The sequence below is a fragment of the Balaenoptera borealis genome, assembly GCF_965194805.1.
Source record: "Balaenoptera borealis genome assembly, chromosome: 9".
In the NCBI taxonomy this organism is placed as follows: Eukaryota; Metazoa; Chordata; class Mammalia; order Artiodactyla; family Balaenopteridae; genus Balaenoptera; species Balaenoptera borealis.
In genome coordinates, this window is record NC_138873.1 from 39,477,360 (window position 1) to 39,546,697 (window position 69,338).

The 69,338-nt window shown below is 36.3% G+C and overlaps 1 protein-coding gene and 1 long non-coding RNA gene across 5 annotated transcripts; both read right to left on the bottom strand.

The window, feature by feature from the left end:
* Positions 1–2,634: 2,634 nt before the first annotated feature.
* On the bottom strand, positions 2,635–38,409 carry HSF2 (heat shock transcription factor 2). Of its 4 annotated transcripts, none has more exons than XM_082406196.1 (13): positions 38,192–38,409; positions 23,392–23,500; positions 23,090–23,217; positions 22,110–22,234; positions 19,851–19,926; positions 16,496–16,557; positions 15,502–15,589; positions 13,818–13,966; positions 13,158–13,397; positions 12,398–12,503; positions 6,921–6,974; positions 4,100–4,181; positions 2,635–3,659 (listed from the first exon to the last, which is right to left on the bottom strand). In XM_082406196.1, the coding sequence occupies exons 1-13, from the start codon at positions 38,282–38,284 to the stop codon at positions 3,367–3,369; spliced, it is 1,605 nt and encodes a 534-aa protein (XP_082262322.1). In that variant the 5' UTR covers positions 38,285–38,409; the 3' UTR covers positions 2,635–3,366. The 4 variants fall into 4 exon arrangements, with proteins under 4 accessions (XP_082262322.1, XP_082262323.1, XP_082262325.1 ...); XM_082406198.1 differs by having other exon boundaries at positions 3,603–3,714; positions 38,192–38,399; XM_082406197.1 differs by lacking the exon at positions 6,921–6,974 and having other exon boundaries at positions 38,192–38,398.
* Positions 33,675–37,676, bottom strand: LOC309635313. Its single transcript, XR_014248756.1, has 2 exons — positions 37,579–37,676; positions 33,675–36,896 (listed from the first exon to the last, which is right to left on the bottom strand). It is a non-coding gene; the product is annotated as an uncharacterized lncRNA (long non-coding RNA).
* Positions 38,410–69,338: the final 30,929 nt, after the last annotated feature.

Here is a 69,338-nt window from a genome sequence, read left to right on the forward strand (position 1 = left end):
GTTTGAAACCAATTCCCTGAAATTTGACTTGCTTTATGGCCTAATATGCAACTGATTCTCAAAATATTTCATGTATGCTTGATATTTCAATTAGGCTCTAATTGTCAAATGTAGCATTTTATGTATGTTCATCATGTGTCATTTTCCCAGTCTGTGGACCTTTTCTCACACTTCAGCCTCTTTAAGTTCCTGAGTATATACCATCCCTATGAAACACACAGTGACACACCCTAAAAGAACACTTAGCTCTAAGTCACAGGCTCTCCTATGGGCCTACCTGTATCCCACTGAGGCAAAAGAAGCTTGGAGGTGGGATGAAGATGAGGGGTACCCTCTAAAGTATTCATACTATGCTATTTGTTTTCCAAACAGCACACAGACTCTGCTGTAAACACAAGTTAGGTTACTTTTAAAGGAATCAGTTTCCAGATCTTCAATTTCCATGCGTACATTTTCCTAAAGTTGATGTGCCTGAAAAGATGCCTCAGGACAAGGCATCATCCCTCTTAACAATTACTCTTTTCACATTTGACAAAGGATATATAATACCTCTTAATTCATTCTGAATCTTAATACCAAGGCACTTTGGATAAAATCGCTAAACACAGAAGTAGAGACAATTTTAAATATTGGTAAGAGAACGACACTGGTTTAAAAAATCCTGAGGTGATTTTTATTTCTTTTCTTTCAATGAAATTGAATCAGGATGATCTAATGAAATTACTAGCTAATAAATTTTAAAATACTTAGTGAATTCTGAAGGACTTCAAATAATTGAGTGACACTGCTGTAACAAAATCCCTTCTATTCTCTTTTTTGTATTATAAAAGTTTCTTAGGACTTTATAGAAACAAAAAAAATTGATGCTCTTATTATATTGATATAAACTTACCCCCAGATAATAAAACATTTGGGGGAAAAAAGATCCCTGAGATCTGTGCACCCCACAAAAAGATGTATTTCTGGTAAAATTTTACTTTGTATGTTTAACAGTTCATCAAAATTTGGACTATATTCTGTTAGTGAACACTAAAATCTCTAACAGATCAGTCCCCCAAAATTCAGAGGCAGAACATAATGAAGGTTTGTCTCCCCCCACCCCACCTGAAGTCTAAATGAATATCCAGGATTGATGGGTGGCTCTCCTCTAAGCGGCGATTCAGGAAGCCAGGTTTCTTCCTTCTCGTGTGTATACTTGGAAGCCACATACTCCTCTGCATCAAGCTAGCAGACGGGTAAAAAGGTGAGGAGGGTTGCATGGGGGAGATGTTCACAGACCAGACCTGCAAGTTCTGAACATCACTTTTCCTGATTTATTAGAATTCAATTACATAGCTACCCTGTTTACAAAGGTGGAAATAATCTAACTGCATGATAGGAAATGGTTCAGCAATCAGTTAACAGTCTCTGCCACATACGTTTATACTGTTTTGATCAACTGTGTATTTATAATCGGAGACAAACTTTAATGCTTAGAATCTTAAGGTTACAGGACGCAATTTCAAATTTAGTTGCAGAGAAGTGCAACAATTATTTTCAATGTATGACTGTCACGCATAATAAAAGTAGGATAAAACTCTTTGGAGGAAGTGGAATGGATGATGAAGAACATCAAATCACTATGGCATTTAGATTCTTTCAGATACATTTAAAAGCACATAACAACTATTTTTTAAAATGGCAGTATTAACAATATCCTAAATTCTTCCCGAATACTTAAGATGAAAAAATTTAAATGTCACCTTAAAAAGTACTAGGAGGTATAAGGTTTTCAAAATTATTTTTTAAATACTTCTCAAGTTATCCCCAAAGGAGAAGAAACTTAATCATATCCCACAGTGAGGAAGGGAAGCGAAAAAGAAAAAGTCTCTGAAGCTCTCTTCTCCTCAGTCTCTAAGCTCTTCGCACCTTAACAATCTCTAAGAAAGTGACCTCTAAAGCTTACGCAGAAAACTGTTCTGGGTTCTTAAATTAGTTCACCAAGATCCCATTGTCAGACCCAAGTATTTTAGGATCTGCTAAGGAAGGGTTTCTTATCCCTCTGTGCTACGCTTTATTTGAAATTTTACATCACAGTAAGAGAAGTTCCAAGATACTGAGAGACTATAACCAACAGGAAGGCCATCTTTGCAATTCCTCATCAAGCAGCCCTATAAAATATTCAGATGCTAGCTCACTGCTTTCAGTCCTCTGCTTGAAGGTACAATTCTTCAAGTGATAGTGCCCTGGCCTTGCATTAAGTCTCTCTAATTCTTCTGAGCAAGTGTTCCAAAGGAAAGAAGTGATTTAACTGTTTCTCTTATCTTCTCTCAGGGCAAAAATTATAGGCCCTTGGCATCCAGTGATAATGTTCTTTACCTAATTTGGGACAATTGGAAGCATACTTTTCTCAGTTCTTTAATAGCAACATAGAAAGCAAGCCAGCATAATTTTTAAATTTGGAGGCATTATATTTCTTCCTTGTTGCAATACACAGTCTATCCTCTGAGATGAGGCACAAAGATCTTGGTATGACTCATATTAAGAATAATGGACAACAGATAAAGTTTACAGTTTAAGTCTGTCTACTTCCTATGAAAAGGAAAAACTGTCACATGGATGTCACCTCCAAAGAAGACACATAACAGACACTAGTACGCAACATTCATTATATTTATTTTACTAAATAGTATGCTTCAAAAAAACACAAACAAACCCGAAAACTTTTACTTAAAACTAGTCCAGTGAGGTGGATGGGCTGACACCATCCCATCCCCTTTTTCTATGTATATGGAGCTGCAACTGCATCAGACAGCAAGCACTCAAGTGTATGTTGCCTTTCCTGTTGAACATGAATGAACTTCTCTGAACCAAGAGAGACAAATGAAGTTTTACAAGATACAGGCACTTTATGTTCCCAGTTTTATAAAGAAGCCAAGTGAAAAATACTTAATAAAAGCAACTGGAACAGAGGAAGCTTTAGGAGTTCTACCATTAGTTATAGTGACTTACACTCAATGCAAACAAGACAGCATCAACAAGTAAAACAAACAAACAAAAAGTTTAACTGGGGTTAATGAACATACATGTAAAAAACAAATCCAATTTGCTGTAATTGGAGAAAAATGGCCATTTGAATCCAACTTAAAGATATGCCAATACTGTGATTTAACGCATCAAATCTTATGTACCTACGTAGCTGAGTAACATCTGAAAGCTTTGCAAGAGTGTGTGGTTAGTGAGAAAAGCAAAAGGTGCTTTTGATTCCACAGTATCTGATTAAACGAAACAAAGCAATTTACAAAAAAAAAGTACCAAATGATACTTTAAAATAAATAGTTCATCATTTTGATGAATATATACACGTAGAGTCCACTTCTTGGGGATTTAGCTATCTAAAAGCGGCATATCACTATCCAGAGGTGCAGGAGCGAGTTCACATAAATAAAACAGTGTGGCTTCACTAGCTTCAGCTTCAGTCAATGGCTCCAGGCGAACAAGCTTACTTTGGGTTGGTTCTGGGTCCAAGCTGCTGTCCAGAAGCTCATCAACTTCTATGGGTTTATCTACAGAGGACATAACTTCTGATGATGCTGTACTCCCCTGTTCAACAGTAGAAGCAGGGCTCCCATCGAGGAATGCAAGAAGTGGAAAGGCAGTGTACTGTATAAGCTGCTTATCTATAACAAAGATAAGAAGACTGGTCTTTTATCACCAGCTTATATAGAGTTCAAGCTATATGGTGGAAAAAACAGAAGCAGATGTGCATATGCGGCAATCATTACCCTTATATAGCCAAACAAGAAATATCACACTTTGTGTCAATAAATTTAAAAATGTACAAGTCAGAAAATGTATACTTTTATTCAACAATTAAGAACTGAGGGTTCTTTCAGTTCTCCTGAAGTTAAACAGGGGGGAAAAAATGACAATCTTTAAGAACTATTAATAATACACCAATTCAATTTCCTTTATATGCTGGAACCTTGATACGTTATGCATAGAACTCAGACTAATACAAATCTGTGTTCAATTGTTAAGCATGGCAAAACCTTCCTTGGCCCCCAGTTTCTACATAGAAATCTTTATTTAAAAAAACTAATACTACATTTATACCTACCTGTTTTGGGTTTAGATTTTCTTCCCTCTTCTGAAACTGGCTGAACTACATTGCTCTTGGTTTCTAATCCTTTATTCTCAGACTAAAAGAGAAAAAATAATATAAAAATACTTGTCTCACATTTTATATGTTCCTGAAAAATAGCAAAAAATTAAAAACTGGTACAGTATAAGAATATTGGTACATTCTCTGAAATATATGGGAAAGGGGAGCATCAGGAAAGATGAACTAGGGAGAGAAAGAGATTTGAGTAGAGGTAATGAAACTGGCTAAGAAAACTACTGCTGTCATCAGGTGGATGAAACAAAGAACCTAAACTAGGATGACACTAAGTACAAAAAGGAGGGAGCGTTTCAACAGTAGAACAGACAGAATTTGACAAGAGTAGAAGATGGTAATGAATCAAAGATGGCTAGTTTCTAATTGCTAATGAAGAGATAATTCTTTAAACAATTAAATTCATTTTAAACAGCTTTGATTTAAAACGTATTACACATTTCTTTTCACTCACAAACAGAATATTTAGCATAAGTGAACACGTTTACAGTAACTCAGGATAACATCCTTCAAACTATTTATCCCTATATTTGGAAGCCTCAAAATTGAGGTGGTGTTTCTTCATTTCCTTTTTTGGCTCTTTCAATTCTTTTCTGTCATTTAAATTGCTTCTTTCAACCACTGTCTTCTCTCCTTACATCTGATTGTAAGGGGATTAATCTTTAAATGTTAAGGTCTTCAGTGCTCTTTTCAACGATGTTCAAACTGAGGTGCTGAGGTTCACAATTTTTCCTGAATAGCTGTGAGTCCCAGATATCTGCATGCTTGTAAATTATATATGATGTAACAAACATACTAATTCCTATAATTTCCCTGATAGTCATCACAAAATTAAGCAGTACAAGTTTCCAGGCTTCATAGATAATAATGACTCCAAGACATAATAAAAACTACTTAAACTTCCCCCAAAATTTACATTAAAATATTTCTCATTTAGCATTCACAATAAATAAACATTAATGAAATAATACCTTCTGTATTTTTCTACTTCCTAAAATAGGTATTTTCCAAGGATGCCACTGTTGTTATTCTAAAGCATATGAGAACCAGGATGACAAATGGGTTTCATCTCCCATACAAATTGTTGCTTATTAGTAGTGACCACTTAGACTGCTACAGTGAGGAGTATAAGGCATCCTGACTCATTAGTAAAGAGTGCTGTAATACATGTCACATAATACCTGTCATGAGCAAGGGAATGACAGCTGATGTGTCAATTATTTAAAAACAATCTAGATTCTAAAACTATGATAAAAAAATCACTCTCAATTTTAATTTTTCTATAGTACTATAGAGCAATATGTAAACTTGATGTTTAACTGCTATTTCTAAAAGCTTCTGGGAACAGGAGATGATTCAAGAATAGAGAACAACTCAATGTCTAACAATAAACAAACAGTACAGCACATTCACTAAATGAATGCATGATATGGGTTTATTCAACTTAAGGTCTAACATTCAATAATATATTTACTGAAACACAGTACTGACGTGGTCCACAGATTCTTATAATATAAACCTAGCCAAACTATAGTCCAAATGCCAAATTCAGCATCCTGTCTGTTTCTGAAAGTAAAGTTTTACAGAAGCACAGCCATACTCATTCTTTTATGTATTGTCTACGGCTGCTTTTGCACTACAATTGCAGTTGACTAGTTGTGACAGAGAACACCTGGCTTCATGAAAAACCAAAAATATTTAGTCTTCAAAGAAAAAGTATGACAACCCCTGATATAAATCATCCAAATACTGAATGTATAATCAACCTTCTAGTTCAAAAATTCACAAATTCCTTCAACTTTAAGTTACCCAGGCTATAACTTTGAAAATGTAGAAAATGTGGTCAGGCCATCCTCACACATGACAATGGTCAGAAAAATTCCACCTCCTCACTCTAATACCTCATATTTATTTAATATGTGTTCATTTTTTTACTATAAAGAACACAAATAAAAATTAAATTTTGATTCCACTAATCTAGAATTTGTACACATTTCAGGGGACCTGATGTACCTTTTCATTCAACGAAAAACAGGGATTACAGAACAATTTGGTATAAATACAAGATAAATGAAGTATATACCTATTCAAGACAATAAGCTACACAACGAAACAGAATGATTTCTAAATGTCTGCTCTAACAACTTCACATTGTTCTTATTACTCATTAAAAACCAGTTCTAAAAAATTTGTTAACATCTGCTAATCCTAACTGCAGGTACTATACATTTAAGAAAATAAAACAATTACTTAAAGAAAAAGTCCAAAATCCGTACTTCACTGTTTCAACTCACCTTACCTACAAATAGTATAAATCCCTGTGCTTTTACTGTATGCTAATAAAATGAAGGAACTTATTTTAAAATATGGGTACCCTTAAATTTTCAATAAAAAATGCTGAGAAGTTATTTATAGATGGAATAAGAATGTAAAATGAAGACACAGAACATGAAGAAATCATATTTTAATAATTTTTTTCAGTGATATACCTGAATATGCCAAATTTAGTCAGTTTATCTCCCAGCACATTGAGGGCTGATTTCACACTGGTACTTAATAGCACAAGGCACAGAAGAACTGGGCAATGATTCACCCCATAACCAAAAGCTAACTTTTCATCTAGAATTTTATTATCTTGATCACATGTACTAGGTAAGAATATAAAATGTTTTTTGTAACTGGCAGTGATACTGCTCTCTACTTACTAGGACTTTTTTCAAATTCTTACAGCTACGGGTCCTGAGCAACACAAATTAAAACTTACTTTTGTATTATTGATGTAATCTGTGGGATTCATCTGCACAGAACTAGTGAAAAGCTGAAAGACCAAACAAGAAAGATGATAAGTTTAAAAAATATTTTTAAAAAATTAACTGTGTGTTCAAAATTTTTATACAGCCATGTTGGGTGAAGAGATGTAGCTCCTGCACTAGGAAGTTTCCATATAGTAAAACAAGTTTGGAAGAGAAAAGCAGGAAAGCGGAAAGAAAAACGAACAAAAGCAGAGCAAGCAAGCCCATGCATTAGCTGTTTTAAGAATTTCTATTCTATAAAGTAGTAAGGTAAATCACTTGAGACAAATGGTGGTTTTCCCCACCTCCCCTCTCCTTCATTTCCTTTATTTTTTCCTCCCTAAAAGCCTCTGGCCTTAAATGGCACCCAAGGCTGAGTCCCTTGCCCTGACAAGAGCCTTCACTGACTACCTGCTAATTACGTGATACATTTCTAGAATCTGCTCTATGACAGTGGTTCCTAAATTACACCTCAAGTAGAGCCCTCTGACCAAATGGCTTAACTCCGTGTTGGTTCTTTTCACCTCACCTAGCAAGGGAAGCCATGAATGCAAAGACCACTGCCTATTGCTTACTGCACTCCTCAGACCAGCCACTTCACAAACATAACTTTTGTTTATGTCATAAGCTTCAAAGTCATCCAGTCCACAGGGATTTATTGAGCATCTAAGAAATAATTGACATCATGAAGAATACAAGATGAAGACACTATTCCTGCTCTCCAGGAGCTTACAATCTAAAAGGCAAAATAAGAACAACATCAAATAGCAACATATGATCAGATACAATCCAGTATTACAATAATAATGGATGGTGGGGCTCAAAAGTACTAAGGAGCTAAGAGAAAGGAAAACAGACACACACACACACCCCGTCCCTCAGATGAAACAAAAAGTCTTGATAAAACTATGTGACATGTAGTTCCTGGAGAATGGTTAGGACTTAGAAAGGAGAGGATGAAGGAGTACATTGTTACAGCATTAGCAACAACAGAGAGAAAGAAATGCTTGTGAGGTAAGTTCTACAAATAAGATGACAAGTCCAAATAATGCAGAAGTTCTGAGTTGAATAGTAAGTTGTATACATAAGGTTCAAAAGGTAAGGCAAGGCCAGTGAATGGACAGGACATTCTGTCAGCAATAAGAGACTTGGGAGTGGCCTGAGTAATGAAATATACTGACTAAAGCATTTTAAGAGAATGAGCACACCAAATGGTTTGCAGGATAGAATGAAATGCAGAGAGGCTCCTCCACCCTCTCTAAACACTGATTCCTCTCCTTCAAGTTCCACATTCATTGTAGCCCTAAAAATATCCCCAGCTCTTCTTTTCCTTTCATTAACTTTTCCTCCTTTCATACCACCTACTGATCCATGAAGAGGAAGAGACTCAGTTTCTTAAGAGTAGGTAACTATACATCACTGCCAATCTCTACCAGTTCAGCTTGTACTTGCCTCAGAGGTCTGACCAGATTTTGTCCCTAATGAGAGTGGCATCTGAGGAGGACCAGCAGTATAAACTCCTCACTCCTTCTTTGCCCCAATCCCTCTACCCACTGACTCAGGGATACCTTCATGCATTCCCAGCAGACACATGGTCTGAAGTCGGAAAATAGATCATGTATGAGGAGCTGACACGGTTGAATTCTAAGGTCAAGTCTCTCCTACTGATTCCACACTGGGTCACTTGCACTGAACTCTGCAGCAAGAACCCATGAGCTTCTCAGCATACTTAAGACTCCCACATGTTCTTACCATCTTTGCCATCTCAGAGAACAAGGCAACCTATGGGTAGATTTTTTATTTATGAAAATACCCCATAATTCAAGGATGAAACAATAAACAATAAAGGTCTTAGATGAGAGAGGCAACAGTGAAAATATTGGGTTGGCCCAGAAGTTCGTTTGGTTTTTCTGTAAGATGGCTCTAGTAGCACTTAGTTGTCTTTAACTTCATTTGAAACAATCTTGCTAGACTGTATTGTGACAGCTGTCATATCAGCGTGTATTTAAAAAAAAAATTAAAATTGGTGAATTTTTATGTAGTCATTTTAATATTGAAGAGGGAAGAAAAAAAGCAACATCTTCAGCATATTATGCTTCACTATTTCAAGAAAGGTAAAAACGCAACTGAAACGCACAAAAAGATTTGTGCAGTGTATGGAGAAGGTGCTGTGACTGACTGAACGTGTCAAAAGTAGTTTGCAAAGTTTCGTGGAGATTTCTCGCTGGACCATGCTCCACGGTTGGGTAGACCAGTTGAAGTTGACAGCGATCAAATCGAGACATTAATTAGAACAAACAACATTATACCATGTGGCAGATAGCTGACATATTCAAAATATTCAAATTGAGCATTGAAAGTCACTATGAAGTTTGTTATGTTAATATATATATTAATCGCTTAGAAGTTTGGGTTCCACATATGGTAAATGAAAAAACCTTCTCGAACATATTTCTACATGCGATTCTCTACTTAAATGTAACGAAAACATTCCTTTCTAAAACAAATTGTGATGAAAAGTGGATACCATACAATAATGAAAAGTGGATACTGTACAATAATGTGGAACAGAAGAGATCATGCGGCAAGTGAAATGAACCACCACCAACCACACCAAAGGCCTGTCTTCATCCAAAGGTGATGTTGTGTATATAGTGGGATTGGAAGGGAGTCCTCTATTATGAGCTCCTTCTTGAAAACCAAATGATTAATTCCAACAAGTACTGCTCCCAATTAGACCAACTGAAAGCAGCACTTGACAAAAAGCATCCGGAATTAGTCAACAGAAAATTCATAATCTTTCCATCAGGATAATGCAAGACCACATGTTTCTTTGATATCCAGGCAAAAACTGTTACAGCTTGGCTGGGAAGTTTGGATTCATCAGCCATATTCACCAGATATTGTACCTTCAGATTTCCATTTACTTTGATCTTTACAGAATTCTCTTAATGGAAAAATATTCAATTCCCTGGAAGACTGTAAAAGGTACCTGGAATAATTCTTTGCTCAAAAAGATAAAAAGTTTTGGGAAGATGGAATTACGAAGGTGTATGAAAAATGGCAGAAGGTAGTGGAACAAAACGGTGAATATATGTTGTTCAATAAAGTTCTTGGTGAAAATGAAAAATTGTCTTATTTTTACTTAAAAACCGAAGGCACTTTCTGGCCAACCCAACAGAAAGTAGGGATGGTTTGTGAATGTTATTTTGGGAAATACACAGGCTTGGTGAACAAGGAGATAAAGAAACCAAGATTACTGTGATTACTATCTTGTGTGGGTAAACAGAAGTCTGATACCACTACAGAAAATAAAGCTTAAAAAGGTAGCTAGTTTAGAAAATAAACAAAGGTTTGGTGTTAAACACAAATAATTTAAGGCAAGATCTAACTGATGATCCCAAAGGCATGGAATTAGAATTCAAGCAAAGGTTACTTTAAAAAATATTAAGAGCTGGAAATATACATTTGAGAGCAATCCTACAAGCCAAAATCCCTCCAGAGAGGCAGGATAGAAAAAAGAAGAGAGGTAGGCAAAAACAGGATAAAAGACTGGGTACCTTGGGGAATATCCACAAGTAGAAGACAGCAAGAAAAAGAAAAGCTCTTAGAGGAAACAGAATGGTTAGGGAGATAGGAAGAGAACAAAGAGGTCCAGTGCCTTTAAAATCACCAGGAAAAGTTCTATAGTAGAAAATCAATAGTGTTAAATAGTAATAGTGTTAATTACTTATAATCCTTACAAAAGCCCTTCATGTCAGGCATCAGCCATATTTAACAGATGGGGAAACTGAGCAAGAGAGGTTAACTTTCCCAAGATTAATAACTTAGCTAGTAAGTAACATGAGCCAAAAATGGAACCCAAATCTGTCTGATTCAAAACAAACCTTCTTCCACTAGCCCAGTGGCTTAATTTGGAGGAAGAAAAAAGAAAAAAAAAAAAAGCTGCAGGCTACTTACAGTGGATATACCAAGACAGCACAGGCTTCGAGTAAATAAGCAAGACAATCCAGGGTTTCAAAAGAAATATAGAGTGAAAAAAAAAAGTAATGAATACAGCCACTCATTTCTACAGTTTTGTAGTGAAAGGATTAGAGAAGCAGAATGGTAAATGAGCAGAGCAACACATCAAAATGGAGATGATCTGTACCCACTGAAGGCAGTTGGAAAAGATCAAAGATAGAGAAAAACAGAGAGGCGGGGGGCAGGTGTACAAACTGGCTTTAAAAAGGAAGTACTTCCTCTAAGAAGAAAGGATATGAGATTCCACAGCTGATGAGAGTACCAGGGCATGGTGAATTATGCTCTGTGAATAGGGAAGTGTTGGCTGGATAAGGTCGTGAGGACAAAAGAATGTGATAACTGTTCCAAAGTTAAATTAAAATGACCTACTTGAAGACTGTGGGGATTTGTAGAGAGTCAGAATTACAGGATTTTATTTCCTTCTTAGTGATCTAAGGGAGAGATATTCTAAAAGGTCTCTGGATTCAGATTGGGGACAAAGACTGATAGAATCAAGAAGGGCTGTCAAGTTACTGTTAAACAAGTCCAAATAGGTCATTAACATGGATGTTGAATTCATTTAAGAGAGTAACATGGAAAGGAAATCTTCAAAGAAGGTGAAATCCATCCTGTGAGGCACTGATGATTTAGGAAAAATAACAGTCATGTGACACTGACAAACTGTAGAATCTTCTGATGTGAGAGAAGCTGTATTTTAAGGGAAAAAATGCAAAACAAAGAACAACAAAACTTTTCAAGAAAAAGAACACAACAGAAAATGTTCACAACAGGAAATGGAAATAGGGGAAAGAACAAGATTCATCTGGATGAGACCAGGCCACATAGAAAGCTTTAGGTAAGAGAGAGAGGAGTGGTAGGAACAAGAGAAAAGAGAGCAAGGTTAGTACCAGAAATGATAGACAAGGATTCAAAGTCCAGACAACATAGGAATCAAGTTCATATAGGTGGTGGTGAGGACTGGAATAGGGGAATCTTAGGACTCAATACAAAAATTTTTTAAATATAATAACATATAATACATTTGACTGAAAAACATTAATTCCCAAAGTATTAGGAAGTGCCTCCATGCTGTTTCCTGGCTAATTATTTATACTATTTCCACTGATTTCTATTCAATGACAATTTACTCTAGAGCAAAACATAACACAGCAACAAGTCCAGACAAGACCTGGATTTAATAGTACTGTTGAACAGAGGTGATATGTTGTTACACAGGGATTAACTGAACTTCTACTCAGAGACGAATAGTGATCACCCTCCTTCACTGTCCTGAACCCATCTGTTCATTCTAATAAACAAAACCATTCAATTAAAAAAATAAACTGCAAAAACAGTGTAGAATTCAAGAATACGATGCATTGATTTATAAATACTATACATAAATACACAAACTGCCGGTACAACAAAGAATATTCAAAGTACCTACATCGACCAGGAGATCTGGGTCTATGCTAAACTGTCTTCCTGACAGCATGGCTTGGAAGTCCTCTAAACTGCAATCAATACTGTCAAGATAATCCAACAGCTCAACCCTAAGGAAAAAAGATTTAAAAAAAATCAAATATTAGGTTTCTTTGCTTTTATGTTTAAAATCACACTGCAGTCTAGCTAGGCAAAATATTCCTAGCAATTGCTGAATCCTTACCAATTCTTAACCTTAAGAGATCGTATTCAGTATTTAGGATTCAAAAAAACTTGGTTAATTGAGAACCCACAGACTTTATACAAAACTTCAGTATTTAAAGAAAAAAGGTTCTGCAATAACCCAGTCTGATTTATCTTTTTCCTCTATACTATAAATTATAAAATGTTTAACCTCTTACTACTGGTTATTGCTACTAACTTCTAGTTTTCTTTTGCTATAAAATAAGTTCCTTCATAGAGATTGTATTATTCCACAGTCCTGATAAAAACACAAATACACACAATCACACACACTTTTAAGACATTCAAAAAGAAGTATTTCATTACAGAAATCTGAGGAATTGACAAGAAAATCCCAAGACTGCTCTTGGAATAATTAAATCTTTCTCAAAATACCATTTGCAGAGCTCAGCACTAACCAGAACAGAAAGGTTGACTACACAGGTTCATAACCTGAAAGGAAAATCATTCAAAGAGAAAAAGAACATGTGAAGTAAACAAAGAAAGCAAATAAATTTAGACAACCTTTAGATGAGACTCACTTTCCCAAAAGATTGATGTTATCATTTAAAATGGAATCCATCATGGTCACAGGATCTTCTGTGGTCAGACTAGATGAGCCATTTAGCTGGACGGCACTAGACATAAGAGGGCTGGTGCCATCACTGCCTGAACTTAGGGATTCTCTGGCTGGTTCACTCTGATCTCCACTCTGAATGACAGGTGCATATTCATCTTCATTGTCATCTTCAACAATGACAATATCAGGGTACTGGCTACAGCTAGATCAGCAATATGAGAAAAAACCAATTACATTCTCAGACTAATTCAATAAATTCACCCTATCCAGTCACTCTCCATGGAAACTCTCTCCCAAAACCACCTGTCAAAAGGCTTTTCTTGGGTGTGTAGTTTAATGAAAAATATTGATACTTCATACAATATAAGACCACAAAGAATCAATTAAAGGTCTTTAACTCCAAACTTTAAAAATAAGAATTAATTCTCATGACTTTTTGCTGGGAGTCTTTTTGCTGGAGGGAGGGCGGTTATGTGCTTGAATAATTTGGCTTAATTTTTCAGTTCAATAATTAAAATATGAATCAGATATTAGTTTATCAAAGAATAAAGTAGTTTTAAATTTAGATCTCTGATAAAAAAAGAGTAATATTTTCAAAAATTTTATTTCACAATCTCCTTACTTGGAGGGATCAGATATAACATCCTCATTAGTTTCTGGAATAACTGGGATATTTTCTTCATCTGCATTATCATCAGTAACGTCATAAATAATGATATCGTCTGAAATCCGCTCCCTTGGCTTTAAACCTTCAGTCCTACTGTGGGGAACCTAAAAAATCAGGTAGAAAATATATCAAAAAAATGAAATTATTTTGACTACCAAACAACATACCATTTAAAAAATGTTACCTGGGCACTGAGATACGATGGTAAGCAAAACAGATATGTTTTCTGCCCTTATGGGACTTAATACACTAAACTGGTATTAGAAGTACCAATTTACAGAGGTATGAGATGTATTATCTGCATGCTACTTAACTATTTCTTTTACTGTAAGGGACTTTAAAGATGACATGCCTCAGAATGTTTCTATGAAAAGATCTTCAAATTTTAAAGTATTTTTTATACCCAAAGAGTAAAAAAGTCTTAGGACTTCATCAGAAATCTCAAACATAACCAGATGGCCACTGGGCTGATGGGGATTATTTCATCTTAAGCTACTCTGTTTGACGCCATGTTTTATTCTTACTCATTAAATGGTTTCTTTAATAGGGGGAAATAAACACTTCAACTATTCCACAGCTAAATGTCAGTCTGGCATTTTAGCAATTATTATTTTTCTTAATTCAGCTACAGCTATATTCAGACTATGGATACACTAATAAAAAAACATTCAATTCTCCAAAGCAAACTAAAGTCATTATTATAATAGAAAATTCTATCAATTTCAACTCTAGATAATACAGAGGCAAAAGATGTAAATCAAGATAAATTAAGAAATCTTCACCCATTTACATGAGTCTTCAATCCTAAAAACAGGTATGCTTGATTATTTAAACAGTGGGAAGAGGAACCAGATGTCAGGTTAACTCTGACTTGCCTGAGAACAAAAATCTCAATACTTTAATAATAAATCTAAAGCAGTATTTAGAATTCTAAGATTTGAAAGTAACAATGATAATCAGGTATTAAAAGAAGTCTGGACTCAACTAATTGCCACTGGGTATAAGTTTGACAATTTATCCAGAGAGCTTGTGAAAAAATGAAGGTAAACAAAAATATTTTTTGAAATTGCTACAGTAAAAGAGTCTAGGTCTGTACACATTTATAATAAAAGTTGGAAACAACTTAAAATAACCAATGGACAAGTGCATAATTACATTATCATAATATTCAATTAATCTCATATAGTAGTTAAGATCAACTAAATCTCTCTGTTTAATAAATCTCAAAAGCAAGACCAAGTGAAAGAAGCCACACTGCAAAATGATATGTACAAAATAATATCATCTATAAAAAGCTTAGACATATGCAAAATAATACCAAATATTGTTCATGGATTCACACATCAAATAGCCATGGGAATGATATATACTAATTCAAGATAGTGATTTATCTCTGCGTGACAGGGGAGACTGGAGAGGGAGAGAAAAATGAACTTGGGAACAGGCAACTGAGACAACTATATTTGTAATAGTTTATTTCTTAAAATAATCTAAAGCAAATGATAAAAAATGTCATGATTTTTAAAAGCTGGAGGGTGAACAGTTACATTATTCACTAAACTTTTTCAAATGCATGACATACTGCTGTAATAAAATTTAGTTTGAGATAATAAATATAAAACAGAATTTTAAAAATTACTTTATGATGGTGATTATCAGCTGGTTCTTTTACTATGTGCTGAAACAAATTCTTCTTTTGAGCTCCATTAGTGTTTAGAAGTAGCGGTCTGAAAATCAGAAGATATACATGAAGTTCAGTGAGCAAACATACATGGAGTTTAAATTGCTTCTAATAATTTAGCCACATATAACACACTCATTTTAATAATGAATAAAAAATTTCAGTACACAAGAAACTCTTAAAAACGATTACCTCTTTGGAGGGGTATGGGGGATGAGTATATCTACGGCTTTTATTTCTCCATTCTTCTGTGTTATCTTTGTTATAATAAACACTATAAATTACTCTCCCCAAATCTACTTCATTGCTGACTGAACTATATAACTCTTTATGGTACTTACATAGTAAAAAGTAGGTAATATCACAAAGACTCAGTGGAAGTAGAGTTAATTCTACAGCATAAGCTGTTAAGTATAACCAAGCTCTGCTAAAATCCTTTGCCTTACAAGATAATCTTTTTCTCCTTCTACTTATTCCTTTGTCCACTGTTTTCCTTATGTTTTAATTGTGACAAAGGTAGTTACTGACATTTATGGGTATCACAACTCATGGCCAATGTACAGGTTTTTAAAGACCCTTGTGAGTGGATTAAACATGAGATATCAAAAATTTTTTTATGCTTTTTTCAGCATGCATCCTCTTTTTAAGAGTTTCTCTCACTGAGGCCTTCTAATGCTACAATAATTTGCTAATGTGAATGGAAGATGAACTCTTTATAAACCGTATGTATGTAAAACGACCATTTAGGCTATCCTAATCTCTCAAAAACAGCAAGATGACAATAGTAGGAAACACCACCACTCTTGAAATGTTAGAAGTATAATTTAACAAGGGAGGACTGTTCATCTGGGACAACACGCATATACTCAGCAAATGTAGACCATTCAGGATTAAATTCTAACATGTCTGGTTGTCTATAGATAGGTCAAAATGTATTATCATAAAATCTTACCTTTTGCGTTTTAAACTCACAAGTTGGTTATTCTGAACCAACGTAACAATAAACTGGACAATCTAAAAGGAAAATATAAATAAGAAATACTCCATCATAGATTCTTAATTCTTTAGTCTATATTACAAGTCTTATAAAATTAATTCAGGTACTGTATGTCCTCTATTCTAAGTCACATAATTTCTCACATATTAACATTTTAAATTTGGATGCATCTTACAATGATATTTAAAGAAATATACCAGCATCCAGGCAGAAGAACAACCTGTGATAAAGTTGCTGCTACCTAAGATATAGAGGTACCTAGGACATCCATCTACCCATATATCTATCTATATATCTAGCTTCCTACCCACCCATCCATCTATTTATCTATCAAATATTCAGTTCAATTATTTGTCTTGATGATAAGTACCAAGCATGCCTGGATACAGATCCCTATTTTTACTTAAAATTCTTTCAAGAAGATTATGATGCAGAAAAGAAAACTGATGTTTGACAGATATTTTTCTTATACCAGGTAATACAATTAGAGGCAAAAGAAATTGCCAACTCTCTCAGAATAGATCTTAATATTTTCAAGTTAGAAAAAGTTTATTGGCTAACTCTAGAAAAATTATTATTGAGACACTGAACATCTGTCAAAGCTTCCTGCTGACAATCACGGGAAGCTGATTTAATCTTCAAAGTCTGATTAAATTTAGAAAAAGACTATTAAACAGATCAAGACATGCAAACAATCCTTCATATTTTATGATAGTGTTTCTTAAAGTGTGGTCCATGGACCAGCAGCACTGGCCTAGGAGCTTTTTAGACATGCAAATTCTCTGCCTCACTCCAGAATTGCTGAATCTTAAATGCTGAGGATGAGGTCCAGCAACATGTGTTGTTTAGCAAGACCTCCAGGTGATACTGATGTGAATGTGAGAACCACTGGTTTAGGGTATGCCTTGAAATTATACTGCCTAAAGGAGTTAAAAAAGTAAACTATTAAAAGCAGTATAGGGGCTTCCCTGGTGGCGCAGTGATTAAGAATACGCCTGCCAATGCAGGGGACACAGGTTTGAGCCCTGGTCCGGGAAGATCCCACATGCCGCGGAGCAACTAAGCCCGTGCGCTGCAACTACTGAGCCTGCGCTCTAGAGCCCACGAGCCACAACTACTGAGCCCACGTGCCACAATTACTGAAGCCTGTGTGCCTAGAGCCCGTGCTCCGCAACAAGAGAAGCCACCGCAATGAGAAGCCTGCGCACCACAACAAACAGTGGCCCCCGCTCGCCACAACCAGAGAAAGCCTGCATGCAGCAATGAAGACCCGAGGCAGCCCAAGATAAATAAATATTTTTTTTTAAAATTTATTTAAAAAAAAAGCAGCAGTATATCACTGAGATGTTATGAATAAAGGCCAAGTGACTGATGACAATTTAGACTCTGCAGAAGAGTTCCTTGTACAAGCTTTATGAAATATAATTACGTAATTAAAATAGAGAACTGTCCATTGAAAATACACATTGTATAGCTTTAATATTGTACATTCTCCTCTAAACGAGGCTACTAAATGGTTTGCCTTACAATCAGTATTAACTTTGCCATGGAGAAAAATATAGACATTTTAGTTGAATAGTTAGACAGCATTAGAGTCTATGAAAAGGAGGTTAGCCACTAAATTGCTTATTCAAAAGAAAATGCTGACAGCTGATGAAAAGACAACATTTAACCTTAAAGGTATCTATGAAATAGTCCAATTACTTTTGTTAATTTATAAAAAAGTGTTAGGGAAAATTCTTAAAACATTAGTTGGCTGAATTTACAAGAACATGAATCTCTGGCTAAATTTCTCCTGAAATTTGCTGTGTATTTCAGGTCTCTTTTGACACTTTGGCATTATGTTTTAGAGTTCGTTTCCTGAAGGAGAAGATGAGGCATTTAACATTTACATCACTGGACTTCTTTAGCTGACAAGTTCTATAACAGACACCTCCCATATATTATTCCAATTAATCCAAGGCCAAACAGTAAATGGTAGAGTTAGAAACAAATTCCAGGAATAGAGAAAAAATTATCGCCTGTCATCATGCATTACGTAAACTCCCTAACCCCACTAAAACACATAGATTCAAACTCAAATTTGAGCAGAAAGAATGTTAGCTTTCATGAAAAACTGAAATGTTAAATAAGTATTTTACCAACTATCCTTGCTTTCAAGAAAAAAACCCCAACAAATTATGGAGTACTGTGAGTTGATATTTAACCATAACATTGTTTTCTGAAAAAGATAAACAGATTTTAAAAATAAAGCACAGGTTAAGGTAAACCTATCATTTAAAATCAGGTATTCTTAAACAGGGCTTCAAGTTGGAATCAACTATGGAAGTTTTAAAAATACATGTACTTGGACTAAACACTTAAAGTTGAATCCTACATTCAACCTTCACTTGCATACTTATTTTTAAAAATCAGTATATCTGTTTTGACTATGGGCCAAAGGCTACAGCTACCATTCATCTCTGTGTTCTAAGCCTGCTCCACTACACCCATATCCTTTCAGTCATAACACTATTTTTAGCTAACGGCCTCTGACTAGGAACAAACTGAAGCTCTCCCACCCTCCCTGCCCCCATAAAACCTGTTGCTTAAACTTAGTCCAGTTTACTCATGAGCAAAAAATAGCTGCCTTAATTACTTTTATGTTTCACCTCTTATTAACATATGAAAGCTGATATGAGAAGATTAAATCACAAGGACACAATTGCAGCAGAGAGATTTTCTGTTCCCCCAGTAATTTTCAGCTTATATACTAAAATCTAGGATTTATTTTACAACACTACATTAACTGCTTTTCTGCACATACTAATAGTGGCATACACTTATAACTCATTTTTTTGAACACATAATTTGATCGATTGACTTGAAAATATTAGTCATTTATCTTCCAAGACCATATCTATGCCTTTTAGAATAAAAAATAGTAAGACAAAAAACAAAAAAAAAAAATCCCACACAGTAAAGCTATGTCTTTTATATAAAATGTTAAGAAATTGGTAGTATATTGATTATACTACCAAGAATGAAGTATAATAAAGTTGTTATATCAGGCAAAAATATTTTACTAAAAGTTAACGAAACATTATCTGGAGGTATGGAATGACTACATTTAGCTAATAACAAATTTTTTTTATTACAAAGAATATGTAACACTTGGCTTAATTTGTTTGATTTCATAGTTTTACTTCTGTGTGCCCAATACATAAGAAACTAAGATCAATCACTGACTACTGAATAGAGATTTCTGGGGGGGTGACAAATGGTACTCATTAAACAAATGCAGATTACAGTCACAGAGAAAAAAGCTTACCTTTCGAATAACTTGTTGCTGTTGTGCATGTTTTGCTCGTAATTCTGACACCTCCTTCCAAAGGGACTCATTCTCACTATGTTATCATTTATGAAAAATAAAAATAAAAAAATTCAGTCAGACAAGCCAGACCTCAATATCTTTAATTAAGAATACCAGACTTGAACTAGTTTTTACTATATATCTTTATGAGACTAGGAAAACTTTGGTTCAATTACACAGACTGGCAACTAACCTTGACACAACTCCAGAATCCTTCCTTCCTAACTGTAGTATCTTCTACTCATGGCAATGTATGCACAAAAACTTAAGATTTATGCTTACATCCATACATAGTAGGCCATTTACTCCTCTGACAATCTGCTTCATTACTTCTTGTTTAAAAAATAAGCTAACTTTTCAACTACAGCTACCATGTGAATTCAGGACTTGTGCTTAGGAAACGATTCTTAAAGGGGAAATGACATTTACCCAACACTTGCTATGCCAGGCACTATTCTAAACATTTTATGTATATTACTTAAACTTCTCTAAAATCTGTCAAGAAAGGAATTATCTCTATTTTATAGATGAGAAGACAGACTCAGAGAACTGAGAAGACTTACCCAAGATCACACAGACAATTTGGTTAAGTATTGATGTCGAGCTAAAGTCTATAAGACTCTAAAACTGTCTAAAGATCTGTCTCAAACACAAGCATATAAATGTTTGGTTTTTTTAAAGCATATTTAAAAATGTGTTTTTTTAAAAGCATATCTAAATACATGACAAACCAATTATATGCCCAGCAGTAATAGTTTTTTTTTTTTTTTCATTCACCACCTTCTATTGAAATTGCAGTTATTAAATGTTGGCAGCAATGATAATTTTGAGAAGGCCTGAAAGATAATTCCTCTATTAAATGCTCTAATTTTTGCTCTTTTGTTAATTTACACAAAAGCCATCTTCCTCAATCCAAACTATTACAAAAGAGACTGAATTTAAATATAGAGGGCACAGAAAATAAGATTCTGATACTTACTGAATAACTACTGTACTTTTTCTGACTCAGAAATATAAAGATACTGTCATCTGCCTACTAAAGATAAGTAGGAGAATGGTTACCACTAAGACTTACAGGATGAATTTGGGATCCCACTCCTTGAAAGCTAAACCTGAGATTCAAGGAACTGGGTCAAAGGGCACTTCAACAGACACAAGATACATAGAGTAAACCAACATAAGTGCTTAAATAAAACATGCAAAACAAGCAAGCTTCAAATTAAGGCTTATTGAAAAAGGGAATCAAAGTCCAAGGTTACTCTCAATGAAGATACTTGAGTTAAGAATAGCTAAACTAACGTCCCACAATTGAAATGGGACAGACAATACATAAAATAACTACTCTTAAGACCTTGGCGCCTATTTACTGTAAGAGAATTCCAAGTACTTACTAAGAAGAGAAATATAGGTCTACTCTATACACAAGTTGTTACTGTGGCATTAGGATAACGGTGCCAAAAATTGTACTAAAACAAAATACAGCACTTTTCTGTAGATAAAAGGTTTGAATATCACTTTCCCAAGTCTATGTAAAGTAAGTATCAAGTAGGACAAGTCTCTAGTGTCCTTTTTTCCCTATTTTTTGTGTCCTACTTTTTCCTAAAAGATAGGCCACATAGAAAATGTCCTAAGAAACTTCTAAGAAAGAAAAGTTAGGTAACGTATGTGGTATTTTTTTTTTTAAAGATTTTTTTATGTGGACTAATTTTAAAGTCTTTATTGAATCTGTTACAATATTGCTTCTGTTTTTTTATGTTTTTTGGCCACAAGGCATGTGGAATCTTAGCTCCCCAACCAGGGATCGAACCCACACCCCTGGCACTGGAAGGTGAAGTCTTAACCACTGGGTCCAGAGAAGTCCCTGTAGTATGGCTTGTGGTCCTCATATGTGTGTAAACATATGAAAGTCAACCTAAGTAGAATCATAGTTTCCTACACCAACTTAATGATCTATTATTTCATCAGTAACACTTGTGTATCAAATTGTTTTGACTGACCAGGTTTATATATTCTTTCGACACCATCATGAAAATACAATATTGGGGTAAAGTCTATGGCTACAAATAAAAAATAAAGGGAATCAATACTTAAGAAAAAGGCTTTTGATCTTGGCTTCAACAATGTAATCTAGGTACTTAAAGCACCAACCTCCAAACCTCAACACACACATACACACCAACCCCCATATTAGGATTATATTTGGAAATAATACTTTACCTTTTTAATTCAGAAAGCCTGGACTCAATAGTTTCTTGTTTTACTTGAACCTTCTGAGCACTACTTATAATTTTTGTTAAATCTTCCTGACGAATTTTATTTTCTTCTGGTTTTGCAGATGAAACCTTTCAAAAAGTAAATGTAGGAAATTAAACAAATACTAAACACCATGATTATAATTCAAAACTTCCCTGTTATAAGACGTTTTTGTAGCCTGTCCAGGAAGTGAGATTTACTTCCAAAAGCCCAGGAAAAGAATAGACTTCATAGCTCAAAGAGAGGATAAGGAATAATCAGTTTATTTATATATTTTTAATGTGGAAAAGTTTCCATGAGCAGGAGCAACTTAAGGGCTTTTTTTTTGTTTTCATTTCCTTCTGTCAAATTCCCTGTAATTTCCCCAAGCCTATTTATTATTGCATTCCACTTTTAATTAAATTTATGTAGAATAGTTGCACGCTAAGACCATGTTCTTTCATGGCCCACTACCCTTTTACCGCCCCCCACCCCACCTTGTGAATTTAGTCAAAATATCTTATTTCAGCAAAACATATCATCCATTCAAAAATGTATTATTAAATTCCTACTATATATAAGGGACTTATTCTGAGCACTAGATATTCAGCAGTGAACTAAAGAAAAAGGCCCTCCAGACAGCTGACTTTCTAGTAGGAACTTATGTTTTTTAAGCTAAATTATAAGGAGTGAGCTATCACAATATAGATGACTCCTTATCCTAAGTCAGAATGTAAACATTTCCTTTCCTCTAAAAAGTGTTTAAAGACTGAGCCCTCCATACAGTTGAGCGCAGAGGAAAAAAAAAATAGAGGACAAAATAATTAAAGCTTTATTAGTTTAAGTTGTCCCAACAAGAAAACCTGTGTATTTCAGTACCTTCTTAAGTTCAACAAATGAAATACGTCTTGGCCAAGTATACTACATGTTAATGCCCTAATTAAATCATGTTAACAATAGCTCACCTTCCTTTTAATGTTCTCCAACAAGTCATCCTGGCCTTGTTTGAAGTAAGGATGCTGAAATTCAACAGGACCATCTCGTTCTTGCTTCACAATTCCAGAGTCAATATGTACTACTTTACGAAAACCATCTGAAAAAGATTCAAAATTCAGATTCTGAATAAAATTTTAAATAGACAAAAGTAAAAGCTTTAAAAATTAATGGTGCTTCTATGGAATATATTTTCCTTTATCAACCTAATGGGGGAAATGGTTTAATCAGTGACTGATGACAGTACTCCAATTAAACTGCTGTCCATACTTACACATATTTAGTTGCCTCACAAAACTTGCCATGTTATTGTGCTTGAAATATTTGGGAAGAATTTCTTTTGCAAATCTTTGTTCATCCAAAACCAGAAAACTTTGGCCATTCTGAAAAAAATTGAAAACGTCAATTAGTTAAGATCCTCTGAAATTAGGTGATACATATGAACCCCAAAACTTGGCAGTCCTTCCATGACACCTTCAGACCATCATTTTATTCCTGTTAATAGCAGCAAAAACAAACTGCAATTAAGTTACAAATTTCAATTAAGCTCCAAACTGCAATTAAACTTTCTGATGTCAATCTCAAAAGTTAGGAGTATGTATCAAACCAAAAGCTGCATCAAACTTTATAGTTAAATATTAGAAAGATTTCCATTCTTCTAATCAAAAACAAATAAAATACAGTATGTAACTAGTATAATTACTTAACAATGTTTTAAAGCCAATGCAATTAAGACAAAAATAAGATAAAATTTGAAAGTCACATTTTATCAATAAACATAATTATATCTTTGTACAATCAACTGAAAAACCACAAGAGAATTCAGTAAGATATCTAGCTACTAATTAACACACTAATAACGAAAGTTCAGAAAGAAAAATTTTTTAAAAATCCCATTTACCACTGCAACAAAGAGAATAAAATACATAGAAATAAACCTACCTAAAGAGACAAAAGACCTGTACTCTGAAAACTGTAAGACATTCATGAAAGAAATCAAAGATGACACAGATGAAAAGATATAACATATTCTTAAATTGGAAGAATCAATATTGTCAAAATGACTATACTACCCAAGACAATCTACAGATTCAATGCAATCCCTATCAAATTACCAATGGCGTTATTCACAGAACTAGAACAAAAAAATCTTAAAATCTGTGTGGAGACACAAAAGACCCTGAATAACCAAAGCAATCTTGAGAAAGAAAAAATGAAGCTGGAGGAATCAGGCCCCTTGATTTCAGACTATACTACAAAGCTACAGTTATCAAAATGGTATGGTACTGGCAAAATAACAGAAATATAGATCAATGGAACAGGATAGAAAAGCCCAGAAATAAACCCATGTACCTATGGTCAATTAATCTACAACATAGGAAACAAGACTATACAATACAGGAAAGACAGTCTCTTCAATAAATGGTGCTGGGAAAACTGGACAGCTACCTGTAAAAAAAAATGAAATTAGTATACTCTTTAAAACCATACACAAAAATAAACTCTAAATGGATTAAAGACCTAAATGTAAGATCAGATACTATAAAACTCTTAGAGAAAACATAGGCAGAACACTTGACATAAATCACAACAATATCTTTTTCAAGCCATCTCCTAGAGTAATGGAAATAAAACCAAAAATAAACAAATGGGACCTAATTAAATTCCTCTGCACAGCAAAGAAAACCACAGACAAAACAAAAAGACAAACCAAAGAACGGGAGAAAATATTTGCAAACTCCAAAATTTACAAACAGCTCATGGGGCTCAATATCAAAAAAACAAGCAACTCAATCAAAAAATGGGCAGACGATATCACCTCACACCAGTCAGAACAACGATCATCAAAAAACCTACAAACAATAAATGCTGGAGAGAGTGTGGATCAAAAGGAAGCCTCCTACACTGTTGGTGGGAATGTAAATTGGTTCACCCACTACGGGAAACTATGAAGGTTCCCTAAAAAACTAAAAATACAGCTACAATATGATCCAGCAATCCCATTCCTGGGTATATATCCAGAAGAAAACATGGTTTGAAAGGATTACATGCACCCCAATGTTCACTGCAGCACTGTTTACAATAGCCAAGACATGGAAGCAACCTAAATGTCCATCGACAGATGAATGGATAAAGAAAATGTGGTACATATACCCAATGGAATATTACTCAGCCATCAAAAAGAATGAAATAACGCCATTTGCAGCAACATGGATGGACCCTGAGATTACTATACTAAGTAAATCAGACAAATATCATACAATATTGCTTATACGCAGAATCCAAAAAAAAAAAAAGATACAAATGAACTTATTTTCAAAACAGAAACAAACTCACAGACTCAGGGAACAAATTTACGGTTACCGGGGGAAGGGTGGGAGGCAAGGGATAGATTGGGATTTGGGGATTGACATGTACACACTACTGTATTTAAAATAGATAACCAACAAGAACCTACCGTATAGCACAGAAAACTATACTCAATATTATGTAACAACATAAATGGGAAAAGAAATTGAAGAAGAATAGACACACGTATAACTGAATCACTTTGCTGTACACCTGAAACTAACACATGGTTAATCAACTATGCTCCAATATAAAATAAGAATTAAAAAAATAGTCACTAGTGTATTTCCATATAAAAAATAAACAATTTGAAATTTCCTTCTAAAATAATCAAAATAATATGGTAGTGACATAAAAACAGACCAATCAATGGAACAGAATAGAGAACCCAGGAATGAACCCTCATATATAAAGTCCAAGAATTTTTGACAAGGATGCCAAGACAATTCAATGGAGGGACTTCCCTGGTGGCGCAGTGGTTAAGAATCCACCTGCCAATGCAGGGGACATGGGTTTGAGCCCTGGTCCAGAAGATCCCACATGCCGTGAAGCAACTAAGTCCACGCGCCACAACTACTGAGCCTGCACTCTAGAGCCCACGAGCCACAACTACTGAGCCCGCGTACCACAACTACCGAAGCCTGCACGCCTAGAGCCCGTGCTCTGCAACGAGAAGCCCGCGCACTGCAACGAAGAGTAGCCCCTGCTCGCCGCAACTAGAGAAAGCCCGCGCGCAGCAACAAAGACCCAACTCAGCCAAAAAAAAAGACAATTCAATGGAAAAAGAACAGCCTTTTCAACAAACAATGCTGGTAAAACTGGATACTCACAAGCAAAAGAATGAAGTTGACTCCTTACCTTATACCATATACAAAAATCAACTCAAAACAGATCAAAGGCTTAAACGTGACAGCTAAAACTATAAAAGTCTTAGAAGAAAACACAAGGGGGAAAAGCTTCATGACAACGGATTTGGCAAAAATTTCTTGGATAACGCCAAAAGCACAGGCAACAAAAGCAAAAACACACAAATGAGGCTACCTCAAACTTAAAAACTTTTGCATAAAGAACACTATCAAGAGAATGAAAGGGTAACCCACAAAATCGGAGAAAATATTTGCAAATCATACATCTGATAAGGGGTTAATACCCATAACATACATTAAAAAAAAACTTCAACTCAACAACAACGAAAAACAAGCCACCTGATTAGCAAAGGGCAAAGGACTTGAATAGATATTTCTTCCCAAAAAAGATACACAAATGTTCAATAAACACATAAGATGCCTAGCATTACTAATCATTAGGGAAATGAAAAGCAAAACCACAATGAGATATCACTTCACTCATTAAGATGGCTATTAAAAAAAAAAAAATACAAAAACCCAAAAAATAAGTATTGGTCAGCATGTGGAGAAACTGGAACCCTTTTGCACTGCCGGTGGGAATATAAAATAGTGCAGCTGCTATGGAAAACAGTACAGTCGTTCCTCAAAAAATTAAACACATAATGACTAAATGATCCTAAAATTCTACATATAGATCCAGAAGAATTAAAAGCAGGGGCTCAAAAAGATATTTGTACACCGATGTTCACAGCAGTATTATTCACAATAGCCAGAAGATGGAAGCAACCCAAACGTCCACTGACAGGTGAATGGATTAACAAAATGTGGTACATACATACAATGGACTATTATTCACCCTTAAAAAGAAAGAACACATGCTACAATGTGGATGAAACTTAAAGACATTATGCTAAGTTAGACTAGTCACAAGAGGACAAATACTGTATGATTCCACTTACATGAGGTATCTAGAATACTCAACTTCAAAAAGACAGAAAGTAGAATGGTTACCAGGGGCTAAGGAGGAGGGGATTGGAAATTACTGTCTAATGAGTATGAAGTTTCAGTTTGGGAAAATGAAAAACATTCTGGAGATGGATGGTAGTGACGGCTGCATAACAAGTGAATGTACTTAAGGTCACTGAACTGTACACGTAAAAATGGTTAAAATGGTTAATCTTAAGATATATGTATTTTACAACAAAAACCTACAACTAAAATGGAATAAAAAACTCCAACAACAGAAAAATATCAAGTATCTAAAAATAAATTTTAAGACTACACAAGACCTTTAAGGAAATATTAAACTACAGAGAGACAGTGTTGTAAAGATGTCAAGTCTAATTAAGTTAACCAGTGCATTGACTTCTCTCTCAATTAAAAAAAAGTTTTTGGAGACAAGGTGAATAGATGCTAACACAACCAAATATTAGATACTAAAGTTCATTTCATAAAAATTATGTAACAAATAGGCAAGAAAATACTGAAAACAATGGAGAGAGAGGTGTTAACCCTACCTTACACAGACAACAGAATTATAGTGTCTACCAGAGTTTGGTACTAAAGAAGGGATACTCAAATAGCTGAATGGACAGACTAGAGAGAACAGAAGCAGCAGCAAATCTATTTGAGAATTTAATAGGTAATAAGTAAGGGCAGCATTCAAATCAGGAGGAAAAATTAGGAGGGAAAAGGATTAGTTAATAAACTTTCCATTTGGAAGGAAAAAACAAAAGCTCAATGCTAACTCAAAGCTACCTCACTCTTTATAACCAAGCTTTTGAAAGCATCACATAAAAAACCCCAGAAGTCATACAGGTAAAAATTAATAAATGTATTCATGGAGACTACTAGCTGCCTACCTTATCTTCAGATTTCTCTACTTTTTTTTATTTTTTAAAACTAAAATTGTATATATTTAAGGTGTACATGATGATTTAACATATATTCACACATGCACAGTGAAATGACTACTACAAGTCAAGCTAATTCACCAAACTAAAAAGCTTCTGCACAGCAAAGAATAATCAACAGAATGAAAAGACAACTTAATGGAATAAAAATATTTGCAAATACATATCTGATAAAGGATTAATATCTAAAATACATAAGGAACTCTCACAACTCAACAGCAAAAATATGCAACCCAATTAAAAAATGGGCAAAGGATTCGATTAGACATTTTCCCAAAGAATACATACAAATGGGCAACAAGTATGTGAAGAGGTGCTCAACATCACTGATCACCAGGGAAATGCAAATCAAAACCACAATGAGATATCACCTGATACTTTTTAGGATGGCTATTCCTAAAAAAACAAAAAAACGAACCAACAAGTGTTGGTGAGGGATGAAGAGAAAAGGGAACCTTTGTATACTGTCAGTGGGAATGTAAATTGGTAATGTCATTATGGAAAATGGTATGAAGGTTCCTCAGAAAGTTAAAAATAGAACTACCATATGATCCAGCAGCCCTCTTCTGGGTATATACCCAAAGGAAATGAAATCAGTATCTCTAAGAGATATCTGTGCTCCCATGTTCACTGCAGCATTATTCACAATAACCAAGACACAGAAACAACCTAAACGTCCAACAAAGAAAGAATGGATAAAGAAATTGTGAGATATATATATATACATACTTTATACATATATTAATATATTTTATACATACATACCCAATGAAACATCATTCAGCCTTAAAAAGAAAAGAGATCCTGCCACTTGCAACAACATGGATGCTCCTCTAATTTCTTACTAACACAATTTTGTCTGATACTACAAATACATTTCTCAGTCCCTCTTAGAAGCAAAGGTGGCCAAATAACACATCTGGCAAACAAGATATAAGCAAAATGGATTGAGCGGAGCTTCCACAAAAGCTTCTAAAAGGGAAAAGACTCAAAGTGTCAAACCCCTACATCTCATATTCCTGCTCAGAACCTGGAGCCAACGGCTAGAGCTCCAGCAATCACTGAAGTAGAGGAACTAAGTATGGCTGAAAGGTTGAGAAGGTGACTCAGTATCTTCAGATGTAAGAGAAAAATACAGTACATCTCTATTTTGTTTAAGCCATTGTTGTCTGGATTTCTATTACTTGTGTCTGAACTTAAACTTAACTGGCAACAGACATTTAAAAAATTCAATAAAGTTGAAAGCTTACTAACATAAAAATATATCCAACATTTATGACAAACGATTAACTGCATTAATTAAAATTTTTCTAACAAATCAGTAAGATGAAACACCCAATGTGAAATTTAGAAGATCGGATCTCATTCATAAAAATGTACAGCAAAATAATGATTTTCACTTATTAGATTGGCAAAATTTTTAAAGTTTAAAAATAACCACTGTTGGTTATTAGGTAGTAGCTATTAAAATTTAAAAACGCATACATCTTTTTCTATCTTAAAAGGACTTTCCCTCTACCTTACTTCCTCTCAATCTACCCATCCCATCTGTCTTTTCATTCACTGAAAAATTTGACAAACAAATATTTTAAAGCCCCCTTCTCCAATTCAGGGCCATCTATTTACTCTCACTAAAATTTGGTTTCAGTTTTTGTGCCTCTACTGAAACTGTTTTTTCTAAAATGCCAAATGCCAAATTCAATGCCCTCTTTTCAGTCCTCATCTTCCTACACCTCTCTGTGGCATTTCATTTGGCACTTCTGACACTCCCCTTCTTAAATGCTCTGCTCTTATGCCTTTGAAACTATACATTGGGTCTCCTATCTCTCATATTTCTTTTCAATTGTCTTCCAGCTATCAAGAGGTAGTGGGTTTTTTAAGTTTCTATCCTTGATTATGATACCTTTTATACTCTTTCCTTAGGCAGTCTCATCCACACCAATTTCTCTAATTACTGACTTTATTATGTATAATGATTATCACAACTATACCTCTGCCCCTGACCATCTCAAATTTCCCACTTGAATTTTTCAATCGTTAACATTTTTACACAATGTTCTTTGACTCACTCACTTGTCTATTTCAAACCCATCATCCTACTCCAAAATCAACTTTTTCCTGTATTCTCCATCCCGGCATGCCCTGTCCCCTCTAAGCTACCCAATTAATTTTGTCATCGATAACAAAAAGGCAAATTAAAAATTCTCAATTTTAACAGCTAGTAACTTAAAGGGGAAATATTTAAAACATTTCCTTTAAAAATAAGAGAAAGGGATCCCATGATCGCTGCTTCTATCTGACACCCTGAGGTGTCTTAGCCACTGCAAAAAAGAAAACAGAAGGTATAAGGGTCTGAAAATAAGAACAAAACTGTCATATCCAGACACCTATGGATGTACACTTAGAGAATCCAAATCAGTAAAATGATTAGCTCACTGGTTTATTATCCATATACAAATGTTACTTGTATTTCTAATTACCAGCAACAGCAATTATTTTTCATTAAAGGATATCATTTAAAATATCTCTAAAATCTAACAAAGCTGTGCAAGATCTAATTGCAAAAAATATAAAACTTTATTAAATAACAAAATGAATTTAGAAAAATGCCTTGTTCCCATGAATATATCATATCATAAAGATACCTATTTCCCCTAATCTGATTTACAGTTTCAGTACAATTGCAATTAAAAAAATCCTAATAGGTTTGCTTTTTTTCTTTAATGGAACTTGATTTTAAAACATATATGGAAGAGCAAAGACCAATAGTAGTCAAGGCACTCCTGAAGACTAGGTTGCCCTCCCAAAAAGCTTTACAGAGCTACAGTAATTAAGACATGTGATACAGGAAAAAGGATAAATTATCCAGTGGAACAGAACAGAGAACCTAGACACAAAAACACAATCTACATATAATTTCGCTTATAAGACAGAGGTAGCAACACAAATCACTAGAGGAAGAAGAAACTGTTCAATAAAGGGGCTAAAACAACTAAATATGGAAAACAATGAAACAGGATCCCTTATACCACACACAAAAATCAATTCCAGTGAATTAAAGATTTAGATATAAAATTCAAACCTTTAAAACTTTCAGAAGAAAAAAAAAAAAAAGAGATGGAAAAGTATTTTTCTCTCCTTGGGGTAGGAAAGCAAAAACATCCTGAAGAAACAAAGAACATGAACCACAAAAAAGGCTGATCTATTAAATTATACTAAAACTAAGAACTTATACTCATCAAAAGAAAGTAAAAAAAAAAAGCCACAACTAGGAGACGACAGAGGCAACACATACATCCAAAAAGATGCAGAATTACAAGTAATTCCTACAAATAATAAAAGATAAACCACCCAATAGAAAAATGGTCAAACATTTCATAGAATACGAAACACAAATGGCCAATAAATATGAAAAAGTGTTTGAACACATTAATTATGAGGGAAATATAAATTAAGACCTCACTGAGATAATATTTTATATCCACTAGATTGGTAAAAACTCAGAAGAATGAGAATATCAGGTTTTGAAGAGACAAATTAATGGGAAATCTCATGCATGGCTAAAAGGAGTACAAGCTGATTTGACTTCTTTGGAAAATAATTTAATCTTGAGGTTGAGCATGTCTTACCTTATTTTCCAGAAATTCTACTCTTCAATGTAGGTGTAACTACCTTAGAGAAATTTTTGCTTATATACACCAGAAGAGGTGTATAAAAGTCAAAACAGCATTTGACATGGTTGATCATCTCTTTCTTGAACCATTTTCTTCCATTAACTTATATGACCTCACTCCCTTGTGTTTTCTCCTTTCTCACTGTTCCTTCTCAATCTCTCTTGCTGGCTTTTTCTTGTCTTCATACCCTCTAAATATTAGAATACCCTATCTTGCAGGTTCTTCTATCTTCATCTGTCTCCCTGGATGATCTCATCCAGTCCCATGGCTTTACCACTCACAAGCTCCAAACTCCACCTTGAATGCCAGAGTGTTACATCATCTAAATAACCTACTCAACATTGCCACTTGAAGGTCTTGGAGTACAGAAGTCATTCATGCTGTTCTCCTTTCCAGCACTGCACTTCCCCAGCTCCTTTGAAATAAGGTGTGGTCGTATGACCAAGTGTGGTCAGTGAAATGCAAGCAAAACAAAACACGTCTGAAGTAATACTAGCGATCCATTTGTAATCTCAAAGTTAACATGGCCAAACAGAATCCCCACCTGCACTTTTCCGAATCTTCCCGCATCTCAGCAAATGGCACCATCATCCATCCATTGCTCAGGCCAAATACATGAGTCATTCTAATTCTTTTCTATCTCTCCTCCAACTCCAGAAAATTTATCATTAAGATCCGTGACCTTGCCTTCAAAGTAGATATTACATCTGCTGCTCACCACCTCCACTGCTATTACCCTAGTCTCAGCCACGCTATTTTCAATCCCATAGTGGAAAACTGTGATAGTCTTCTAACTAGTTCCCTCAATTCCAATCTCCTTACCATGCCCTAAGGCCCTATACCATCTGCTTCTGCCTACCTCTCTGACCTCACTCTCATGTTATCTAAAGATAATCCAACCACATGGGGCTTCTGCAATCATATGAACATGCTATGCTCAAGGCCTTTACATTTTCCATTCCCCTTTGCCAGACCCATCTTTTCTAATCATTCAGATCTCTGCTCACATATCACCTCCCCAAAGAGGCTTCATCGTCACTCTACCTAAAATACAACAGATTCCAGTCATTTTACATGCTAGTTATGAACTTACTGTGCCAAATTCATTCTTCAATGTCTGCTCTGCAAATATGGAGCTAAGTCTTAACTATCTTTCTTTTCGAGCACGGTGTTAAGCTTTGTCATGGAAGACACTAGAGAGATATTACAAGAGGAAGGGATTACCCTTCCTTGTTCCAGTGTGTCCTTGGCAGGTTCCTGCTGTGCAGGAAGGTTCTCCAGCACCTAGCTCTTGCAGTGCACAGAAGGCAGCAGCACCCTAAGGCCAGCAGCTTCCCCCAACACTCCCTCTCCCTTGGGAGGGTTCAAATCAGAGTATCTCTGGCCAGGCATCTCTCCATGAATAGCTTTCTAGGGTACCCTAGAGCATAGGTTAACAAACATGTTCTTAAAGGGCTAGACAATAAATATTTTAGGCTTGCAGGTCATAAGGTCGTAACTCTGCCCCTGTAGCAAGAAAGCAACTACAGACAATACGTAAGTAGACTGAGCATGGCTATATTCCAAATAAACTTTACTTTTAAAACACATGGTTGGCCCACAGGCCATAATCTGCCAACCCCTGCCCTAGAAAGCATATTTCCCGGCAAGTTCTGAAGGATGGATTTCTAGTAAGTCCCACTAGTGTGGCATCAGTGAAGTCTTTGCCATTCAGTGAGATATGGGCATTCTCTCTCCAACAAGGTCTTAGACTTCGGGGAAGGGCTCTTACTTGGGCACTCGCTCTTAGGCCTACCAGTGATGGTTGCTTCTTATAACTGCTATTCCTATCTTCTTTAGAGTTTTCTTTACCCCAATTCTCCTGATATAGTTATCCTATTAAACTTTCTCTGTTCAAAATACTGTGTGATTTCTGCCTCCTAATTGCACTCTCTCTTTACCCTGCTTTATTTTGTTACTTATCACTAACTGAAATTATATTATTTGTGTTTGCTTACTTCTTAATTATCAGTATCCTTCACTAAAATGTAAGATCTATGAAGGCAGCTATTTTGTTAACTACTGAATGAATTCCTACTACCTAGCACACTGTCTGGTTGTAACAGAGTCACAACTATTTGTGAGTGACAATAAATGAGTCTTTGATCACAGTGGACCAAATTATATTTTTAGAATTTCAACTCTTGGATTATATATATCAAATGAGAAGATGAATGCCTCTTGTTTATATTGCTCTTTCTCTCAAACACACACAACCCTAACTCACTAATATCGTTCTGTGTCTCTGCTTATGGTATTCCTTCAGTCTCTACTTCAAAATTAGTAAATAACTTCTTTGAGTGCAAAATTTCTACCTTACTGCTGTTTAAACCTGTGAAGCTTAAGCACTGCAACACAGAACTCTCCCTATGCATTTTATAAGGGACAAAAAGCCACTTATACTCAGTAGGGTGGGAAGGATGGTAGCTTCTCTTTAGGCCTAACCCATAAATGTTAGCAAGCTTCCAAATAGTAATTGTTTCTGCTCAAACTGGTACTCTTGGTTATAAACGTCCAAAATACTCTTAATGATAATCTAATACTTCAGCCCCATTACTTTAAAACAGTTTCCAAAATAGAAATCTCTTTTTTAAACAACCAGTCTATAATTTCTTAATGTTTACCAACCATTCCTTGCGAGTCTCTAGCTCTTTCTCTTACGTATACAAATAAAAAATACTTGTCTGTGAGTCAGTCAACTTTTCTGTAGGTCCATCTAAAGTGGATTTAACCCCTATTCTGCCACATTTGTGGCCTTTCTTGTTTTCACTTGAGAGTACTGCTGGGAAATTCAAAACAATACCATAACACTGGCAAGTCTAAAGATCTACTGTTCAAATTCATCCAAAACAGCTAGAAAACACTGGACAAATTCTGGTTTTGCTCCCTTTCCCTCCTGTTTCCTGATTTGTCTCTGCTGACTTGAGATGGATAGGGAAGTAGAGACTGCCATAGGGCACAAAAAGGTGGAACAGATGGGTATGAAGTCTTTAGTGGAAATCCCTTCTTGGTATTCTCAAGCAACCAGAAGAACTGAGACAAAGGCAGTAACACTGGTAAAACAGTGACTTTACAGTTCTTTTTTTTAATATTGCTTCACTTCAACATACACTGAGTATCATATATCAGTAACAGTAAAGGCTGTTCCTTACAATCAATGGCAAGAACTTCCATTCAACTTCCACAACTTCTTGCCCCTGAAGATCAAGTTTCCCCAGTTGCTACCAAGCTAAACCTGTGCCCTCTGTTTAGGACTCTGTTACATTTAAAACAGCTTTAGGTTGTTCAACAGTACTATCCCTGTCCTCGATTCTGGTAACAGACTGCCTACCAGAGCCAAAATAGCTATAGGAAATGTAAAAACAGGCAAAAAAAGAAAGAGAAATATCAGTGGGGAATTTGGGGGATGTACTGTATGTTTTAAAGACACTCAGAATCTAAAGACATTTCTATTATTTGAGTCTATAACAGTATAATTTTGATTGTTCAGAATATTATATTTCTACAATTAATGACATCAATGGGGGTATTAGTTCATTTCTGTCATACTACAAATTTCAAGGAAAACTAAAGTTATATAAGTCTTCAGGAATATTAAGCCAAGCTTTTCAAACTGCAGTTGGTAAGTTTTCTCCCCTTGCCTTATACTCTAGCTAGAGTAAATTATTTTCCACAAGTGAAAACAATTGCATAAAAGATCGCCTCCTTTCCCAAACATCTGCTACTTCTAAAAGGTCTTAATATGATTTTCACTCAGAGAGTATAAATGCTAAATTACCTCAACAGAAGTCCAGCAAAACAAGTTTGAAGGAAACCAGAAACAATCATAAACAGCAACTTATAAAAGATGAGAGTAGATTATTTTGGTTTTTCCATCTAACATCATTGTTCAATTAAAGTTTTACCTTTCATTGTTAACACTGTTTTTGGAAAAATCTGTGGGAATGTAAGACAACTTCCTTAGGCAACTAAGCATAGCCCTAGACATTAATCCAGAATTGTCCACTAACTTGTGGAGGAGTAACATTTTGGTATAAAAACTAAATACTGTGACGACCTGTATTAAGTGTAGGGCCGTTGATGGAAGAATGATCTGGGAGCTCAGAAATCTATGTTAGAGCCCCACCTCCAATAATGCTAGCTTTGTAATTATAGATAAATAATCTAACCTAAGCTTCTAAGCTTCAAATCCTCATCTATATAATGAGACTAAACCAGATGATCTTTGAGATTCTTTTCAGGCGTCATTCCACTTTTATCATTCCTACCATTTCCATTACATAGTCCAAGGATTTCACTGCTTCATCAAACATTTATTAAGTACCTACTGTGTCCCTTGGCACAGATACTGTCCCTGTCCTCACTGAATTTATACTTTAATTGTCCCACTATGTGTTTAAAAAATGAGTAGCCAAAACATAAGCTTAGACTTAATAATGGAAAAAAAATAAGAATGATTTTTAAGTGGTTTGTTTATTTGGCTTAGAATTCATAAAATGATGCATTTATGGATTAGTATGAAACTCTACACATTTAATACTGCCCATAAAATAAAAATATTATTAAAATATTTGGCTAACGAGAATTTATTAGACCTGCTGACAGAATACCCTTTAACTAAAACCAATTTCCAATATATTCAGGTACCATTTCTAGGCAATAAAAACAAGAAGGCCCACCCAAGACAAATAGGTGTGATAAAGCCAGCTTGGGAGTGGGGAGACTCTCAGTCCAATCTCTTACAAGGCTGAGTAACTGCAGTCTGTGCTGATCCATCCTTGTCAACTTTTAATCCTTATGACTGATGAAAAGCATGAGACATCTGTTTATTTTTAAGTGTATACTGGTGGCTGGCTTCCTTATTTTCACCCCTTCTTTGTACAACTGTGCAGAATTCATCAAATGCCTAATGCACAACATCCACTCGATGCTACTGACCTTAAAGAAAATTAAGTCCTAGAGGGAGATAAAGAAAATAAACAAATGACAGCAATATAAGGCAGACCGTGGTGTTACAGTAGTCAAAACTTCACGTACTCAATACAGTGCTCCCTGTTAAGGTAAAATAATAAAACTGAGGGTTCCTAGCATAGGAAACAGAACAGAAAAGGAACAGAAAAGAAAGTGAGAAAGAGGGGAGATAACATTTACTCAGCACTTAACAGGTGCCAGGCACTGTGCAGGTAGTTTTCACTTACTCTTTTCCAGGCCTCTAAACAAGATAATATCCAAAACAGATGACCATCTAAAATAAGAGAACTCCACTCCCCTTCACAAAACGATTCCAATAGCCTAAGTGTATTTGTAACGCAAATGCTCTGTTTGTGTAATAATCATTCTAATTAGAATCAGTATTTGGAACTAGAGGGGGTCTTGGATCACCTAAGTAACCTATTCATCTTATGGACGACGACACTTGGGTCAGACGAGATAAGGAGCCTGTTTAGTGGCAGAATTGGGATCAAACCAATAATCAAGACATCTATACACCACACTGCCGGCAACTGTTTAGTGAAATTCAGTGATTCGTTTTTGCTCTCCACTATGGTACTGAACACCTGTCTACTGGCACTTTTATTAAAGTAATCATAAAAATCCGTTTATAAAAACGGCTCAGAATCGCGAAAGAATAACGTACCATTTTCTATATAATATTTTCAAGCCTCCTGATAAGCAGTAACCTGCGTTTGAACATTTGCCTCCTTCCCTGACTGCCGTCCTCATAAAGATCTCAGATGCGAGGCGGACTGTGTGTCTGTTTTAGGGGCGAGAATCAGGTCGCGAAGGTAAAGACTGCCTCACATAAACCCCGCGTTGAAGATCCCGGCCAGAGCTGCCCGTGCCCCCAGCGAGCCGCAGCCCGCGAGCCCGGCGGGAGGACGGAGGATGAGTGTGCAGTAACGTGGCTCCCGCTCCCTCGGCTCGTCTGCCGCCCTCGTTCCGCCGGGCTGGTTCCGAACGCCGCCCGGGTCGGACCGTTACGGGGTCTCCCGGGCCGCGGCGCCCCGCGCCGGCCGCCCCTCCCCCACCGCGGCCTGAGCCAGCGGCGCCGGCCGGGACCCCCGCGGCTCCCCGCGCGAACAATACCGGGGTACCCCGCGAGGCTGCACGCCGAGGCCCGTGCCACCCCCGCGCCGCGGGCCTCACAGAAGGCGTCGAGCCGCAGGCCGCGAGAGACAACCCCGCGGGAGAGCGCGAGAGAGGAGGACGTTAGTTAGGGGGTTCGGAGGCCGCCGTGCCCTCACCCTTACCTGACTCCAGGTGATGAACTCGTTCGTGTGGGTTTCCTCCACAAGCGTCCACAGCTTGCTGAGGAAAGCCGGCACGTTCGAACTCTGCTTCATTGTTAACGAGGCGCAGGAATTCTTAATTCTACACCCAAACGCGGCGGTAGCGGCGGAGGCGGAGGCGGCGGCGGGGGCGGAGGCGGCGGCGGCGGCGGCAGCAGCTGCTCCGCGAGAACGCCCACAACGCAGGCGCAGCAGCTCCCGGGCCCCGCCCACCTCGCCCCGCCCCGCCCCGCCAGGCGCGCAGTGAGGCGGGGTAACCGGGCGGCCGCACGTGACTGACCAGTCTCCCCGCTCGGCCTGTGCTCACTGGTCCCGCGCCGGTCCCGATCCCGACCAATCCCAGGAGCCGACCTCACAACAGAGGAAAGCAATTGGATGCTGCAGATGGGGAGGGGTGGGAGCAAAGGGGGACGCTGCTTTCTCATTTGCCCTGTCTATAGGAGCTCTCGCTGTAGCGGATCTTCTGCTTGTGGGACTGTGTTTGGTTGTTTCACGTGGAAGCAGATTTGGATGTTTGGGCTATGTCTGCAAGGCTACAGAAAGTCCTCAGGGGCCTTTGAGTCATAAGTTTGGTAGGCAAAGTGTGGGTTGCGCCAGTCAGGCAGGAGGAAGGAGTGTAATAGTTCACACGGGGGGAAAAAAAACAGCTTTCAAGCATGATTTGCTAGGCCCCAAACTGAAACTGTGTTAATAATAATGAACCTTGTCCTTAAATTTTCATTAGGAAAAAAATCGTTCCTATAAAACGCGTTTATCAAATAGAGGAATTTAAATAAGTCACTCTTTACTAAACACGTACTACAGTGAACCAAGAACTGTAATAGGCAGCTTACATGCTGTTTAACAGACATGGAATGCGCACTATGTGCGCAGCATAAAAAGAAATAGTATCATTTATTCTGTTTTAATCAATTAAAATAATTGTTCCTGTAAGTACTTTACAGGTATGTTCTTAAGATAATTATCCCTGTATGTCCTTTTCAGATTTGGCATAGTGGAAAAAATATTGGACAAGGAGTCAGCATATGAGTTTAGACCCAGCTTCAAGGACACATTAGTGGATATTAATTACGCTGGTAGTGTATGTAATTAGAGCTATCCCTTAACCTGTCTGTGCCGGTCTTTCACATCTCCTCATTGGGAATAAAACTGTCTCTCTTTTCACCCCTTAAGGTAACATTAATAACATAGGAGGTTTGAAAATATAGAGAATTGTACAAAATTTAAAATTTTTTATGAGTCAGAATGTAAACATAAGAATGTACAAAAAGTCAGATAATAATTAACATTTTATAAGAAATTCAACATAGGATTGGTTTACCTCCTGGGTACATGTAATTTAATACAATAAAAAATAAAATACAATTTCCAACAAGCATATATTTATTGAAATTTGTGTTTGACTTTGTGTCTAGCAATGATCTGTTTGCTGAAACAAAATCAGGTGTGTGGTGGGAGACATCCAATAAATGAACTAATATTTGATGAGCACTTACATATGCCCAGGGTTTTACGTATATTATATCATTTAATCCTCACAACAACCCAGTGCAGTAGGTCTTATTAACCCGTTTTTCCAATGAAGATTCTGAGACTCAAGAGCAAATTTACCTATATCACAGCTAGTAAACAAGAGAGGGTATTTACACTCAGGCTTTATTGAGTTTGAAAGCCTATGTTCTTTCCATTGTATGATGATGACACCATCTCAATACTTAAGATGTTTATACTCTGACTTAAGACACAAGAGGAACACAATGATGAGCAATCATTAATATTTTAAAAAGAGCTAAATATGTCATATAACTAGTACTGAAACGTTTAGAAAGAGTTGAGTGAGTTAAGGTCGTAAGGGAAGAATTCTCAGAAGATGGGGACCTTAAGTTGGGTCTTGAAGTACAAATGCATTTGGCTAGCTAAAAAGAAGACAATACTGAGCAAAGATGGGGAGGCCAATGAGCACCGCCCGCCTGTGGAGACTGACAGCACAGGAGGTAGTGTCTGAGGAGAAAATGTGGCCCACTTTCATGGCATTGTATTGTTTCCATCTAAAAACAAAACAAAATGGTGTGGTTAGATACAAGCAAAAACTCCTCTTTGGGCATTCAACCTGTGTAGTTGTAGGCCTATGCTTAGTAGGGCCCCTTACTTGGTTTAATGCTCTGCTGTCACCGTCTTGAAATTCTTAGTTTTTGAACAAAGGACCCTGTATTTTCATGTTGCTTTGGGCCTCTCAAATTACGTAGCTGGTCTGCTTCCAATATATTACACTTATAGACCAGTGGTTCTCAAACTTAAGCATGTATCCAAATCACTTGGAGGCGGAAGACTGTCACTATAACAGATGATCAGGTATCACTTATAATACTCACGAGGCCAGCTATGGGGTTATTAACCAGATAATGTGATGATGGCACCAGGAAATAGATGATGTGTCTAAAATCAAATGTCTGAGGTTGGAATGGAAACCATGTCTTTCATAGTCTGAAACATATGCTTTCTTCCTTTATATCAATGTGCCTCAAGCTTTAACCTACATCAGAATCACCTGGAGGGCTTCTGAAAAAACAGACTGCTGCTTCTCCCCCACTCCCCAGCTCCACTCAGTAGGTCTGGGGTTCAGGCTAAGAATTTTTATTTCTAACAAGTTCCCAGGTAACGCAGAAACTGTTGGCCCTCGGACCACACTTTGAGAACCATTGTTACATAGGAAAAATTAGTAAACTGACTTTCCCTTGCTAACATTTACAGACTTATTGCTACTCACCCTTCACCTCAACAAAATCCAGACTTTCCAGGAATAATTTAAACTACTGTGTTTTCTTTTTCTATGAACATAACCTTTAATATTTATTGTAATTAATAAACTCTTTGAAAACTTTAAGTACTGATTAGAGACATTTACGGGAAAAGAAAATCATTATTGGCTCGTTTGCACCTAAATATAAAACTGAGAAGGGAAGAAAACCAAATCAAACTAATTCTCAATTATTTGCCACCTACAATATCCCACAAATATCAGAAGAAACATATTTGAGCCAGGGTCAACAATTTTGAAATGTTTACAATATTAGAGGATAAAAATGTCATTTCCTTAAAGTGAGTTGCCTCCTGTTGGCTACAAATTAGAAAAGTTGGAATATTTCCATGGCTCACTTGCAGCCTGGAATGTAAGATTTAGAAGATATAGAATAACGTTAGAAAATATGAGTGACCCAGACCTTTGCCTAGGAAATAGAAAAGCACACTGTGGTGTGCTTTGAAACTTCAAAGTGTCTGATTCAAATTGAATCAATTCTATCTAATCGATTATGCAAAACTACTTAGAGTCGGCACTACAACCGGAACTAGTTTGTAATTATTATTTTCAAGGGTAGCAAGACTGAAGCCAAAGGCTAACTGCATAGAGGTTCCCAGCTATTTATATTCCTATCTGGACCAAGTGTTGATTTTCGTCAATTTTGGAATGGCCTATGGGGCCTTAAGCCAATCACTTGACACCTCTAAATCTTAGATTCCTCTATGTAAAATGTGAGTAAAAATACCTGTTATACTCACTTCACAGAGTGGTTTTGAGAATTCGATAAAGCGCTTCTTCCTTCAGTCCACGCTCACAATCTTTACAGAGATCTTTCCAAGACACAAATCTGAAAAGGTCACTTCCTGACTTAAAACTGTTCAGCGGCTTCCCATTATTTTCAGAATAAATCCAAACCCCTTAAAGATGGCATAAAATGACCTTCTGTGATCTGATGCCACCTACAGTTTCAGTCATTGTCTACCACTCTCCACAAACACCTAACCCTTAGCCACACCCAATTCTTGTACTTACCTTGCAGATCCTGTGCTTCCATACCTTTACATATGTCCATGAGATGTTGCTTCTGTGTGGAGAGCCCTTCTTCTTCCCCATTGTCCCAAAAGAAAGTTCCTCCTTAACCTTCAAGGTCAAATACAATTCCATACAGAAGTCACCTCTTTCAGTCAAACTCTCCCCGGAGGCCTTTATAATAGCACTTATTAATAACTAAATAAATAACTGCTTGTTATTTATTTACATGTGTTTTTTTCATACTAGACTATGAAACACTTTCAGCATAAAGACTAAGTCATATTTACATTTATGCTCATCTAAAATGGCTCTCACAGTGCTGGTACACATAAGACTCTCAATAAATATTTATTGAATTAAGCAACGAATACGTGAACAGATGAGTGCTAACCATCCGTTTAATCTTCCATGACCCCCAAATTTGGATGACTCGTTCCTCCCCTGTGCCCCCATAGCATGTGGAACTTGACCCTCATGGTATTTGCCACGTTGCAGTTGCTCATTTACTTCTCAGCAACCCTCACTAGCCTAGCAGATTGTGCTTGCGTTGTTCACTCTTGTATCCTTAGCAGTTAGCACAGTGCTATAATATAGCAACAGCTCAATAAATATTTGTTAATGAATAATTTTAGTTTCTGATACCTTTTGCATAAAATGTACTCTACTTAATAATAAAGAAACACCTTACAACTTATTAGGGCTCAGTCCATACAAACTTTTTAGTTTATAGGAGAAGAAAATGAAGGGAAGGGGAGCTTAAGGATAGCTCAGCTGAAAGGTATGTGATTGAGGAGCTATTTGTGGAATAAGTATCAGAATCCTGGAAATGCCAGACATTAATGGAATGTCATAGAGTCCCAGGCTTGAGGTCATTTGTCTCTGAAACAAATGAACCTTTGGCAATGGCAGCAAAATGCTTAAAGACCCTATGGCTTTTGAATAAGTAGAGGGCTAGGAGACTGTGAAAGTTAATTTCTTAAAATTTTCAAGAAGGTCAAAGAAGAATCTTCTTTCTTTCTAAGGCTACAACTTGGATGTAAAAGGGACTGGCCAGAGGAGCTTTTTAAGTAGGAAATGTGTTAGTATCACTGTACCAGCCTTGGGCGGGCACTGCTGTACATGAAACTTCCATTGTATGCCACATGTGCTAAAATCCAGCCAATCACCCAATGACAGTAACAAACTGGTCCAGATTTGTGCAGGACTTTCCCATTTTAGTACTGCAAATCCTATGTCCCGGGTACTACCTCAGCCCCAGGAAAACCAGGAATGTTCATCACCATAACTCCAGCCTCTTCAAGCTACCAATGTTGGACAGGAAGCGTTGACTTATCAAGCTAAGCCAGGTGACTTGTATAGCAGCTAGCACAAATGAGAGATCTACAACTTTAATGCAGTTCTTAGCCTTTCTGGAAGCAAGGTGGAGGTACTCTTTCACAGGCACCCCCAACAGATAGCTGATAAAAAGAAGGAATCTATGTACCCCACAAACCAATATCCTAGTGGAGGCCCAGACCCAAGCTGAAAGATATTGATAAGGAAGAGAACTCAAGGCCAGAAAACTTAAAAGAACTGGAAGCATTAGAAAAATGTAGTAGATTGGTGACATGGCCTGTGATGTAAGACTTCCACTAGAATAGCATTGTGCTAGGGGTCCGGTTTCCATTCCCTTGGGACTGGTTTTGCTCCAAGTGGAGGTGGTAGCCAAGATAGGTGTTTGGACTTCATCTTTCTAGACAGTGGGGTTTAAATGATCATTTTGTTCAAATCATTTGACAGTGGAGATCTGAGCCCCCTCAAATGAGTTGGGTGGGTTATATGGCTTGTGTACAGAAATCTACCCATACCTTGAACCCAAGATTGAACTGGAGAAATTGGCTTCAGTGAGGAGATACCACTGTCAGCGATGTGTGCCATGATCTGAGAGGTGTGTAGGGAGCGGTGGCAACCACTTCTAACCTGTTTACAGTTTAGCCAATTACTATGAGCAGCGTCGAGGGACCAGCTGGAAAGGGAGATGTCCTTTCTAGTCTCTGGGCTCACAGTGTGGGTTCTGAACAGCAGATATCAAATTGAGGTCTGTTAGGATAGAGTTGAATGACTTCTGACCTTTCAGAGAAAAGTCTGGGCATTGTTTGAATGCAAGAACATATTAAAGACCTGCTAGTTAATGGCAGAACTCATGATTATAAAGCCCTTATATACGGTGATTGTTACATTTGCTATAATTTACTTTAAAATACTGCTATTTAAACAGTGGTATATAGCGTGATAGTTCAGTGTAATTTGCACCCTAAGGGCAGTTAGTTAACATTTGAATTACCCTAGTTAGGTATGCAGACTCCAGGGGTGTTAGTTAGCACTTGAAAGATTAAGCAAAGCTCACTCTCTGAAGGCTTTATCTTAATTTCATTAAAAAAAAAAAAATTAAAAAAAAAATTAACCAAAACCAAAAGTTTTGTTAGTTAGGAAAATGGATGTGGAAGTGATTTTTCCTTGGCGAAATGAATGAACTTCAGGATACATGTATCGACTAGAAACATCAACTAGAAACAGAAAGCCAATAGGCTTTCTCCACTCTCAACTGAACTGAGTAACAAGATATCTTGAGCCAGTAGCCTCTGCCATTCTGTAGGTGCTCTAACCTTAGGACTCTCATAAATCCTGTGTTCAGAGTGCTTTCCAGGCCCGTTCAGGAGATTCGGGTAGCCTGGGTCAAAAGTAAAAATAGAGGCCCGCATATGCATTTTAGAACCTTTGAACATCACAAATCAAGTTAACAAACTGTAAAAACAAGGTAGAAATCCTCCTACCTTGACAAATATATCTTCATAATAACATTTGAAAGATATGTGTAAAACTATAGTTTTATAAGGACCATAAGTTGGCAAAATATCCAAAAGACCAAATTTAGTTATTTTTGTCTGGTGTCCATTGAATAGGAAGTGTTTTACATGACTAATAAAATAAAGACATATATAATTCATAAATCATTATATGTTTATTCTATAAACTTTTTTTCTTGCCTTTATTTCAACAAAATCATTAGTTAGGTTGTCAAGATTTGATCTTGTCAAGATCAAGATTTTTGCATAATCTGTGTTCTAATGGTAATGATCAAATAATTTAAAATGTAATTGTATTCAAAGCATGATTGCATTTAAAATCCAAATTTGAATATATTTTACAAAATGTATTTTAAAGTAAATGTAAAAGTATTTAAAATTAAGGTTATATTAATATGTTTTAAAGTTATAAAATATTAAGAATTACAGGGCTTCCCTGGTGGCGCAGTGGTTGAGAATCTGCCTGCCAATGCAGGGGACACGGGTTCAAGCCCTGGTCTGGGAAGATCCCACATGCCGCGGAGCAACTAGGCCCGTGAGCCACAACTACTGAGCCTGCGCGTCTGGAGCCTGTGCTCCGCAACAAGAGAGGCCGCGATAGTGAGAGGCCCGCGCACCGCGATGAAGAGGGGCCCCCGCTTGCCGCAACTAGAGAAAGCCCTCGCACAGAAACGAAGACTCAACGCAACCAAAAAAAAAAGAGAATTACATAATCAAATTTTAAATGCTTCCACCTTTTGACTACTGTGAATAATGTTGCAATGAACATTACTATAGATACATAGTTTTATGCATTTTGCTTTCCTCACTTGACAACGCAGGGTGGAAATTCTTTCAAGTCAACTGACATACCTGTAATTTACTTCTTTTAATGACTCCGTGGTATCCGAGGTGTGTGTGCAGCACAATATATTCAGCCATTATGTTACTGGCGGGCATCCATTTTGTTTCAAGGCTTTTATTTATTTTTTCACTCTGAAAGATGCTGAAAAAAAAATCCTTAAATATAAGTTATTAAATACTCGTGTTTTATCTCTCTGGATTAGTGAGTTCAGATATTCATGTATAATTTGCATGGTAAATCTATACATTCGATTATTGTACCAGCATAGAAAAAGAAAGTCCTGCTGATTAAAAGGTCCCACATCTGAGCTGACAGAATGCTATTGTATACGTACCCAACACTATGACACTCCTAGCAACCAGAAATGTCAACACTACGCTACTATGGCAATAAGCAAATGTTTAAGCTTAACAGAAAATACTCTAATATGTGGTGTTCAGGGAAGTTTTGACTATTTAGATAGACATTAAAGGAGATACCTTTGTTCTTAGATATTTCCATAACATATTAATGCAAAGTCAGGAAACTGTAGATTTATTATTACATGTGACTTTGTGACACTGGTGGCTGAAGATACATTCCATGTTGCTACTGGCCCGATTTAGTTCTGGTTTACTTTTCACTAGATTACATTTATAATTGGTAATTATCTCCTCCAGTCCTACTCAGCTGTGCAAAAAGGGTAAAGAAAAAGAACTAGTGTTTATGGAGATATTTACTGAATTTGAGACCCAAAGAGGTGTGATCACATTTTCATAGATTCACAAACAGTATGATTCATATTTAGTGTCTTGATTCAGAACTTTTTCACTTTAAAGCGATGTCTTTCCACCACTTTGTTTAGGATTTACCCTTCGGGGACTCTAAAGGAATCCAAACCAAACCTGGTATCCCAGGCCTCCTATCTGATGTACGTGGAGTGAGGGTGTGGCTTTCCTGGTCCACAGTGGCAGCCTTCCCTTTCAACTCTCTTAACTCCTGTGGACCCTATAACTGGAATTCAGTCATAGTCTTCTGATTTGCATTCTAATTCCCATGTTAGGTCAGAGTCCTGCCTTGGCTACCCATCCACTTACCTGGGCTGCTCCCTTAGCCCTTAGCCAGGATTGGCCACAGACTGGCTAAGACCCTTAGAGGCCAATTAACAAGACTGTTATAAGTATAAGAAAATGCAAAAAAGTTCTGCTTTTTCCATGATGACTGTTTTGATGCTTTTTAAAAATATCAAAATCTGCAAAAACAAAACAGAACAAAAACCCCAAAATACAAACAAAAACATGTTTTGGTTCTCCTGCTTTGCCTAGTGCTTAGTTAGGTAATTGAGTGCTACAGTTCAAGTCTTGCTTTAACCAGATAGATGATTCAGATCTTGATGCTAGGTGTTATGGGCTGGATTGTGTCTTCCCCCACCCCCCCTGCCAAAAATTTCTATGTTGAAATTCTAACTACCAGGACCTCAAAATGTGACTGTTTGAAGGCAGGGCCCTTAAAGAAGTAATTAATAAGGTCAGATGGATGGGCCCTAATCCAATATGACTTGTGTCCTTATAAGAAGAAGAGGGTTAGGACACAGACAACATGCAGACCAAGGGACGAGCACGTGAGGACATAAGGAGAAGGTGACCATCTGCAACCCAAGGTGAGAGGTCTCAGAAGAAACCAAACCTGCCAACACATTGATCTTGGACTTCTAGCCTCCAGAATAGTGAGAAAATAAACTTCTGTTGTTTAAGACATCTAGTTTGTGATATTTTGTTATGGCAGTTTTAGCAAACTATACCTCAGGTGAGCATTACAGCACCCCAACTACTCCTTGGGTTAGCTTTCTTGGGCATCAGTCCTGGCCCAGGTAAGGAAGAAGTTCACCTTACTCTGTGATATTTGTCATTAGCTAGAAAATGTTTAATGAATAAGCAATACTTGATACGTAAAAAGAAAAAAATGGAACTGGCAGAAAGACAGGCTCCATTTAATAATGTATTAGCCCTACTCCAAGTTATCAAAGAAATGACCCACTAATGGGGTCAATAAAAAGTTTAGGTTGACCCTTAAAAACATGAAATACAAATCAAGGTACTTTATTGCTATTACTTGTTCCCTCAATAAACATGTATCTAAGATTTTCCATACCACTTGTAAAAAATATTACAGTAGTAATGATTTGAGACTTTACAATAAATTTACAGAGTTCTAATCTTTTATATTAGTTACTTTTTGACATTTGCTAATTCTTGCTAAATTTCCTTGGATAACTCTAGAAATATGCATTTTGATTTTTTATTCTCACTTTATTGGTATTTCCATAGTTGTTTTGCCTGTGTAATATAACTGTTTAATCCAAAAAAATTATTTCTCCAATTTATCTTACTTCTATTATAGAAGAGCACATACTTGGAGTTTGGTAGACATGGATTTGAACCCCAGCTCTGTCATTATTAATGACAGTGTGACTATAGACCTTTCTGAGCCTCACTCACAAAATCTCATAAGATGGTTGCAAAAATTCAATTAAATAATTAATTCATTGTGGATAAATAGATATGTAAAAGTAAAATATCTGACAAATGTTCCCTGATACTGTCAAATAACCCTGAAACAGTGAAATACTGTTTATTTATTTGAGCAGTTCTCAGATTTCTTCTGAGCTTACTAATAATTTTCACTTTCCACTAATGAATGTGCAGGCTTACATGTCATACTAGTCACTTATTCACTTCTAAGACATGGAATACATTGATGAGTTTAGCTGATGCTTCTTTGAGTGTCTCTTAGGTGCCCTCAATTATATTAGTTTCATGGACCAATCAAGCAAGCATACAATACTTTGTGGGACCTGCCAAAAGGAATTTATGATCCAATGAAGACACAAAATGAAAATACATAAAATAATTAGAGAATAAATATTAACTGGGTAACAGTGTCTAGGAGTACAGTGAAATTAAAAGTCAGAGTGAGTTGGAGAGATTAGAAAAAACTTCATGGAAAGAGTGTAGAGTACTATTTGAATTGGCCTCAATTAACTCTTAAGATAACAAAAACACCAACAATAAGAAATACTTTTACAGCACGTAATATGTTCCAGGAACAATTAAAGTACTTTACATTTATTAACTCACTTAATTCTCACCAAACCCCTATGAATTAAGTACTATTTTAATCCCATTTTATGAAGGGGGAACGAGGCAAAGGAAGGGTGAGGATTAGTAATTGTGATATTCAGTCTTTCCTACCAAGTCTACAGGAAGGTGGAAGAGGTTAACTGAAAGGGAGAGTCTATTATGAATATTGCAGACGGACCATCCTCGTTGTTTGACAAATAACGTACAAAACCCCCAGTTATTCTTTAACACGCTTAAACTTCTCCCTCTCTCACCTCGTGTTATTTTTCATTTTGTTCTCTCCATTTACACTCATTGGTAACCCTCCATCCCTCAAGATTCCTCACAGAGGTTGTGTCCTTAGAAAGTTTTCATGTTAATCCCTTATATCCCCATAGAAAAATATTATATTTTCCTGATAGTACTGATATTATACTGCCTTGATATTTATTTGTGTCTATTTCTTATTATATTATGAGTGGCAAAGGAAATGAATAATGTCTTTTTCATTTTTATTTTCTTCATTCATTCCTTATTGCTACCCCACCCTGCAACCCTGTTGCCTACTACATATTTTTCATACTGTAGGCATGCCTTAAGCATTTATAAAATAAGTAAATCAGTGATTACAGCAGCAAATTTTGTTATTCCCATTTCACAAAAGTGGAAAAGAGGTAGCTTTTTCAATGAATGTGAAAAGAGAAAGAGGAAAAGAAAAATTTTGAAACAATGGCTGATTATAAAAGAGGGGAAGCTTGCAGATGGAAGAAAAGGATGAATGAAAAAAGGAATAAATTATGAAAAAGAAATTAAAGAGCAATAAAAATAGGTGTTGAAATAAAATGTGATTGGAACAAAAGATAAAAATAGAAAACATAGGTGTCATTTGGAGAAAAGGAGTTGTAGAAATGAAAGAAAAATTAAAAGAAGTAAAATACAAAGGAAAAGAAATATATGAAAAAATAAGTGAGAAAAACAGGAGACAATAGAGAAGAGAGTAGTGAATAGGCATTTTATTTATTTATTTATTTTTTTGATAGATAATTCTTGTTTATTGCTTACAATCCGGGGCTTTATATAGGATACCGATGTTGGGAAATTTGAGTAGTGAAACAAGCATCCACAAAACGGTCAAGAAAAGCAGACCATCACTGGATTCTCCTCAGGGTTCTTGGGTTCATGATGTGAGTATGTGAAACATTAGCCAGAACAACAGATGCTGCCGAGATGAGCAGGACACCCAAGCCCTTGCAGGCAGCCCTGTCTCCAGGCTTGTCTTACCGCCTCTCAACGTTGAATAGGCATTTTAAAATGCCTCACTTGTGGGAATAAATCTGTAAATGGGCCACCCTAGCAAGTCCTTCTTAGTAGAAGTCATGAGTCAGATGATTTGTTTTGGCATAATTCCCCACCCAGGGCGTCAAGTCTTCATATAAGTATCCCAGACTCTGCACTGATTGATGATACTCACAATGACGATCACGGAGGTGGTGAAATATTTGCTAATGGTGTTTCCAAAATATTTTAAAAATATAATTTCCTAATTATATTTGCCCATGAAATAGTATTTGGCGAGAATGAGCTCCATTAAGGGTAGTTTGAAAGTTTCATGCTATTTTTGAGAATAAAGAAATCTCTCAATTATTTCCACCAGTACGCATTGTACGCCCTCACGTTACGGAGTTTTGCATATGCATGCTTCCTAGGAGTTCCAGCGTGGTTCAGCTGTAGTGGTGAGACACTAGGCTCACTGATATTCCCAGGTTGGCCTGTGCCTCTAGCTCCCTCTGCTGTTCACGCTGCATTACTGCTGCGACCTGTGAATCCACGCGTTGGCCTCTCAGTGAAAAATATATACAGCAGAAAAAGACTACTTATAAGAAAAAATGCCTACTAAAGAAAGATGAATCTCATTTTAAGAAGCCCCAAATGGTATTTAATTTGATTAATTTCCTAAGTTCCACTATCCCAGCACTAGAATTGCTCATTCTTAGCAAAGCCACATCACTGAATATAGTACTTCAGAGAGTTGTTTCCTAGGATCAGATTTTTCTCACTTTGGTTAGTGTCAGTTTTATATTTAGTGATAAGACATGAATGCATAGCAAGTGATTCTATTTGTAGGTATGTTTTTTTAAAAAAAGTGTCTACATGATGCTAAAGGCACATGATTTCTCTGAGTATTTCAATGATTCACTAGAACAATAGAGTTTTGTAATACCCTTAGAGTATGGTTAATATTTATTTAAACATTTTTAAAAGGTTATTTTCTTACACTTTAAAAGTGTGGTCATTTCTGAGATCCTAGGAAATGATGCCAGCATTATAATATAGAATAAATTGCATTTATAATATGTATTACAATAACTATGTTACGTTATTGATATAAATTTTAATTTCTGAGAAAACTATTTCCATAGTCACCAATCCACTGAGTATTAAATACCCCCAAGAGGGATAAGTTAGCACTGTAAGACAGGCCACTAACATCCTAACGCTTAGGCAGGGCAACCAGTATAGAGGGAGAGAAGACAATGAAAGAGAAAAAGGGATGGGTGGGTTCGGGGGGAGGGGGAGGGGTGGGGAATGAAAGGAAGTGAAGGGGAAAAAGAAAGGAACAATTGATGTATGTAGCAAAGGGGAGTAGAGCACCAAAACATTTCTGCCTGGAAGATCATAGAAGGATGAGAATTTGGGTTAGTTGCACTCATATTAATCCTTTAATTCAATTTGACTTTATAGAGGTGTTTACTACTATTATGAGAGAGCTTAAAAATTCATCATATAAATTTAAATTTGGCTTTTCTAAGCTTTGGAATTAACCTTAATCAATGGTAAGACATGATTTTGAAAGTTATTTTAAACAAGTACTTTTCCTGTTATCAGAGCAATACTTATTCTTGTTAAAAGAAATAAAATAATAAGAAAGGTAAATAATGAAAATTAAGAGCCCTGTGGCTCCCTTCCCCATCTCCACCCGCATTACTCATCAAGAGGCATAAAATACACACACACAAACACACACACATGCACACGCACACACACATTTGTATTTGGCACCCACAATATACCAAGCAGTACAGTTGGCCTTCTATAGCCACATGTTACGATCTGTGGATTCAATCAACCCTAGATCAAAAATATTAGAAACAAAAATCCAGAAAATTCCAAAAAACAAAACTTGAACTTGCCATGCACACGTAACTATTTACGTGGCCTTCACATTGTATCAGATATTATAAGTACTCTAGAGATGATTTAATTATACACGAGGATGAGGTAGATTATATGCAAATATCACATCATTTTATATTAGGGACTTGAGTGTCTTGAGTATGATTTTGATATCCGAGGAAGTTCCAGAACTAATACCCTGAAGACACCGAGGGATGGTAAGGGATTTTATGTATATTAACTCATTTAATCCTCACAATAAACACCATGAGGTATGTACTATTATTGTTCTTATTTTACAGATGAGGAGATAGGCATAGTGGTTAAGTTAATTTAGCTCTCACACAGTAAACCTCTATCGCTAAAATATGCTTATATATCTATTGCTAGATTTATCAGTTTTATTCTTTATTGACTTCTTGCTATGATAGATCAGGATTTAGCTCATTTTTGCCAAGCTTTCCAGTATTCCCCTGCTTCTCAGTATATTTTTATCAAAAATTTAATCTTCTATGTAGTAGCTTTAGTTTAGTTTAGCTAGTATAATTTTTTACTATCTTGATTTCTTGTTTCTCCAACTATAGAGTATCTTTTGACACTTCTCTATAAACACAAACAGTAACCCTATTCTTCAGTTTTCCTAGTTTCCCTTCTGCCTTCACCTTTTGTCACTGAACTTTACTTTTTTCACGGTTCACATCACATACATTCTATGCTATAACCACGATAATTTTATACTTTGTCCATAAGTTGATTTTAACATATAAAATTCAGTAGACACTGTTCATGTTTTTAGTGATTGTGTAAAATATAAATGTCATTCACTGAAGAGGCAAGTAGTGCATTATATTTATATTTCCTTTTACAATTGTTTCTTTCTTGTAGAGTTTCTAACTGGTTTTGTTTTTTCCTTGATCATTTGCCTTTACTGCATTTTACATTTTGTTCAAACTACCCATCATGCGGTCTATGACACTGTGAATTTTTTTCCTGCCAAGCTCTCTTGCTTGGAGCCCTCCATCATCCTCATGATTAGCCAGTATGACTTGCTGTTCGGGTGCTCCACTGTCATCCTGAGGCTTATCTTTACTGCCCTTCTGAGAGGAAGCTACTCTTTGCTGGTATTTTACTTTTTCTTGGATTATCCCTTCTTTTTTTTGGCATATATCCTAGAAGGAATTTCATCAGAAAGCACCATGGTAGCTGAACTTTCCGACTGCATACATGTCTGAAAATATTTCTTGTTTCTGCCCTCACAGTTCATGGGTGGTTTTGCTGTATACAGACTTCTAGGTGGAAAATCATTTTCCCTCAGAATTTTAAACATTCATCCACTGGTTTCTATCATCGGATACTGCTGATAATTCTGACGACAGTCTGTGTTTTGTTCCTTTTTACGGAATTTGTTTTTATTTCCACACTAGAAATTTAAAGTATATTCTCTTTGTTTACTGTTTTGAGGTTTTAAAATGCTATGGCTCAGTGAATGTCTTCCTTTTAGTAATTGAGCCAGACATATCACTGAGCAGACGTTCACTGAAGTACTTTAGCTGTAGGAGATTTCTTCTAGGATGATTATTAGTATTTATTATTATTATCACCTCTCTTCTATGATCTCTGTTCTCTCTTTCTAATGTTGGGCATCTTGTTTTATATTTTTTATTTCTTGTCTTTTAGTTCTATTACGCTGGAAGATTTTTAGTATTCATATTTTAATTTGACATATATTGTAACACATTTGCTTTATGATATTTAATCTTTAATAGCATCCTGTTCTTGTTTTTTTGTTTGCTTTATACATGCAATAGATATGGTATCTTCTTGAATATTTCTTAGGATACAAGTTTTTTTAAAAAATCTCCTTGTTGAGGAATTACCTCTGTTTTTCCTAGAGTCATTTTTGCTTATTTTGATCTTTTTCATTCATAGTGCAGGTTTCTTTCTTCAGATATTTGGTGGTTCTTGCTTGTTTGTTTATATTTTAGAAAGAGGTAATAGAAAAGCTGAGTGAGTTTTTGTCAAAGGCTGTTACTGCCCTGACAAGCCTTGTTGAAGGTGTGTGGGTGCGGAGATGAACATTATAATTTGGGACTCTTAAATGTCAGAGTTCCAACTCCTACACAAGCTGCCCTACTTCTTCTCAAGCACCGTATTCAATTTTTATAGAGAAGAATGGCTACTTTTACTACTTCCTTTCTTCTTTTCTCCCTCCCTCCCTCCCCCCGCCTTCCTTCCTTCCTTCCTTCTTCTTTCTTTCTTCTTTTTTTTTTCCTTTCACCCAGCTTTGGGATGAGGGTGAATGCTAAGTAATTGGACCTTCTGAGAAAGATGTTGGCTGAGAGAGGAGGGTGCAGGGGGAGATAACATCTTTTCTCTGAAGTCTTTCAATGAATCTCTTCATTTTTAGCCCAGGCCTCACTTCTGCTCTCCACTGTAGTTGGCACTTCAAAGTTCTCAGTCATCTGGATTCCACCGGGCAGATTAGCTGTCTTCTACAGCTCACTCTGTGTGCATACGTATAGCATCTTCCTTTGCCTTAATTTATCAGTCACTAGTTCATCATCATCTGCTTTCAGTCTTCCCCAAATTTGTTGCAATCATTTGGTGAGTGCCACACTTTCGATCTCTTTCTCATTGTCCATGTATATCATTTTTGTGTATACCTCTATATTGTTTTTATTGAGTCTTGGGAAAGAGAGGAGATAAACATAGGTACTCTGTCTTTCATCTTGATTTTTTTTTCTTGGAATGAGGACAAAAATGGCCTTTGTCGTTCATGTATTTATTCATTCATTCAAGAAATATTAAGTGCTTGCTAACTCTATGCCATGCACTGAAAATACAATGATAAGCAAAACCAGAGAGTTTTCCTATGCTCATGAGGACAACAAAGGGGGCAGATAAGAGAGGGCATCTGGCCTAATCTCAGAGGGCAGGTTCCCTGAGAAAGTGAATTTGAGTTGAGATCTGAGGAATAGGCTGAGAATGAGGTGATTAGATTAAAATGGGGTAAGAGGAAGCATGTTCTAGAAAAAGCAAAAGTTATTTACAAAGGTCCAGGCTGGGAAAAGAGAATGGTGCTTAGAGGAACTGAAAGAATTCTGGTGGCTACAATGTGGAGGACAAGGGGAAGAGCAGTGTGACCTGAGATAGGTAAAGCAGGTACTGGCCAGATATGATCAGTGAAACTAGCCTTCTTAGGTAGATTCAAGACTGGAGTATTGGTCCCTAGGAGCACTGGGAAGCCACTGAAGGACTGTAAGAGGGTTTCGGGGGTGGGAGCAATGTGATGAGAATGGCCTAGCTGTTGAGTGGTAAACTGAGCGTGGGTGGGAGTGATGAAGGGAGATGAGTTTGGACATTAGGACAGCTGCCCAATTCAGAAGTGTCGGTTGTTTGAACTAGGGCTGCAGAAGTGGACATGGACAGCAGTGAACAGATTTCAGAGCTATTTAGTGGTTTGGACAATGGAGTAGATTTGAAGAGCAAGGAAGAGGCAGTTTTTAAGGATGACTTTCAAGTTTCATGGTGTCATAGCCTCAACAAAGGGGAGCTGCAAGAGAAGGAGGCTTGGGGGGGAAAGAACATAATGGTTCTGAACAGGTTGAGTTGAACTGTCCTTGAGATATGCAAATAGAGATACTGAGTTGGCTTTTGAATATGTAGATGTAAGATTTGTATACTGTATACGGATACTAATTTGGAGTCAATAATGTAAAACTATTAACTGAGACTTTATTTTTGAATGAGACTAATTAGGAAGAGAGAGTATAAGTGAGAAGAGTTGAAGGCATAGCGTTTTAGTCTTAAGTATTTTCAATATAGCATAGTAAGGAGCCTCTTCTCATTAAAAAAAATTGTGTTTATAAGTAATATCAATAATTTTTCTAGAAAATAAATTGAATATATGCCATAAAGACAGAGTTGCATATTAAAAATGTTTACTCATAGAGGGTAGTGTAACTATTAATTGAACACACTTTGCTACATAGAGGCTATGAGGCCCAGAAAGATATCTGGTAAAAATGGTCATGAAATTCAGTTATTTTTCCTTCTCTTTTTTGGTAATAAAACATTTAGGTTTGGAAGTTTTTATAATCTACATTTCAGTTTCCCTGTCAGTAATACAGTTTTGTTTTGTTTTGTTTTGTTTTGGTAAGGAGAATAAAAGAGAGAGAGGTTTTTCCTTGTTATTTAAACTATTTGTTGGTAACACAAGTGTTACATTTAATTTTAAATAGATAGACTTTGGTATAATGTTAGAAGAAAATCTAGCTGTAGGCTTTCCAATTTACGAAGGGAAATTAGAGTTTAAATTATGTTCAAGAAAAAATTTTTAGTAACTGCAACTATAAGTATTTATGCTAGACTCCAACTGACATCTACTTCATCTAGATAAGATTGGAAGTCATTCCAGCAGGACTACCTGAAAAATCACCGCAGGCAGATGAAAGTAGTTTCTCTTTTATAACTCTAATGATGAGATTGTTCACTCAGTCTCTATAACCAATGCAACTATGTTCAATATAAATTTTACATATTTCCTCTAGGTGGTGCACAAAGCACAGTTTTTTTTGTTGTTATTGGAAAATCAATAGAAAACTCCTAAAGCCTTTCTCGATTTTATCTTGCATCTGAATAAAACCAAATCTTCTCTATCTATCTATTATAATTTAATAATTGAGATGACATTTTGTCATATCTTTGAGATAGTGGCATGATTACAATAACTGCTTGGAGTATACTAAATTGCAGATATAATTTTTTTCTTGGTATTATTATAAAATTAATTTCTAGCCCTCAGTGAAGAAAAATTTAATATATCCTATCCATTTCTTTTAGTTATTTCAAGTGAATCATACATTTTCAAATATCATTACCATCATTAACCATACCGCTATCAATGTAAAATGCAAAGTAGTCTACATTCAAGTACTTCATATTAGCTCTTAGAGGTGTTTACTGCTGCTGTGCCTTCATATACATTAAGTAATTCCCATCTCTTCCTTAACAGCAATGAAAGATACAGGAAGTCTGAATGCCGTGGCTTATACAGTTTGGATTAATTTTCTTCCCGTTTGTTGCATAGGACAGAAGCCACCACAAGAGTGCAGGGCAGGCTTTTGTAAGAAATTGTACGGCAGTGGATTGGTGAGCACTGGACTGGTGTGGCTGGACAGACTCCCTTTTTAGGTGTTAATCTGAGTTTTCATAATTTTTAAAACTTAGGTTGTTTTTCTAAAAGAAGGAGCAGTATTCAAACAACCCTTAAAATCTTTCTTTATTAAATCTGAATAATTCTTTAAGGTTGCATTTTGTTTTCTTCTGATGACTGATTGACCCAGAAGTTTAAGACTATGGTACTTAATTAAGGTCTGTGTTTTTCAAATTAGGATCTTCTTTATTCTCCTCTTTGTGGTAGACAATATGGTACAGCTATTTTGTGAACAATCCATTTTTAGCAAATATAAAGTATTAGTATTGCCATGATAAACATTTCTTGAGAACCCTGCTATCCCAGGGTTTAGTATTTCAAGGAAGACTTTTCTAAATCCCAAATACATAGTGTAAACAATAAGTAAATACCTCTGGAGTTCAGAGTTCTATTGAGACCTCAGGCCCTCTGTTGGGCTTTGAAGAAATGGCATGAGCAAAGGTTCAGACAAGAAAAATTCCTTCTTTCCCTTTCTTTTCTCTTTCAGTTTCTTCCTATTCATTATCCTCCTGATCAATTTTAAGTTATAAATGAAATACATGCTAATACAAAAGAAAGTAAAACAATAAAGAGCTGGCCCCCAACTCTTCCTAACATTGCCTAGAGGTAGCCAGTATCAAGACTTAGCTGAGGATATTCCCTGATATTTTAATACATAAATATTCTTATATTTTACACCAATGAGATATACCAATCTGTCTATTTTGCAACTTGTTCTCTTTATTTTTGTTTACTAAAAGGTTTATTAAAAGATCATAAGGTTATGTCAGCATGCTCTATAATTCTAACCTTCTTTATACAAAAGTGATCTCTTAGTGTACTAACTATATTCAGCCTTCCTTTCTAGTAAGACTTGCACAGTTGTTACACTCACTATTATATTATATTTTATGTGAACACAGAAAGAGTGCCTATATATTTAAAAATTTTTTTAATTTTAACATAATTATACCTTCACAGGAAATGGCAAATATGTGTATGCGGAGGTCCCATGCACCCTTCACCTACACTTCCTCAATCTGTAGTACAGTGTCAAAACCAGGAAATTGATATTGGTACAATCTGCAGAGCTTATTCAGACTTTGCTAGTTATATATGCACCCATTTGTGTGTGAGTGTGTTTGTGGGTGTATACTTCAGTGCAATTTCATCATAAATGCAGCTTCCTGTAGTTACCACCAGAATTACAGTACAGAACTGTTCCCTCACCACAGGCTCCCTGGTGCTATCCTGTTACAGCTACACCCGCAGTCCCTCAACCCTGACCATAAGTAACCTGCTCAACTCTATAATTTTATTTCATGAACGTTCTGTAAATGGAACTGTATACTTTGTAAACTTTTGAGATTGCCTTTTTTTAAAACTCAGCATAATTCCCTTGAGATTCATTGATGTTATTGCAGCAACTTTTTCTTTTTACTTAACGACGTATCATAAATATATTTCCATATTAGCACATATAGATCAATCATATATATATATATATATATATATATATATATATATGTGTATATTTGTTAATTTCCAAAGTGCAGTGTGCCATTGTGTAGATGCATCATAATTTATTTAGCTGGTTACTTATTTCTTATTTGACCTTTGGGTTGTTTCCTAGATAGTATTTTTAATAGCACAATAATGTTTAGTAAGTAAATTTGTATATATATATATATATGTGTATATATATATATAGGCATATATTATATTTGCCTACTTGTGTTAGAGAATTTATAGCACAAGTTCTTAGAGTTATAAAGGATGCCTTTTAAATTTTTGAGAGAAATAGCCCTCCAAACACTGAAGTAATTTGTGTTGTCAATGAATTAGAGTGCCTATTTTCCCACCTCCTTATTAACACTGAATGTTATCAACCTTTTAATTTTGTCTTTGTCTATGTCTTGGATTAAAATTTTATTTCATTGTTTTAACTAATGTATCTTTATTTGTGAGTAAGGATGAACCCATTTTTTGTGTATTATTTGTTGTTTGCATTTCACTTAGGAGAAAGAAATGTAAGCATATATTCAGGGAACTATGAAAAGGCAGTTTGGAGCTGAGTCTTTGATCTGGGGATCAATAGGATATTAGATTTGAGATGTAGGTCCAGATTGTGACAAAATAATGAGAAGTTTAGTCTAAAGGCAATGGTAAAGGATCTAACTGAAGGGCTGATGTAAAATTGATATGTAGTGTGTCAAATCTACTGTAATTGGGAAACTAGAAACAGGAATTCAATTAAGGTTCTATTGTGGTGCTTCATGATCTAAAATGATGGGGGTCTAGGCTAGGCAGGATAGTGGTCCTGAAAAGATTGATGAGAGGGGCAGTCTTAAGAATCAACAGGAGAGGCCAACAACAGATTCTGTGAGAGTGGACTCCAGATTGATGTTGTGACCTAGGGGTAGAGGGATGTGGGAAATGATATACTTTATAGAAGAAGGAAAATTGGCAGCAACTGATTTGGAGGCTAAGAACTGGATGGAGGTATATGATTTTGTTTCAAATATTATAAGTCAAATGAGTGAATATTACTCCAGTGCGCACAATGTGCTGGCACCATGTCCATGCTTTTATATACCATGTGATGTTCCAAACACTTTAAGATTCCTGATATTTTGCCCTGGAAAATGTTGAAAACAATTGGAATTTGGGGGGAAGGTGATGGGAAGAAAAGGGCAAGGCTGTCAGGGACTAAACAAGAAATGAAAATGTTAAGGGTTCCCAAGTCAGGCAGACCCAGCTTCCAGTTCTGGCTTTGCTTCTTTCTAGCTTTGTGACCTTGGGCAACATTTAACTCCTAAGCCTCATCACCCTTCTCCCTAAAACAGAAATAGTTACAGCCATTATCTCAAAAAACTGGTACATCAAGCGAAATAGTCCATGTAAGAGTGCTCAGCATAAGTCCTTGCATATAGTAAATCTTTTAATTAATTATGTTTATTATTATAATTATGATTGGATAAAATTGTATAAGTGTTTTCAGTTCTACCCCTCTCATTTCCCCTGAAGAGGATTCTGGCTGTGCTCACTTAGCCTCTTCCCCTCAACCACCTTCCAAAGGGGTTCTGATATTTCCAGAAAGGATTTTAGGTTGTTTGTGATGCTGAGTGATGAGAACAGGTGCAGATATGGAAAGGATAAAGTCAGTGGGCTGATTCTTGCAGAGAAAAGTCATGGACATTTTAGATGACATCCCTCAGGAAGATAAAATTTCAGGAGCATCAGGTGTGAAGGTAGATGAAGAGAGAAGAAGAACCGGGCTCAAGAGGAGGCAGCAACAAAATCTCTGAGTTAAAAATTGGGAGTTTAGAGACTGAGAGTTTCTGGAAACCTTGGGGGAGCAAGAGAATTGAGGAGAAAAACGAACTCTGCTGTGTTTTTGTGGACCATGCATTTAGACCTCCTTTTTCTGTTCTTTGATGAATGCAAGTAAAGGATTTGGATCAGACATCTTACACTGTGCTGTATGTTATGTGCTACTGGTGCTACTGCTGGTGCTGCCAGGCAGGAGACAATGGGGTGACTGGCAAAGAGCTTCCTTCATGCTTTTTCATCTGTGTACCACTAACTCATAACATAGTTCCTGGCACATGGATGTGCTAAGAGTAGTGATATCATGCTGAGCTCTGCTTTCCCATTTCTTTTAACAGGAGCACCGTCATTTTTCAGGTTCCTTTCTGTTTCCCCAAATAAAATGTTTGGCATCATCTATGAAGTTTCCTTCCTTTTACCAAACTGGTACCAACCTATCACTAAATCCCATCCATGCTCCTGCTGTGATTATACTGTTCCAAGGGTCATATTTAAATATCTACTTAGGTCAGATCGGTACCAGAGCTGTCTGGTGTGAGGCAATATGGTTTTGGTTCATCTTGTAGAATCAGAGAGATCTGGGGTTTGGAGAGGAGCAGTGCATAACATCCACCTGAATCTTTCCTCTTAATTCTGATTCAACTGGGATAGACAAAGAAGTCTAGCTGAGGAGAATCTAAATGTTAGTTGTATTATTGCCAGGGCTGCTGGGACACTCGTCTTGGGTATGTGGCAAAGATACTGAACCCCATAAATATTGAATCCCATAAATATCCAGACTTTCCAACCCACAGGCCTGTCTAGACTCTGGCAGGCCTCCTCCCCCAGGGCAGAGATGTAACGTTATAGTTGTGTTAAGGATAGAGGATAATGTGTACTCTCTGCAAACAAATTATTCCTAAAAGGAAGGTGAGGAGGGGAAGGATCTCAGCTCTGCTTGTCTGGTTCTTGTTCCCAAGCTTGTCAGTTGAATACTGAGTTTCCCCCATTCTCTATTTGCCACATTCCATGGAGTTATTTTTTTTGTTGTTTTTAACCCATTGGGTTTAACCATTAAGGCTATGGTCGGGACTTCCCTGGTGGTATAGTGGTTAAGACTCTGCGCTTCCCCTGCAGTGGGCCCGGGTTTGATCCCTGGTTGGGGAACTAAGATCCCACATGCCATGTGAGTGGCATGGCCAAAAAAAGAAAAAAAAGACTGTGGTCAATTAGGAGTGTGGCTCTCCCTTTTTTTGGGAGAAGATGAACATCTTGAGACAGCTTCACTCCTCTCGAGGGCACTCCCCTCCTACTTGTTATTGGACTTCTACCACCACCGGTTGTCAGTATAGATTTAGCACTCAAGGCTCTGAAATAAGTCAGAACATCATACCAATTAAATTGACATTTTGTAACCAAGGCTGACCATAGTATCCACAATCGCTTAGCAGGGTTTTGCCGTGAGGTTGAATGCAAACATTAAGATACTCTGGTAATTAAGTGCTATCAACACAGAGATGTCCTAAATTTGAATATAAATCCCTTCTATGTATAACATTTCTGGGGAGATTCCAAAGATTTAAAGTCTCGAATCAAATTGTATTGCTGAGGTTAAATTAAAATCAAAGGACTTCAAGTCTTCCCCAATTTCTTATTCTCTCTCTGGTGCCTGGGTTGTGTCAGGTTTTCTTTAGCATCTCTGGCTAAGGTTTTTCACCAAAAAACATGTAGTGCCTTCAGTTGTAAGAGTTAAGTCTTTCATATCCTTGTCTTTAAAAAAGTGTCCAAATAGTTAACAGAACAAAAAAATCATCTGAGCACCAACCCCTCACTAGCCTAATTGAGAAAGTGGGCCAATTCCCATCTCCTAGAGCAGTGGTCCCAAGCAAAAGTTTGTCTCCAGGGCCTTTCACTTAGTGTTGCCAAAGTCCAAGTAGTATTTGAGAGGAGAAAGTTAGATTTTTCTCTGTTTAGAGTTGCTGCAATTCCTGTCCATGATTAGTTCTTTGAAATCCAAATCTACAACCAGGGAACTCAAAAGCCTGAGATCTCTCCTAGCAAGAGGTAATTTTGGCAAAATCCCATGGCCGGAATTGGGGAGCGGAACGTATCCATGTGCTGTGTATTTTTTCTCCAAGCTTAGGAGTTATGATGGTGGCAACTTTGGCCCATGGGTCTCATTTGAAATGTTTTTCTTTACCTTCTGTGTATTTAAACTCTTTCAACTCCCAGTTTTCCTTTTGAATCTTTTGCTTCTGGCACTCCAGAGCTTAATGAGTGTGGACTCTTACCAGAGGTATAGCCATCCAATGTCTTGTCAGCAGGCATTTTCAGACCTGTACCTGTTCTTTCCTTTTAATATGAACAGCCTGATCCCAGAAACCTGTTGCTAGGGAAGTTTTCCCCTGGCACCTACCTGAGAATCACTCAATAGATTTTTCAACTGAAGACCCTTTTGATAACTGTGAAAACCTCACCCCTAAGGGCCGGCTGTTTAAGGCATTGTACTTAGTTTTTAAATGTCTTGAGTAACATTATTTTCTCCCAAATATTTTTCTGTAGTTGTAGAATATTTGTCTCTAGTTTCACTTATCTCTACTATTCTGTTACATCTTCAGAGAAGCTCAACTGAATTTTTAATCAGCTTCTTAAGTTGTTTTCTTTCCTTTTCTAACACGGTTTGCTTGATCTATTCACTTTTTTACTTTTAATTTATTCTTTCTATTTCTACCCTATTCCTCCAGATTACTTGTAGATGCTAATAGTGGTATAGTATGATTCCAGGACTGCCAAAACCTTTGCTTGTCAAATATATCTTGCCCAATTTATATGTTTTGGGTTGGATAATCTTACCCAGGAGCTATTCTCCCATCAGACCAACATCGAATTCAGACTCCATCTGCTTTGGTCTTGCTTGGCTCCACTTTTATGTGCCCCTTCTTTGCTTTACCATCCCTTACAGTCCTAATTTCACCCATATTTCTGGTATGTGCTTTCAGGGCACTGTATTACTCTGAAACTCACCTGATAGTTCTTGGAGTATTTTACTGTGGTAATCCCGATGTTCTCCCCTCAAATATATGCAGATTTTTATGTTCTTTAACAATTTAATATTGCTCTCCTAAACTTAAGAGTTTGTTCCCCAATTACTTTTACAATGGAATCCGTATTTGTAGCTTAAGAAACCACATCTTAATAGTTTCCACGATCCTGGCCTCCTTGGGGAAATCATTCCTTTCTTTCTTTTCTGAGACTTTACCTCTCTCTTCCTCTCTCAGATGTTGTTGGGCTCTAGTAGCCATTAGATGTTTCTTCCTTTTCTAATGACTTCTTTAACATCAAACATTCCTGGATACATCTCTTTTTCCTTTTTATATGTTTCTATTCAGACCTTCAGAATCTCATTTTTTTCCATCATATTTGTTTATCCTTTCTTCCATATTTCAATTTTCTCTTGTGAAGATGTCTCTCTTTCTCCAGCTTAGTTAGTCTCTTATTTGTGTTCAGTTTTCTACTTGGAAAATAAGTTTGAAAAGGCAAATTTGAGTCAGATTTTAGAGGGCCTTGAATGCAAATTCTATCCTATAGGTTGCTCTAATGTGGCTGCATATTATAATTATTTGAGGAGCTTTAAACAAGCCAAAAACTCGGGCTCATTTCCAGAGATTTTGAGTTAATTAATTTGATGGAGACTGGCATGGTGTTTTTAAATATCTCCCAAGATGATTCTAATTCTTAAGAAGAGTGACGGGTCTGAAATTTTACTCTATTTGCTAGCTAAAAAGTTAATCTGCCACAGTTTCAAGGATGCTGGCATAAAACATGAGATTCCTTAGTTAGAGATGAAGGGCAGCTTATTATTCATAGAAATATCAACGTTTTTGGTGCTGGTTCCTCGAGCCATAAGTCCCATAGGGTGATACAAAGAGGGCCAGATGATACCTTTACACATAGTAGGTTTCATTACAGAAGAGGATTCATGAGTTTAGGGGACCTGCATATTTTATACTAGAAAGTAGCATGCCTACCCTTTGCTCCAGAGGGAGAGACTCTATCTCTATCTTCTATATAAACATCCTTGAAAGATAATGTGAAACAAAGGGCAGTCAGTGCTTTGTTTCTCATGATGAACCTGTGGTAGACCTGTGCAAAATTGACTCTCAACAGAGTTGAGACCACATCTATGGACAAAGGGGAATCTTAAAATTATTTTAAGCAGATGAATAAAAGAAATGCTTTAAATAATATATTTAACCAGGAAAGAAAGAAAGCAGAGTCACAACTTAGAAGCTATTATACTAATTCAGGCAAAACTTGAAAAAGGCTTTGACCAGGTAGTTGTAGAAGACACAGATTAATGCAAGAAGAAATTTTAAAGAAAAATTGATAAGCATGGGTTATTGATTAGATGTAGGGGAGAAAGTGACTGACAATGAAATCTAGTGTTCTTTGTGGGAAAGTTATTTTTGGTTTCTTTAATAGATAATGAGATATTCAGGTTATCAGTTTCTTCTTGAGTGAGCTTTGGTAGTTTATATTTTTTAAGGAATTTATCCATTTTATCTAACTTGTTGAATTTACAAGCATGAAGTTTTTCATTAGTCAGACAGGGATGGGATATAAAAATAATTGCCCATTACAAGGATGTGGAGAAAAGGGAACCCTTGTGCACTGCTGGTAGGATTGTAAATTGGTGCAGCCAGTATGAGGTTTCCTCAAAAAATTAAAAATAGAATTGCCATATCATCTGGCATTTTCACTTCTGGGTGTTTATCTGAAGGAAAAAAAACATTAATTTGAAAAGACATATGTGCAAAAATGTTCATTACAGCATTATTTATAATAGCCAAGATATGGAAGCAACTTGTGTCCATCAATAGATGAATGGATAAAGAAGATGGGGAATATATATATATATATATATATATATATATATATACCTACTATCCAATATTACTCAGCCATAAATAATTGAAATCGTGCCATTTGGGAATACCATGAATGGATCCAGAGAGTATTATGCTAAGTGAAGTAAGTCAGACAGAGAGAGATAAATATCATATGATTTCTCTTTTATATGGAATCTAATAAACAAGACAAATAGATAAAACAAAACAAAATCAGACTCATAGATGCAGAGAACAAACCAGTGGTTACCAGAGGGGAAGGGATGTGGTGGGGAGAAATAGGTGAAGGGGATTAAGAGGTGCAAACCTCCAGTTAAAAAAAGAAACCATGGGGATGTAACATACAGCCTAAAGAATACAGTCAGTAATATTGTAATAACTTTGTATGCGGACAGATGGTTACTAGACTTATTGTGGTTATCATTTCATAATGTATACAAATGTCAAATCACTATGTAGTATATCTGAAACTAACATAATACTGTAAGTCATTTCAATTAAAAAAAATTGCTCATTCGTTTTAAACAGTTGAAAATATAGAAGTTTTTTTCCCACTAAGAAAATGATACTTTTGTCTCTTCCTTCCCTCCCTCCTTCCTTCCTTCCTTCCTCCCTCCCTCCCTCCTCCCTCCTTCCCTCCCTCCCTCCTCCCTCCCTTCCTACCTTCCTTCCTTCCTTCCTTCCTTCCTTCTCTCTTTCTTTCTTTCCTTGTCTTTCTACGTGTCTGGAGAAGTAGCATGGCACAGGAGAAAGTGTCTTCAACTTTGGAAGTGTTCAGACCATCCATCAACAATTATTGATCGAACATCTGTTGTGTGCCCGGCACTGTTTTTGGAGCTAAACTCACATTAGTAAATTGTACCATGTTGGCCCTGATGGAGATAATATTCAAGTGATTAAAGACACTATCTGATGTCTGAACTCTAGTTTCCTCATCTCTAAGGCAGAGTTTTCCTAAAATAAAGGTATTGTGACTTAATGAGGTAATGAATACTAAGTTCTTGAAACATAACATGTATTTATGAAATGGTACCTATTATTATTATTAGCATATTTTCTTTGGTCTATAACTAAGCTTTTTCAATTTTTTTTTGTTGAAATTTACTAAATTCCAGGTAGAACAAGTGGAAGTCTGAGGTCCCTTGGCAACAGGTACAGTTGTCATGAGTAGCTCTCTTGAGCTACCCAAGCAGGTAACTCAAAACTACCTGTTGAAAATTGGTGATTAATCTTCTCTAAAAGTTCTTTGAGGCTAACATTTTCCTTCTGAATGTATGAAAAACACCTTTCCCTTCTTTACCTCACTGCACACATGGTCTTTTTGACTCACTTGTCACATGAGTGACTTTAACAATGTATCAATGGCTAATTTACTTAGTATGTGGCCAGAAACCACATACAAGCCACAGAATTTCTGTTTAAGCTGGAGAGTTATATCCATAGTTTCTATCCTGTGGTACATTTCCAACCAAAGTTTGTGAACGTGAGGAGAAAACACTTAATAGATTTTTTTCTTCTTTAGTCTATATTAATTCCATTTTACAATATCAGTATGAAAGCCAAACAGAATAATTTCTTGCTGTTTCATGCAGTTCTTGTGAATCATTTTGCTTTTGGCCTCAGGCCTTACAACAGCCACTTAAGGTACGGTCTGTGATAACCACTCAGAAATGTGCTGCCTAGCCGTCTGCCGTGCTTAGATAATCCAGGTTTGTTATTTCACTCAGCAGTAATGTGGCTTTGAACAAGATGAACTTAATACCAAACACTCCTTTCTAAAGGAAAGCAAAGTTTAGAGTCTTAAAGGAGATGATATCTCATTTTAAGAGGCTTCTGATCATTGAATGGTATGTGGATTATTGCCTTCTCTGTATGATAAAGGAGTAACCAACACTTTCATTCTCTTCCTTAAATCAGAACGTGTTTCTGGATTAAAGTAGATTTGAAGGCTTTTTCTAACATTTTCATGCATGACTGAGGTTTTTGGTAACTGAATATATGACTATATTTGGAACTAATGCATATAGCTAACTCTTGGGTTTTTGGAGGGGCCATCAAGAGTTCGTAGATCATTCTACCCAGATAGTTTACTTGATGACAGATTGATTTCAGTGAGGTCAACATGACTGGCTCTCTCTATGTGTTGGTTAGTGTCACACAGAGACACACATTGTTCCTTAGCCACAGGCTGTATTCAAGTTTCTGGTTGGCTGTTCCCCATATGCTTGTTCAAAATTGAAGGTTGGAGCAAACACATCTATTAATAGAAATCAACTTGAAGTTGCATCTTGTACGAATTCTTTGGAATTTCATCTGTGAAATCATCTTATCACTAACTATTCTTTCTAGTAGGGAAATGTAGAGGAAAATAAGAGAGCAATTAAATGCATATTCACAAATACGATGCACTGAATAGTGTGGGGATTTTTCTAAATTACCTAGAAGAATTTTTTAGTTGTATGTGCATCGGTGATATTTTAAGAAAAAAATAATCATGGTATTTTCTCCGAATAGTCTATCTGTTAAAGTAATTACATAAGTAGTTTTTCTGTAGTTATCAGCAAATGCAATTAAATGACCATATGTGGTCTTCACAGTAAATGCAATAACTCATTGTCTAATTCACATATTTGGTGGATCACCTGCATTTATTGATACTAGTGGCAGCACAGAGCTGTGGAGAGAAAATTTCTTTTTAATTTTTAAAAATATTTATTTATTTATTTATTTTTGGTCGTGCACCATGGGGCATGTGGGATCTTAGTTCCCTGACCAGGGACAGAACCCGTGCCCCTTGCAATGGAAGCGCAGAATCTTAACCACTGGACCACCAGGGAAGTCCCGAGAATAGGTTTTGGAGTCAGAAAAATTTAGATTAGAATTCTCATCCCCTTCATTGGCTCACATTGAGTCATGATAGTCTTTAACAGAAGGTCAATAATATCGAATTCCTAAGGTTGCTGTAAATATTGTATTTAATGCCCTTAGCATCAAAACAGGAACACAGTAGTTGTTCAGTGAATTGGGTTACTTTTCGTCCTGAGATTTTCAGAAGTGTAGCAAGGGGGATTGACCTATGCCCAGGTTTTTTGCCATTACCATGAATATTTGCATGATTAAAACTGTAAGAAAAAAGATCATCCATGCCACTCTAACTTACTGATGGAGAAAACATCCAACAGAGACATAGTAATTTCTGATGTTGGACATAAATGTGAAATATCTTCTTATCTTTCATTAGTTCAGAAGTCTGTATGGTATCTATATTCCTCAAAGCAAAAAAAAAAACTAATAAATCTTCTGATTGAAGTTGATTTTGTTAATTTTATAAAGGCATTTTATAAGAAGCCTTGTTATTTTCATGTATTTCTATTTTCTCTATTTAAAGATGCACACAAAAAAGAGTTTTTAGCAAAAACGAGCACCCACTCCTGAGAGTAAGTGAGAAACCAAGCAAGCCTCAGCTTTTATCTTTCTTCTCTATTGATATATTTCTATTGAGGGTTTGAGAGGTTAGATGTTCAAATTTTTATTCTTCCCATCTCATTATTTATGCCTAATCTTCTCCTCTGGGACCTGCTATGGAAAGTAGAAAAGGGTGAGGAAAATAATACATTGACCTGGATTCTGAATCCTTACTCTTTTGTGCAAAACATTTTTTCACCATCTCTTGATTTATTTCCCTGTCAAGCATCCAATAAGTCTTTTGCCCAAAAACCATGCTAGCTTTGAAGCACTTAAATTAGTGTTTTGGTTTTCAGTGGGGAAGGATAAAATTCATGTGGGTTATTGCTGGAACAAGATGTATATTTGAGACTCTGGAGTTCTACTATGATTTTCATCCTTTTTTTTTTCTTTTTTGGTAGCAACGATCAGGGCTGGGTTATAACATTTGTGTTGTTGT

Excerpts from the sequence above, each read along its gene's own strand:
- HSF2 (XM_082406196.1), bottom strand. The coding sequence starts at position 38,284 with ATGAAGCAGAGTTCGAACGTGCCGGCTTTCCTCAGCAAGCTGTGGACG. Across the intron at positions 23,501-38,191 it reads AGTTCATCACCTGGAGTCAG|AATGGCCAAAGTTTTCTGGT; the intron begins GTAAGGGTGAGG and ends AATTTTTTTCAG. Across the intron at positions 12,504-13,157 it reads AACATCAATCTTTTGGGAAA|GGTTGAGCTGTTGGATTATC; the intron begins GTGAGTCTCATC and ends TTTTTTCCTTAG.